Source organism: Symphodus melops (genome assembly GCF_947650265.1).
Source record: "Symphodus melops genome assembly, chromosome: 21".
In the NCBI taxonomy this organism is placed as follows: Eukaryota; Metazoa; Chordata; class Actinopteri; order Labriformes; family Labridae; genus Symphodus; species Symphodus melops.
In genome coordinates this window covers 11091527-11143221 of record NC_136711.1, presented here as the reverse complement: position 1 = coordinate 11143221, position 51695 = coordinate 11091527, and the positions used below count along the sequence as shown (strand labels likewise).

The window sequence follows — 51695 nt, the reverse complement described above, 5'->3', positions numbered from 1 at the left end:
AGACAAAATTAAATTTTCATTGCATTTACATATCTGAAAAAAAGGTATACATAAGAATGTCAAATTAATCAAATGCATATAATTTGTTTTATTAAGACTTTTTTAAGGTTTCAAACCTGCACATTGTGGACTGGTGGAGCTATTATTCCATAGTTCATCAGCACAAATGAGTGTTGGCCACCAGAGATCAAGACTGCTTGTACTGTCGTTTTCTTGGAGGGGAAAGGATTCAGAGTTTTTATAGTAAGTTATATCAAAGGTAAAACCCACCAACATGTTAGATGTATTTCCTTTTTCATTACATGATTTACTTACTGTTCCAGTGTTTGAATAGTAGGCCATCTCATACCAAGTTGCAACAAAGACCAAGTCGGCGTTAAAGTTCAGGCCTGGGAAGTAGTTATTAATGTCTTGGTTTGCTTGATTAAGAACACTGCCGTTGGTGTATTGGTTGTAGTAGACCCAACCAGTTTTTCTGTTGTCAAAATCGGTCCAGAATGGAGCAATGATGTCTCTGGTACCATGCATTGGAAACATTTGAGGTATATAACTATACCATGATGAGTCAAAAGTCATGTGTCCATTGTGGTTTACCTGGTGAAAAAAAGTCACATCATAGCTTCAATATTTCTTGACTTTGTAATTTTTTTGAAAGGCTTCCAAACACATGGATTTTGTGTTTTTTGCTAAACTGTTTATGGTTTTCACAGTACTAGAGGAGGACTTCATCATTAAAGAAATCTACTTAAAAAGTAGTTAAATACAATGTTAATCGATAGTTATGAAATATCAGTACAACTGTATAAGTACATGTTAAAGTTACAAACAGAAAACTAGAATTAAGAAAAAAGGTGTCAGTGATTTGTTAGGTACCTACATTAAGTCACTGTCAAAAGTTGACTTGTGTCCTAAGTTGGTGTACAAATTAAATATTACAGACTAAGTATGACAGTTTCAACACGCAAAGTGGTGCTTGGCTGTCCCATGAACAAGGTGCTAACTGGCTAATTGTTGACCTGTGGCTTGGTGAACATTTTAGCAATAAAGCCAAAATAAGTGAAAATCTTCCTCATTGCCACCTTTATTATTTGAAAGTTTATAGTTCAAAGTTTCTGTTTAACAGAATTTATAAAAATGGGGTGAGTTGGAACTGTTCCTTGAACTATGAAAAGTTCCTGCGGTCCAAAAAGTCTATACTGTGTTCTTGTATAGATTTTTAATCAATAGATGTTTCCATAGCAACCGTATGTTTGAAAAACCAAGTAGATGGTTCCACTTAGACTTTGAGGGAAGCCAGTATTGCAAAGTATTTGTTAAAGCTATCCTGTTTTGTCTATAAAATTGAAATCTGATACCTACATAAAAGATACTACAAACGTTTGCTGAATGTGTTTACATACATATATCTGGTTATATGTCTGTCCAAAGTACACAAAAGGGTGTTGCAGGAGAATAATAGGCGAACTTCCATCAAGTGCTCTATTGGTCGTTGTTCCAGCAATGGGGTAGAGGGGTCCTAGAAAGAACAGTGGACACACCAATTACTGAAAAATAAAATGCATATTAACAACAGTCTCCTAGGCAGCTGTTGAACTATGTATAACACTTAATATTTCTCAATCCACTTTAAAGGTGCAACAAGTTGACATTTGACTCAACAACTGAGGCCAATACATCCTTTTTAAAGCAACATTTTTTGTTAACAAACATACAGTCACAATAGAGGTATAATCTCTAACCCACTGGAAATAAGTACAAACCCTCATTAATAACTACTTTTAGGAACCATTTTGACATGAAGCCAAGGCTTCTGTGTTCATGGAATGGACATATGAAAATAAATACCTTATTTAAGACTTACCTCCAACAACTGGAGGATTCAATGGAGGAGTTGGCTGAGGTGTCGTTATTGGAGGAGTGGTTGGACCTTATAAATGAAAGCAAACATTGTGGATGGTCAAAATAGTCCTGTTGACACTGGAAATATCAATAGCTTACCTGTGTTAAGCAGTAATGAATGTTTCAAATGCTGCTTCATTGCTCAGCCAAATAAGTGTTTAAATCATTTCTAGCTAAATCTACTGACACTGGTTTTTAGGCGGTAGTTTCTTAAAATGTGCTGAATGAAATGGTACAAGTGGCTCTGTAGCAATGTAAAACTTGACCTCCTGCCTGGATTCTCAATGTAAGGGTCTGGTTAACAGGCATCTCCTGTGACAAATACACTTATAAACATGTTTGTCATACAACCCTGCTTTCTGTTTTCTGCTTTTATATTATTTTTATGCTCAATGTTTGGTCTGTCCGTTAACCTCTGTTCCTTCTTCTCGAAATATTGATGTATTTGTTTTTATCTGTAAAGCACTTTGTAAACAGTTGTTTTTAAAGGTGCGATATAAATAAATGTATTATTATTATTATTATTATACAACCCTGCTTCGAAAGAAAAAAAACACACATCACTTACAGTTAATTACACAGCCTCTTGTTCCATTGTCCACCCGGAAAGCCCAGCGACCGAGTACGCCGACATTGCTACCTTGGCGGAAAGTTTCATTAAATCCTGTTGCATTGTTGTTGAATGATCCAGCGACGGTGAAATGGTATGGGGAATTGACTGTGTCATATCCTGCCTGAAATGCAGTCAGAAAGATATATAATTGTTTATATATAATTTATTTCACCTGGTGATTAACCCATTGAGCTCAAGATATCTTTTACCAGGGTGACCTAGCCAAGAGGGCAGCAGCACGTCAGAAATAAACATTACATACAGTATATAAATATTAATTCAACATTTTTAGGAATGTTCCTCGCTTCAAATTCAAAACATGTATCCTAGTACATTGCATACAGTTGAAATGTCTCTTACTTCCACATTGTGGGCTGGTGGAGCTATCATTCCATAGTTCATCAGCACAAATGAGTATTGGCCGCCAGAGATCAAGACTGCTTGTACTGTCGTTTTCTTGGAGGGGAAAGGATTCAGAGTTTTTATCTTAAGTTATATCAAAGGTAAAACCCACCAACATGTTAGATGTATTTCCTTTTTCATTACATGATTTACTTACTGTTCCACTGTTTGGATAGTAGGCCATCTCATACCAAGTTGCAACAAAGACCAAGTCGGCGTTAAAGTTCAGGCCTGGGAAGTAGTTATTAATGTCTTGGTTTGCTTGATTAAGAACACTGCCGTTGGTGTATTGGTTGTAGTAGACCCAACCAGTTTCTCTGTTGTCAAAATCGGTCCAGAATGGAGCAATGACGTCTCTGGAACCATGCATTGGAAACATTTGAGGTACCCAATTACCCCATGGATGCACAAAGGTCATGTGTCCATTGTGGTTCACCTAGAAGCAAAAAATAATTTGTTGTTACAGATTCCTTGTATTGACAGGGGCATGTTTAGTCATCTCAAGTCTTTGGTTACATTTTCGCATTTGCTTTGGAAAAGTTGCTCGGCCTGTTGAAAAACATCTTTTGACAAAGACATGTTCTGTGGTCAAGTGTCTTTTTTTTGACAAGGGACAGATTACGTGTACTTTTGTTGATAACAGAATCATGAAAAAAGTTTTTTTAGGTTGTTTCATTTTTTTTTTTACATTTAATTTTATGTACTTTATTAATCCCTGAGGGGGAAATATCTCTGTTCGCATTCTGTTATTTTAAAAACGTGTCTCACACACACAGCACTGAATCACAGACATGCACAAGCAGGACCTGGGGACATGCATTAATAGAGAGATGATCTGCATCCAGCCCGCGACCCTCCTGTTCCCAACCCAAGTCGCTACAAACTGAGCTAATGTCACCCCCAAAATACAAGTTAAATTGTAAAAAGCAGTGTTGAACGTCAAAAGGGTAAAGTACAGATATCTCAAAACTACTTGGTTCCTATCAATAGATGTTTCTCATCCAGTTATTTTAAATTTTTGACTACCACCAGAGGGGTATACTAAGGCCTGGAGAGCTGCCAGCTTTGCAAAACACTGGCAGGAACCCTGCAAGTTTTTAATATCCTAAGTAACTCTGCTTTTATTCAAACTCCATCCATCATTTTCAAAAGTGTGAAAAAATGAATTCAATTAAATTCCTTTAAAGACAATTGATTTGTTGTATTGCTCAAATTGTTTTTACATACATAAATCTGGTTGTATGCCTGTCCAAAGTACACAAAAGGGTGTTGCAGGAGAATCAGAGGAGAACTTCCATCAAGTGCTCGTTTGGTTGTGTTTCCAGCAATGGTGTAGAGGGGTCCTAGAAAGAACACGAGGCATAACATGAAGAAGAAAAAAAACATACAATGAGCAAAGTACACAACAAACTTAAATGTGCCTAGTAATCAATATGTCTTGTCCAATGGCAATTAAAAAGCATAAAGTCACTTAACTAGTAAAAAGCTCAAACAAATAGAATCCTTTAGTAGTAACTATAAGGCCACTGATTCTGAAAATGATTGCATTACAAGTTTGTGCAGAGAACAAATGAATAAAATACTAGAACCCTTTTCAGGATTCAACTTACCAAAATTAACCGATGGATTCAGTGGAGGAGTTGGCTGTTGAGTTGTGCTCTGAGTTACATTTGGGATTACTAAAATAAGAGCAGAAAACAATATTTATTGTCACAAATTGAATGACTGACAAAGAGTGTACAGTAGCTCAAGTGAGAACTTTATCATAAAGTAGCATGCAAGTTTCAAAAGTCGGAAGTGAACTGGGGAAATAGGCATTTTAATTTACTGCTCCCTTTACTTGGAACAAATGAGAAAAACAGCTGAGACTTGACAAACTCCTTTTGTTGGATGCTTTTAAGATGAAGTTGAATGACTTGGAGCACAACACATTTGGCTGTAGATGTTCTCCCTGATTTCTTCGTGGATGATCCTGACTAACATTTGCTGTTCAGATTTGCTATTTGTGTCTTTTAATTTCTAATCATGTATTTTTGTACGTTTGGCAGCTCGCTCTTTGTGTGAAACTCTGTTAATTGTGTTGCTGCCTGTCTTGGCGATAACACTCTTAAAAAAGAGATGAGTTTCTTTCCTGATTAAAGGTTAAATAATGACAAAATAAAATGTAAAATTCAAATATAACGGATGTAGTTAGCAGGGAACCAGTTTAACACAGTTGGTGGAGCAGGAGCCCAATATATAGAGGCTATAGTCCCCAATGCATCTGCACAGGTTGGACATACTCCACTTTACCCTATCCCATAATGTTTCTCCTCAGCTGCCCCTTAATCAAAGACATGAAGGCAGGTAAAATCAACTTTTAAAAAGTGGTTTGCGGCTATGACAAAGGGATCCTTTTTTATATTATTCATTTTGCTTTAGCCTATTGCATACACAATTTCTACGTTGGTCTTTTTTATTTTAGTTTTTTAACTATTTGAATTGTATAACACTCCTAACACTTAGGATTTATGCTAAAGGAAAATATTCTCTTTTATATTTTATTTTATGCATTCCCTTTTGATTGAATTTTATTGAAAAAGTTAAACCCAGAATTTTAAAGCGCTATGGTAAAGGTGGTGAAAATTAGACTGTGAGCCGAATGAAATGCATTTCCATCTTCCTAGTCCTGTGTCCTATTTTCAAGTTTTATAGCAGCCCCTGAGAGCTCCTAACTTCTTAAAAAAATGTCCTTATGGAGCTCTTTAGGAGCATACTCAGAGCGACTCTTGGTAAGAAAGGCACAGAAACCTTTATCTTAGTAAGGAGGTTAACAGGAGGTTTGAGGGCGATATCTGCCCTCAAAGCACTGTGAAAACAATCGGATATTATGTCATCATAAACAATAGTTTATGTAACAAAAATCTCTGTTGAACACAATTGTAAGCCATACTTTAAAAGTATATACTGTATTAAACATCATGAAATTGATTTTGGAAAGGTCAGTCCCTGCAGACCAGATTCTACAAGGGTGCAATCGGATGCATTGCATTCCCATTTTAAATTTCAGCACACTCAATTGAATGGAGGCACAAAAAAAATAAAATAAGTGTAACTTACATCCTATGGTCTGAGATGTTGTCTGTGGAGTCACCACACCTATAAAAAGAAAAGATAAAAGATAAAACACTTAATCTTTTGGAGTGGCACTAAACACTGGCATTGTTCAAGATGTAGGACTACTGATAGAACTCATTTTCAAGACAAAATAATTGGCAAATTGGTTTGGTGATGTCATGTGAGTAGTACTCTACTAGGTGTCTGTTCGGTGCAGATACAGGTGTACAACACTTCCAGATGCAACCAGAGGGGGTCAGTAAAACCCTGTCTTGTAAAAAATTAAGCGCTACCTCTCCAGCTCTCACAAGTATATCTGATGCGTTATTGTACACTTCGACGGTGACGTTTTATGCAATTAATACTGTGGTTAAAGGAGCAAAAAAATAGGCCTACTGGTTGGTCATATTATTGCTTGCTGTTGGTAATTCTATTAGGCGTTAGAACGAACTCAATTTATTTCAATTCTGCTGGGTGCTCACTATACAGATACAGTTACATTTCACATACATTTACATTTGATTGATGTCAAATGAAAGATTTAAGAAAACTGAAGAGCAATATTTTCAATTACTCACTTATTATCCCCAAAAGCAGCACAGATAACATGATCTGAGCAGCCATTCTCAAAAGTCCAGAGTTGAAACCTGTTGACAAGATATAAAGTGTTACACAGACAATGACACAGTCAGTCAGTCAGACAGACAGACAGACAGACAGACAGACAGACAGACAGACAGACAGACAGACACGCACACAGACACGCACACAGACACGCACACACAAACTGCATTTAAACTCAGTCTTTTTTACACTTCTTATTTTGCATTGGTATTTGAAATCATAATGTTTTTTTTAAGTGAACATGAATTGTGCACTTACAAACATTTTCCTACACAACATCACACAAGTGGGGCCATTTACATTCAAATGTAAAAAAATGCTTTTTCGATCACAGATGGAAGAAATTACAAAATTAACGATATGCTAATAGAAATGTAAATGAATTGAACTTCAAAGAGAATAAAATAATTGGCATCTTAAACCGTTTGAAAGTGAGGTTGATTTCTTTGTAATTTTAGGTTGCTATAATTTCATATTCCAGGTATTTAAAAAAAAATGCTTCTGATATCATCTCATTCAAATTTTCCCTAATCTTTTGTCATGTTTAATTAATTGTAGTGTCTGTATTTCTGGCCCAAACTTCCATTTTTGGGTTTAAAATGACCCGCATGCATTTCCCATCAACTGTGGCTATTAGGGACATATTTACTGTCAACTGCAAAAACAATATTTGGAAGTGTCACACTAAGATTACGGTACACTGCAAGGCCAGTGTCTGTATTATGTTATTAAACTCAGTGACTGAAAACACAAAATATTGGGGGGTTGTTTCAACTGTTCTGTGAAGTTGTCCTTTCTGAATGATTACATTCTGAAAAGACTGGTCAGTCTGTCTGTTGATACATTTATGTATGCATCAAATAGCAACAATTACAAACACCTGTTGTATTCATTAGAACATGTTTAATTAGACAAATATAACTTTTGCACCTGATTGACAAAAAAAGGACAGTTGTCCTAATATCGCCTAATTATCTGAGAAAATTGATTAAAAAAAAAAATAGGTAGTAAAAACATTTGAATGATGTTAAAAGAGATTGTTGAAATTGAAACTGCTCTGTTAAAGTAAACAAACAAATACAAATTCTTCATATTTCTTCTGCATCACGATTGTTTTAGTAAATTAACAGGTCTAAACAAAGTGATAACTAAGATGTAGTAAGAAATAAGTACCAATTTCCTTCAAAAATACAATAGTCATGCAGCAGAGCAGTTTGAAAAAAAAAGACTCAGATCTACAAAATGTATTAATTACCTGATTGTCCTTCTCTTCTTTCTCCCTCGTCTCAGTGAAGGACGGCAGCCACCAGGATTTATACTGTAAAAGCTGGCACCTTCCCATCAATCAATTTGTGGTTTGACCAGTCTGATGTGTTTCACGTGGATAAAATAGAAGTACTTCCTCCAACGAACAAAACAACCATTTGTGATAACGAGCAAGATGATTGAAATGTTAAATAAAAACAACACAAAAAAAACAACCTTTTATCGTAACAAATATGTACTGTAGACAAGAAAAAAAAGATCCAATCGTTTCCTCTAAAATGTCTTCCTTTAAAGAATGTTTCCTGTCACACTGCTGATTCAGGAGTTAACCTCCTAACCTCCTTACATTGTTTTATTTTCAGGGGGTCATCATTTTATTGGGAGGTTATTGGGCCTCCTAATTAGATACTGTATGGCTGATTGTGCAAGTGCAAATTTGATTTGACAAATAAATCAATACAAGTTTGAACCCATTCATTTGAGAACATATTGGTTGAATTAGTACTAAATTCTAGGTTTAAACAGAATTCTATGTTTTCTATGTATAAAGTAAATTCCAGCACCTGTCCACAGGAGGCTTTTAAAAATAACTGAAAGAGAAGAAAATCCAAACGCAGTTATGAATACAGTGAAGTTATGAATGCATTGAGGATAAAATACAATAGCAAAAAGAAGGCAGTAAAAATATACTACAGACATTTGTGAACTTATGGAACAAAGTTGTTTCTCCTTCAGCCATGATTTAATGCATTTGTTTAAAACATTAAAAATGTTGTTGCTTTTTAAGTTCAGGAGACTTTTCTAGAGTTTAGCTCCAACAATGGAGAAGACTGGTTGTCCAAATAAGGTTTTGTGCGTTGGAAAGCGACAGCTACTGAAGTGTGCGTGTTGGCACGACTAGAATCACAAACATCACAGAGAAGGTGCAAGACCAAGCTAACATTTAAGCCTGAATTTGAGATTGTAGTAACTGGAAGTTCTTTTCAGTAGCATGCCAAACACTATTATTACCTCTGCAGAGGGAGTCTACCTCTGCAGAGAGTCTACCTCATGCAGTTTTGGCAATAATGTATCACTTGTTATCATCTCAGAGTTAAGAATGAGGGTGGAAAGATTTGTTTTGGGAATCATCCAACATTGACTTGTACATTGTAAAAGATTTACAACTTTCAGACACAATGTCCTTATTAATCTGGCTACTATGCAGAACATGAAACATTTTCCTGAGGTTTGATTTGAGGTTTCCAATCCAATTAACTTTTAAAAAAAATACTTCAACATGTAGTCTAAAATAGTCATCTTAATTCTACAGTATCACACTTTAAACCTGGTGAAGGATGTTATTTAACGTACATCTTATATTATATTGTTATGTGAATATGAGTTGTAATAAACACTTTCATTCTCAGCATAACTGTTGAGATGCTGCAGCTTTCTTTATTGCGGCTATGTGTTAGCTTACGTGACCTACTTATTGTTACTCGAAATGAATGAGTTATTTAGTTGCTTGGATGGGAAAAGGTTAAAATTTGCTGACCTACTGAACTAATTTTAAAACAAACTCAACAACAATCCTGCTACAGAGCAGGAAGACAAAAAGGATTTGCCTATATATCAGAATACATTTAGTCAAAAATATGTTGAAATGGTTAGTCCATTAATTTAATGTTGCCTAATTGTTCTTCATAAATGATACATTTTTACTTAATTTTACAATTGGAAACAGAATGAATTTTCAAAGAGAATAAAATCAATAGCATTTTAAAACTTTGTTATGCATGAGCTGATCAGAAATGACCAGGTGAGGTTGTTGATTTGCAACTTGTTTTTAATTTTACGTTCATTTATTTCACATTTTATTTATGTTTCTGATATAATTTCCTTCACATTTTTAACTCATATCGTTTTTAAGAAGTTTTTATACGTTGATTTAAAGGCAAAGATGCCACATTTGCTCTGTAAATGTCTCCCTGTGACAGCAGGAATCACCTGTGACGCTGTCTGGGCCGTATTTATATTGCGTTGGCATTTACTGTTGTTTTCTGAATGTGTGTTTTTGACCTACGTTTCGTTTCTTTACTTGCAGCACGTTTGATGCTCATGCAGTTGTTCTGCCTTTTTGCATAAGGTTTGTTTGTTTTGCAACGTGTTTGGGTTTTTGTAGGGTGTTTGTGTCTTTACATTTGTTTTGGCAGAAAAAAATCCTTGCTTGCCTGTAATGCCAAGACAGCTTCTTTTACAGACTCTACAACCGCATTAAATTCAAACGAGTGCTGGAGTCAAAAAGCTGCCTTTGTTTCTGTTCCTTTGCTGGTTTTCTTCCTGGAAATTTCAGGAAGAGGATAGGAGATACAGTACATTCAACAGGAATGCAATTACCTGGGAAAACCAAGTGCTTTTAAAGTAATTTATATATCTTTTGCTGACTTTTGAGACTCTACGTGACCTATGGATCATTTAACTATGTCTTTTATGAGGTACATACCAGGCTAGTGCACAGCTTGAGATCAAACAGAGTGCTATTAATACACACCATGATTACAATACTTAACATTTTGGTACACTGCCCATCAACAATTAAGACAATTATTCCCTGCTGGCAGATAGTAGAAATGTTTGCAGTAGGTGTGTATGTGTAATTGGCTGTTTGTAATTAAAACAACTTAAATAAAACTGTGTCACAGTAAACAATGCAAAGTAAAAGAAAAACAGGAGTAGCAATGTGTGACAATTGTCTGGGGTGATGGGAGTGGTGGCACGTGTTTAGGAGGACATACATCTGACAGTAAAAACATGATCAGATCTACTTGCTGTACCAGTTTTTTTTTTAAGCTATTGCAGTGCTAACTATGTTGCATGCTAGTACAAACATGAAAGTCATGGATACAACTTTTTAACACTACAGATTGTTGTCCTGTACCCGTATTTCTTTAACCTTCACAGATGTCAGATTTTTTCACTTGCTCCCTTTTTGCGTAAAGGATTCTATTTTTTTTTTTTTTACATTTGTCAACCCTCAGCACCTCACATAGAAAGGCTTACCCTCAAGCGCCCAAGCAAGTGTATTTGAAGCTTTATCTTTCAGATGTTTTGAGAAAAAAAAAAAAACACATGATGGTGAAAGGTGGTGTCTCAGACCACCACCTTGGTCCCCCCCCCCCCCCCCCCCCCCCCCCGTCACATAGATGGCATCTTTAGCCATAGGCAAACAGTTTAAAATGTTTTTAAAACCATCACCGAGGTTGTGATATGAGACATCTTTCACTAAACTAAAATGTCGTTTTGAATTCTCTATAAAAACAAATAAAGCCCTATTTCCATCCAAACATGTGACCTCAATGACCTACAGAAAACAGGTAAGGTTAATGGCTCTCTGTGAAACTAGGTCAATGACTGCTGCCATGACTTGAATGACTGAGAACCTAGGTTAAGATTTTTTAAACGATGGTATGAGGTCAGACCAAAGTGCCAAATTAAATGTGTAACATTTTCCACAAACTTTTGGTGGATTACAGCCAATAAACAGAGTACAGAGTAATGGCAGAGGCACTACCAGGCATAATGGTGATGAACGCTTGTTGGAGAGGCCCCCAATGAAGTTTTGCTTTGAATCCCGACAGACTCTAAAATCGCCACTGTCGAGAAATGATGGTTATATCATGCAATAAGTGCAATCGTTATGCACGTTACGGAGCTGCATCATACTCTGTTCTGCTTGCCAGTATACATTTGCCACTCATATGTTTTCATACTGTGAATGTGTCCAACTACAAGTTACATTGGTAAGATGTAATAACTGTCATCGTAGCATCAGAATCTTTTCATTTGCAATTTCTGCAAAAATTCATCATGGGCCTCTCCAAACAGCCTTCATTATTATGTTCCTCTTTTTTTTTCACTCACAGATGGATAACTTGTCTTCATTTAACCTTCCTTGACAAATTTAGGTTTTCAGAGTAATAATGCACATGACGCTTATTTGCAAAATGTGTACATTTTGAGGGCATGCTGTGTTTTAAGGTATGTCAGCTGTTGGGGGGCCCCTACTGACTTGGGGCCCCAAGCAATTGCCTGCCTTTCTTGTTGACAAGCGCCGTCTCAGGCAAAAAGAAAGATCAAGGTTCAAGGTTCAAGGTTCAAGGTTCTTTATTTGTCAAATATGCCACATGTTAAACATACAGCACAGATGAAATTGCATTCCCCCCCCCCCCCCCCCAGTGCAAACCTGCAGTGCATAAAAGAGCACTAAAGAAAAAAACTAGCAATACTGTACAACAAATAACTTAACTAAAGACATTTGGACAACAAATAACGAACAACAGACAATCGACAGACAAGGCACTTGTGAGTGTTTCGCTTTGAGGTCGAATGTGGATAAGTTACTATGAGGTAGATAAATTACAGTATTAACAATATAGACAGAGTGCAGATTAAAAATACAAAGTTAAAGTGAGGTAGTGTGCAATAGTGCAAGTAGCAAAATTACTATGAGGTAGATAAATTACAGTATTAACAATATAAACAGAGTGCAGATTAAAAATACAAAGTTAAAGTGAGGTAGTGTGCAATAGTGCAAATAGCATAGTCAATACAGTACAATAAATGGCTGTGCAGAGTTTTTAGGGTGCGTGAATTAGTGGAGCATGCGGGGGGTGGAGGAGGAGGGGGGTGATGCCAGGTCCTGTAGGGGCAGACTGTGGCAGGATGAAGGGGGGGGGGCAGAGGGGGCAGCGGGGTGAGGGAGGGTAATGATGGGGATGGAGGGCAGAGGGGGCAGAGGGATGAAGGAGGGTAGAGAACTGAGGGCAGAGGGTGGAGGAGGCGGAGGGGGGATGGGGGCAGGGGCCGGAAAGGGGATGAGTGGACGGAAGGGGGGGAGGGCAGGGAGGGAGTTGAGTCTCCTGACAGCCTGGTGGAATAAACTGTTCTTGAGCCTGCTGGTTCGAGCACGGAGACTCCGCAGTCTCTTCCCAGACGGCAGCAGGCTGAAGAGGCTGTAGGACGGGTGGGTGGGGTCACCTGCAATCCTGGTGGCTTTGCGGGTGAGACGTGAGTTGTAAATGTCCAGAAGGGGGGGAAGAGAGACACCAATGATCTTCTCAGCTACTCTCACGATGCGCTGCAGAGTCACGGCAGGACACGGTGCAGGCGCCGTACCACACAGTGATGCAGCTGGACATGATGCTCTCAATGGTGCCTCTGTAGAATGTGTGCAGGATGGAGGATGGGGCTCTCGCTCTCCTCAGTTTGCGGAGGAAGTAAAGGCGCTGGTGAGCTTTTTTGGCCAGTGATGCAGAGTTGAGGCTCCAGGACAGGTCTTCAGAGATGTGCACACCCAGGAACTTGGTGCTGCTCACCCTCTCCACTGCAGCACCGTCGATGGTCAGAGGAGCATGCTGGGTGTGCGTTCTCCTGAAGTCCACAACAATCTCCTTCGTCTTCTCCACGTTCAGATGGAGATTATTGTCCTTGCACCACGAGGCCAGTCTGCTCACCTCACTCCTGTAGATTGTCTCGTCGTTGTTGTTGATGAGACCCACCACAGTCGTGTCGTCCGCAAACTTAACAAAGAGGTTGGAGCTGGAAGATGGGGCGCAGTCATGGGTCAGCAGAGTGAAGAGGAGGGGGCTCAGCACACATCCTTGGGGGGCCCCCGTGCGAGAGGAAGCAAACAGAGCAACAAGCAAGCAAACAAGCAAAGACAAGCAAACAGAGCAACAACACCAGATGATATTGCTCATGTTGTTCCTTTCAACTCTAGCACCAAAAATGGTTAACTTAAGTGTTATAATAGCAGGAACAGAAAAGTACTGAATATAGAATTATAATGATAAACATGAAAGTCAACAGGTTCAATAACTACAAATAATGGACCCTGCAGCATTCAGCCAGATGTGCAGTTCTTCAAGTTTAGTAATATATTTTTTAAATTAAACAAAAACTACTGCGTGTGTCTAAAGTAATCTCTATCTTTAATGCAATCATTCAATGGATTTGTTTCTAGTATTTGCTATGACATTAACTGATTTTAGAAATGTCTTTCTGGTTCAGATATGGCCAAAGCTGGGAACAAGCCAGACAACATTTCAAACATTTTATTCAGTGTCGCTGTTGAAGTCAGAGTGTTTTAATGTGTTCAACAGCCGCATGCTTTAAGTCGTTTACACTTCTGACACTTGAAAACAGAAACTGTGGAAAACCACTGAGGATACAAGCAACTGCAGTCACACAGCCTCGCACGCACATTTACGAACAGGGAAGTGGGGTAACAAATAACTTAGAGAAATATATTTAAACGGCGTGTCATAAAATATTACACATACCATTAGGCTACATATCGATGAACGCAAGCTGCACATAATGACGTTTGCGAAACGCATCCAGAAAAAAAGAGAAACAAAGCAGTCGAAATAAAGATGAGTCCAAATGTTGCAAAAAAAAAAAAAAAAAAAGACCCCAAGATTCTTCTTTATGTTGACCTTCTAATGAGTAGTTTGACATTCCTCCATGTGCAAAACCGAAAACAGAACTACAGGATATGTTGCCTTTTATGTTCTCCTGTTTTAGCAAAAGAATTTCTGAAAATAGAAAATACCGAATATCTAGATTGATTCTAACAGTCGGTTTACACTTTGCAAGAAAATCCAACAATCTTGCTTATGTCTCCTCAAACTGATTCCAGTACTTTAATTTCAGGTTCGGGGCAAAAAAAAAAAAACTTGTTGTTTTTAGTTTTGACGGTCATTTTTGCCTTTATTTTATAGCACAGTTTAAGAGAGACAGCACACTTTGAGGTGAGGTGTTAGGCATACAACAAAGGGCTGAGACAAGCATCCTACAGCGTAGCAGCACGGAGCTGTAGAGAGAGGAGACAAGCGCAAAAGGGAGAGGAGCGCAATCCGAGATTATGGAACTCACCAGTTTAAAATGTAATGTTGGCGAAAAGAGGGAAACAGGAAGACATACATGTCAATGTTGAAATTCTTCAAAATGCAGAGGCTGTAAATGTTATATTAGTTTAATGGTGTTTCTCTTTATGACGGTAACTATTATTGAAGCAAAATCCCAAATAAATGCACGTTCTTTATTTTTCTGTCATTCGAAACATGTTAACAGGTGTGTATGGGGAGGAAAACCATCTTTAAAAACAATCTGTTGTTTTGCTCATATGAAAGATGCAATCCTCACTGCACGCTGTTCATAGATCAGATCAGCACATTTTTTGCTGGTGGTATCAAGTTTGCACGTCTTCAGACACGCAAACCTTTAGTAAATCAGGCCCAGAATGTTTGTGCTGTTTGTGCTCTTTTGAATTCTATAAGATCTGCTAACTTTAATAGTTTTGACTGTATAAATAGTGGGTGTGTTATCCTTATATATCCAACATTGTGAATTACCCTTATAGCTCTTTTTTGAAGTGTCAAAGTGGATGTGGTAAAAGTCTGGTATGTGCAGCCCCAAACCTCTGCACAGTAACTTAATGTATGTTACATACATTAAATATGTGAAAACTAGTGAACGGTACAGAATGTATAGTGAGTTATGATCCAGAACCTGCTTTGCAGTAAAGTTACTTATTAACTTGAGTGAAGTGTTTAAGTAATTCTTCCACCATTAACCACTCTTAACCCATATGTCCACATTCCTGTTCACCTGGTTTCAAGGTTCCTGCTTTCGGTTTTCAAGTGTTTATTTTAATGGCATGTATGCACGTCAATGGCCATGAGTTATTTTCAACGTCCTCACTCACATTCTGTCATCACCTTTAACAGAATCACATCAGAAAATTACAGCTCCAACGCAACCATGGATCGTGGCCGAGCATTTTTTAGGAGGAAAAAGTTGAAGTGCACATCCAGGCTACAATGGACCGTGAAGAACACCGCAAAATATTTGTGAAATAGTTCAGTAAAATATTCGTCTACAGAAGCCATGAAGGACCAACTAAACATAAAGGTCAATCAATTGAAACAATGGAATAATAATTTCATATAGTGTCTCAGTTAGTTTGATTTTTTCACTTGCTCCCTGTTTGCGTATAGGATTCTTTTTTTTAACCCTCAGCACCTCACATAGGGAGGCTTACCCTTTCAGACAGGTATCTCAAGTGCTCAAGCGAGTGTATTTAGAGCTTTCTCCTTCAGATGTTTTGAGAGAGAATTTTTTAAAAAAAAACACAGGATGGTGAAAGGTGATGTCTCAGACCACCAGCTCGGTGAAGGCATGGTTTCCCCCCCGTCACATAGATGGCTTCTTTAACCATAGGCAACATTTTAAAACCATCCCTTCACCGAGGTTGTGATATGAGACATCTTTCACTAAACTAAAATGTCGTTTTGAATTCTCTATAAAAAACAAATAAAGCCCTATTTCCACCCAAACATGTGACTTCAATGACCTACAGAAAACAGGTAAGGTTAATGGCTCTCTGTGAAACTAGGTCAATGACTGCTGCCATGACCTGGATGACTGAGAACCTAGGTTAGGATTTTTTAAACGATGGAATGAGGTCAGACCAAAGTGCCAAATTAAATGTGCAACATCTTCCACAAACTTTTGGTGGATTACAGCCAATAAACACAGAATAAGGCATCCCATTGATTTGAAGAGGAAATACAATTTAAAGGAACTGCTTTCACATGGTTTAGAGTAGGTGATGACAACTTGAGGTCATGATGTCACCTTATATAAAGGAAAGAAAAGTGTTCAAGGGTATTAAGTTTCCTCTTTCAGTCCGCAAATGAACATACTGTTAAGGCCGTGTATGAATATGTTACCATCAAGAAAGTGCACATTCAGGCTAATGGAATGTTAAGAACACTTTAAAACACTTGATACACAAAATAGTTCAGTAAACTATTCTTCTACAAAAGCCACGAAGGACAAACTAAACATGAAGGTCAATCCAATTGAAACAATTCTGGGTTAAGTACTTTAGTCAAGGACACATTTGGCAAACAAGGGCACTGTCTAACACTGGCCAGTGGCCTCCCTCCCTTTGTCATTAAACAGGGAGACAGATGCGGTGCAAATGTGAAATCAAACTATTTATTTTCAAACCAAAATGCAAAAGAAGAAATAAGGCTTACTTTTAAAAAAAGGTCCACACTGAATTAAAACCATTAAAGGTTATAAAAAAAAAAAACAAGGAACCACAAGGAGATGCAGCAAACAACTACTAATACTCAACATATGACATGGGCTGAAATACGAACGAAAGAACTGGCAACAAGAGGGAGGACACACCTAGACTGAATAGGGCAATCAAACACAGGTGAGACTAATGACACAGGTGAACACACTGAGGTCAATCACACTGGAGGGAAACAAACTCCAAATCTGATTTCTAGCTCATCTAGATTGATGTTTTTTTCCAGTCTGGACACAAAAAGCCACATAAGATCTGATTTTTCTGATTCAAACCACATATGTGTGTGATTTTGAATACAACTTAAATCTGTCAATGTCTCTTCTGCATCACTCTCAATGCGACGCCATCGACAATAACAACAATGACATAGATACGGCAAGCCGGAAGATAATTGAAGGTGCTTTATACAAACTGGTCTAAGCTTTGGTCGGTGGAAGAAAACAGCAATGTTAAAATCATGTTTGTGGAGATGCTTTGCTGTTAGCCCTAATTGATGTTGATTCATTTGAGAAATGATAATAGAGCCTGGGTCTATAACATCTTGTTAATAAAAGAATATATTTTGATTCACACCTCATGGTTATTAGGAATATTTTATCAGTAAGAAGGCACAGGGGAAAGATTTTTAGAAGAACTTTTTGTAGTCCATTTTCTGAAAACTGTAGTTCCACTAGCAGACTCATGTCACTAACCTCCGCCGCCGTCACATTATTTTGTTGCCTAGTGGAAATGCGTTCAGACTTTGAGAACAACGCCATCGCCTTTCCCTAAGTCCTTTATGAATTTTCCTAACACCTTTCCTTAACCTCATGACGTTTTCACCGGGTTAAGGTAAAGTGGAGAGACCATCTGAATCCAACCTTGACCATCGGTCCACACAATAAATCACAAGACATTGCAGGGAAAACTCAAGAATGTAACAAAAGACACAATATAGAACACTGAGATAAGAAATTAGGCTACTAAATACAACAGGAAACTTTCTTTAGGGCCAGTGGGCTAGTGCCTCTCCTTACATGCTGCAGTCAAGGTGAAGGTGGACCTGATTGTTACCTGAATGTGTGCGACTGCCCTGTCTGGGAAAAGGGGGGTGCCTGTTTTTAGCTCACTGAATGCTAAAATACCTGGCTTTATGACATAAAGGAGACATTATGCAGGACCACATAAAAATTCCCAAATTTTGAACTACTGGCAAAACTTCACTAATCATTAAAAAAATCTAAGAATTTGGTTAAAAAGTTAGAGTGACAATAAAGTTATTTATTTTTACAAAGATTGATTGCTTCATTAGTGATAAACTGATGTTTTTATGCTCTATTTTCCATCGACTGCCATAGTTTAGATGAGGACACAATTCAAGAAAGTTTTAACAATGCATATTTTGAGATAGACTCTCTGAATATATATTGTGATTTTTTTTTTCCATCAACATCAAAGGTTCATTTTTGCAAAATTTGCAGCACAGAGATGAAGTTAATTGAAAAAAAAACATGTTGGAGTTGAGAAAAGGTTTGGCACGTTTTGGGAAAAAAATAGTTTGTGCTCTGTTGGGGCTACAGTTTGATGTAAGCTTAAAGGTTTTAGAATTTTAAATGGTTGCTGTAGCGTCTCCATCAAGAAAATTGGCGTACAAAGTAGATTGATGTAGTTTGGCAAGGTTGTATAGGAGCATGGATTTCTTAGGAAGAAGAATTATATTGGCAAAAACAAGAGGGTACTGCAGCTTTACTGCTTGGCCCCTAAAAACCTTCATCTGAGCGCCTCCTGAAATTTGAGGTATTAGATTCACACTTGATAATGGTTGCTAACACACTATTGTTAACAGCAGGTGTGGAGGATTAAAACTTTATAATCATCAGGTCCTGTTTGACCTCGACTGAGTTACTGTCTCTGAGTGCTGGAACAGCGTTAAATTCTCAAATTTGATGCGCGTTCTCACCGCACACTTTGGAAGAGCGGAACTCCTATGTTCACCAGACATCGTGTCTTTCACGATCACAGAGAATAACTATTTGGACATTCTTCCTACTTCTTTCAGTTCACAGATTTGAAGGACTTACTTTTCCCTGAATCCTGAAAATATCTTAACAGGATGAATATTTTTAGGGTTGTATGCAAAACCTCCAACTGCTGGTTAACAACAGTTATCATAGTAAATGTCAAGTTCAGTCACAGGTGTAAAACATAAATAAATTGTGAGACACTGACATTTTCAACTCTTACTACCATGTTTTTCACACATTTTTGGACACGTTTGGCGGTCTCATTTAAAGGGGACAAATTTTGAAAATTCCACTTTCACATCTTTTTGAACATACAGTAACCTTAGTGTCTACCAAACCACAAAATGTGAAATAAACCCATCCAGTCCTTTGTTTGTGGTCTCTATAAGTCTTACAACAGAGACAAAAATGCTCTGTCCGCCATTTTTATTCTTGTTAGTGAAGGAGTGATGTCTACCGGGAAAAACTCTCTCATTCTGAGAGAGCTGTTTTTTTTACCGGGTCCCCAATCTCCTCTGTAACTTGGTTCATATTATATTTTGACCAAAGCACAACACAGATGTTTCATTTAAGCCACAGGAGACTGTTTGAAAAGGTGGAAGAGGGGTACAGTATGTCCTTAACTCCAACTCTCCTTTCGACACAGGTTTGAGAAACCCTCTTGAACCGCGGTATTATACTTGCTTTCCAACTTTTTTATCAGACAAAGCATCTATATTAAGAGAGGTGACCGACAGAGATATGTCCCGTATCGTAACAACGGACTTACCGCCACCTCCCTGGAGAGTTATTTCCTCTCACGCATGAGCAGAGCGTACGTGATGGTTGGCCATCTGCTGTAGTCTTTGCCATGTGTTCAAGACAAAGTCAAGATCAGGGGGCATGAGGCGATGCCACAGTTGGCTTTTGATGCAACTAGTTCTTTGCCATCTACTTGGTGAGTCAGGGCCTTTAAACGCATCTCTGGAAGGGCTTGGTTGGCTTGGACTGTCTTGTGCCATGCCAAATTGTTTGTGAAGGCAGACTCAGAACAAACGACTAGCTGTGAGCGTATCGCCCACCTGCTAATAAATGGGTTCACAGTGTTTGGTGTTTCTATTTTTTGAGGTGACGTGCCTATGATCTATTTGGGGTTCATATTGTTCTCACCTGACTGTGAAACAAGTTGAAGTTAAAGAGGGGTTGCTGTCCTTTCAGAGGATTTCTCAAAATTAGGGAGTTTGTAGATACAAACTAGGAACAAATATAAGTGTTATAAAACTATGGCGAAGTATAATTTGCATAGCGTGAACTTTAAGTGGAGAATGTCAAGTGTTTATCAGAGTTATGAAAAATAAATCAAACTATTTGTGATCCTGGTTATATCTGTTTTTCGACAGCTTCCAGATAATGCTACCATTAATTAAAAACTTAAATCTTTCCACAATGACCTGTCATCTTAGAAAAATCTAAACTCAGTAGGATAAATATTTGTAGATAAACCAAAGACACATCCAACAATAAAGGCCATAAATCTGTCTCAGGTCTGTAAATAAGTTTTCTATAATAATATTAGGTCTGAAACGTGATCATATCAGATCACATGTATGCTCCTCTCAAAACTAGTGTGTGCACATCCAGACAAAATGCAGAACAAAAAATATACTAACTGCAGTAAAATGATTTAGTTTCCATTTGAGACATGGGATGATATGGGATGACTATTCCGTATGATCCCTCGGCCAACCAAGTACAAATGGATCATGGGGTTGGAGACTTGACCTATAGATTGTGACACTCTTTCTGGCTTTCTCAGGTTTTATTAGAAGTATAGACTCCAGACTCTGAACTGGTAAGAACAGCAAAAAGTATTTTTCCTTAGCTGACCGGCCGTCAAGGAAAGTGGCCTCAACATAATCTCCAAGAACAATCCAACGTCGGTCACTTGCAGTGCAGAAACCTCAAGGATTGAAACACCGAGCCCAACTCACATCAGGCTTAGAATTTGTATGTTCGCTTGTTGCAGTAGTTTTGAGAGAAAGTAAAAGTAAGTAAGAGCATGATAACAAAGGGCAGATTAAATTATGTTACGGAAGATGCATTGGATTAGTTTGAATTCTTCTTCCTTCTTGTAAATCTGCCATACGAAATTTGATCCTTAAAACAATAAAAACTGCAACATGAGCTTAGTTGCATGCAAAGGCTTAAATAAACCAGTGCAATTTAATCCTTGACATCTAAAAGTCTGAGGAAGCCAGCCCTCGAGGACTTAAGTTTGACACCTGTGTTTTACATGAATCCATCAATAGCATGTCAATTAGTTGAATTATGTATGCTGGTTTACAGGAAACTGATAGACATCAACATTCCTTTTTTTATTTGAAAAAGCAAATCATGAAGAAGGAATTTAAACTTGATCATGTTCCGATCAGTCACGCCTCCCTGTTGGTGAAGTGCCAATCTTTCTGTCTTTAATCTTTTTTTTCCTTTCTTTGTTTGCTTTGTTTTTTTCTTTCTTTCTAGCACCAGCCTACACATTGGCTATTCTTCCTGGGGTCTAAAACAAATACAGTCATACTTATATCTACACAGTACACTATGACAAAACAAACATGGACAAACAACAAGACCATCTCCTCGAATAGAAAAACGCTTGTAGAGAAGAGAGAAAAAAAAAATTCCATTCATTTCACAGACATTCTGCAGGAAGATTGTGAGTTTGTTTGCTGTCAGATGTGTCACTCACCTAAATCCTTTTAGTGCCTCTCTTATACTTTTAAAGAAAAGATAGAAGAGGTAGAAAAACCTACTTTAATATGATTGACTGCTGTGTTTTATTTAAACAAAATAAGACAACGGCACAAAACAACACTTCTATTGCATCTTTGTTTCATTTGCAGATTTAGGGTTAATTATTGAATTTAATCACAAACACAAAGGCAGGATCCCATCTGTTTCTACACTCCCTAATGACAGATACGAAATCGTGCCTTTTGTCGTCGCAGATATTCAGGTCATCTGCTAATGTCAGAATAGAAGTCAATGATGATTAGTGTTAATAGCACATGTCAGTGATGGATGCCACTGCAGTGATGATGTTTGTTTTTTTCTTTGAAGTCACAAATGACATGCCTAAATCACACCCTTCTTCAAATCTATTCAACTTTAAATGGACCATCACTTGTAAAGGGAATTGGTTCTGTGTTAAAGGTGTGGTAACATTTTTTTTGTTTGTTTTTAATTAAAGTTGGTCTGTATGAGATACTTCATAATTGAAAGTGTACTGTGAACAGTAGATCAGGGGTTTTACATTTTTAAACCATGGACCCCTTTCAAATGAGAAATTGTTCCAAGGACCCCCTCATTATTGTAACGTTTATAAGCACATATTAATACAGTGTTTTCATTTACTATGGAATACTTTGCCACAATAGAATTAGGCTACATTTATACTTTTCAAATTAATTCACTTTTCTTTACCTTTGAGATAATATTGGCTCCGAGGTGTTTTGCATTTTCAGTCTTTTTTATTTTTTTTAATCGTTGTGAATATGAAGTGACAAACATGTCAAGATCATATCAGAGTGGATTTACTGGCACAAAACTAAAGTGGGCGGGAGTATTGGACAGAATAGCTGATTTTAATCGGTGCAAGTTCCAGTTTGTGGTGCAAGTCACATTTTTTTTGTAAATTATTCCGCGGACCCCCAAGCTATGGTCGGCAGACCCTCTTTGAGAACCACTGCAGTAGATAATAGTCAGCAGATGCCATGTTTGGTGGAGCCAGCCACTGCCTACCAGGTAGCTAAGCTACCTGACGGGGTCAGGAGAAAAAAAAGTCCCTTTTAAAAAGAGAGAAACAAGACAGCTCTGTATTCTTATTCCTGCTGCTGTTTGATGTATTGTTACCACATGTCAGCTTTTTGGACCATCACACACTGAAATAATATCACTGTGACATCCTGGTCACTACACAGATTTCACCAGGTGCTGTTGAGTGATAATGGCCTCTGACAGAATGTGAATCACAACACTGAGACAACTCCACTTCTTAAGCAAACATTGTTATAAAGAGGATTGACCAGGCCGTGTGCGCTGCGTGCTTCACTGTTTCCCTCTGTGCTCTTCTTACATGGTTGAAGGGGAAAATGTTGATTTCAAATTGTCTGAACACGTATAAGAACTTACCCCGTATTTAAATCAGAAGATTGTTGTATGCTGTTTGGAAATGTTTTCAAGTGAAATATGATTGCATCAATCGAGTACATCAGCATTTATAATTGTTGCTTTATTCACTTCTACTAATAAAATGAGCTGAAAAGAAAGGGGAGGGGGATGATTAATGATGATGTGGCTAAAAAGTGGGAGGTTGCTTCAATATGGCTGCATTGTGAGCTCAGCTAACGCTCAGCTATCTGGCCACAAGATGGCAGTATCAGATTGTCTGGGACTAGTCAGCCTCCTGCACACGTTTAATGAAAGTGAACTCTCATGTATACAAGTGTCAATTATAAATGTCATAATCTCGTGTATGTAATGTAAGATGGGTTTTTCTCAGTGGGGAGGACAGGTGACAAAAACAGTGTTATATTGGTCAGAGTGCTCCTTTTTAAACATGGTGTGCTTGATTGGGTGGGTGGGTGTGTTAGAGGGAGAGAGAGAGAGAGTGGGGGGATGCATGAGAGAGTGAGAGAGGGCAGACACAGCTAAACTGTTAAAAATCTGGATATCTGAGAAAACCTTGCAGAGAGTGTGCTGAGAGTAGAAGCTGCAGAACATCTCCTGCTGAGTCTCTGTCGGATCAAGGGCTTCCCAAAGTTAATTCAGCTGATATGGACTTAAACCGGTGACAGTGGATGGATCTTCATATAGGAATTAATGCACTATGGAGGCGTTTGCCAGGCAGAGCTGTGTTTGGACACTTCTGAGAGGGACAGTTTTTTTGGTAAGTTTTAAGGAAACTGAAAGCATTAAATGAAAGTGTAGTGATTGAATAACTTGAGATTTTGAAGTGTGGACACTGTGATTGTTGTAATTATTTTACTTTATTGTACTTTGTTACCATGAATGTTATACCATTTTAATTTACTGTTAAATTCAAAATGCCTTGGTGCATCATATTATTAAATATAACGTGTTTTTGTAGGGTAATCTTCTAACTGTATATGTATCAATAGATCTTAGAGGTGATTGCATGCATGACATATTGCAAGTATATTTAAATTGGAAATGTTTATGGTAGTTCTGTCTTTTATGAGCCAGTTTGAATTTTTGAATCGTTTGCTTCAGGTTGTACTCAATGTCCAAATTTTCTTTCTGATTTTCTCTCTAGTTTGTTCTTGTCGAACATTATGGCACTTTCACCTTTAGCACGGGAGTAACACCTGAGCTCAGTGGAGATGAACACCCATTCAAACCAAAAAACTGGGCTCCCAAAGCAAGGAGTTTGGATCAGAAGCAAAAGCTATCCATGAAGCCGGGACATCTGGAAATAGTTGGAGAAAATCCCCAGCCCTACCCTAATCCATCCTCAAAATTAAAGCTCCATCCTGTCATGAAGGTTCAAGGATCATCTAAATTCTACCGGACGTTCAGTTGGGGTGACTTTTACTCCAACATCAAAACTGTCAAACTGAATTTGCTGATAATGGGCAAGATTGTGGATCACGGGAATGGTTCCCTTGGAGTCTACTTCCGCCACAACTCCACCGGGGTTGGCAACGTTTCTGTCAGTCTCGTCCCACCCATTAAAGAGCTGGAGTTTGATCTTGAGCGCCAAAGTGTGGTCAACCCCAAAGACTCGAAGACGTTTAACTGCAGGGTGGAGTATGAGAAAACTGAACGTAACAAAAAGGTGATGCTGTGCAACTATGACCCCTCCAAAACATGTTCTCAGGAGCAGACGCAGAGCCATGTCACCTGGGTCTGCTCCAAACCCTTCCAAGTCATCTGCATCTACGTGTCTTTCTATGGTACGGACTACAGGCTGGTTCAAAAAGTCTGCCCGGACTACAATTACCAGAGCGCAGACGCATACCTGCCAAAAGGTTAACCAGAGGTCAAGCCCAAGACAATATTTGAAGTTTTAGGAAATTCCAGATATGGAGGCTTTGAGATTTTCTGGTGGACTTGAATAGAAGAATACAAAGGGATCTGATGTTTGGCAGTTCTCTAGACATTGTGTGTTATTCAAGTCTTACAATTTACAAACTATGCTATAGTATATGTTAGAGGGCACTATCTTGCTTGTTGTAGACAACAGTATTTGTATGAGACTGTGTAACTCAAAAAGATAGAACCAGGGCTGCAGATTAGGATTATTTTACTCACAAGTGATCAATGGATTCTTTTTGACATGTTTGGACTCGTGTCTGGTTTGACTTTGCAAAACAAAGAAACCCAACGACATGAAGTTGTACTAAAGCATTTTATCTGACAATGATAGTAATTAAAGCAGTGTTTCCCTTACCATTATGTTAGGGTTAATTTTATTTGATTGAATTTTCTATACAGTGCCAGATCTCAACCGAAGTCATTTAAGGATAGAAGAGGACAGCAGTCATTAAAAGATCGTGCATGCATGAACACCAAGAGTAAGTGTTTGTGTTCATTTGTAAAGCTGCAGGAAACACTGTAAGGGTTCGTATATTTTTATCCAATTAAAAACACGTTTGTCAATATGTTTTGTACATTGATCCCTCAATAATAGTTTGCTGCAGTTAGATTATAGAACATATAATTTTCTTTGCAAATTGCAATGTCATATTCCTCCAAAAGACCTTTTTGTTGTAACAATAAACGTGCGTCTTGCTTTCACTGTTATTAATATCTCGTGTTTTGTCCAGGTGAAAATGAAGGTTTTTCGACAATCTGAGGATTTAAAAGGCTTACTTGACCAATAAGAAACAGAAATTAATTTTTAACATTCATGAGATTTTCAAGATATATGATGATTGGTGTATGTGACTTAAAACCTGTGCTTTGTTCTTGTGGAGTTTGGCGCCCCCTATGGATAAAGTACGTAGAAGGAAGTTCCATTTAGAACACTGGTTATCCGGATTTGATCACATTAAAAAATGCGCATCTTGATAAGGTTGATCCTATCTAGTTTTTTTTTTATCAAAAATAAATAAATAAATTTACTGATTCTTTAACAGCAAAAAAAGTGTCCTTCCAAATCTAGATTGTTATTCAGATTAAACTTCAAGAACAGCTGGGTCATGCTGCCAAACTCACAGTGCATACTGTCAATCTTCCAATGACTTCCCCCATACACAACCTTTAACAGTGCATCATCCCACACCTAGAGAAGTTCCATTTGGAAAGTATGTAGCTGCAGATGGTAGCTGCATGTTAACACATTTAATTACAGTTTGCAATAAGCAAATTAATTATTAGTTTTCTTTCCATTCATTACAGAAAATTGAAAAGAGTAGATTTAGTCTCTCTTTAAGGGGTCTGTGGGAGTACATCATGGGCTTTCTGTCAGTCATTGTTCATTCACTGATACAGTTTTACATTGAGGTAACTGTAGACTGTAGAGAGGTAGAAACTGCTTTTTTTCATTTCAGATTACTAGAATATGATTCATGTGGAAGGTATGTTCATGCTGTTTTTCTGTTGTACTTTGTTGAGGTAGAGTAGATTTGATCTCCTCCATAAGCTGCACGCTGCTGTTATCTGCAGCAGCAGGACAAGAGGACTTAGTTTGTCTGGAAAGTTGTGACCTGTGAAGTAACTTAAGTAAATAAGTGTGGAGTAAAAGGTCTGAAACTCAGAAGGTAGTGGATAAGAAGTATGAAAAAGAAATACAAATATGCAAGTACAACAGATGTTAGTGTGAATCTCGTCAGTCTGTGAAACTAAAGTAAAATATGAAAGGAAAGGTTTGAAGGTAAACTGTGGTACAGTGACAATCTGCAGCTTCTGCTAATAAAGCAGCAGAAGCAACGCTAACACATCGACTGATCCTTCAGCTGCAACACGTGATCACTGGTTTGTGTTTTATGGTTTAAAAACACTTATCGATGGACATTTCTGAGAGTTAACCACCTCGGACAAGACTCATTTAAGATTACAAAGGGTTAATCAAACTGTATTCATTTTTCTGACCCCACTATCTTTAGTCTAAACTGTATTTCTTTATTAAACCCATTATCACCTCCCTATAAACCTGCTGTACGTCAACGTGAAGGCTGCACATAACCCATTCAGTAGCATCACAAATTCACACAAAAATAGCCAGACAAACGTAGCCTTGCATTCAATACAAAATAGTTGTGGTTTATTCTTTTAGGAACAAAAAATGGCAACAACTAAGTGTCACTTCTCATAACCAGCGATATCTACAGGAAAGAAACGACGACAGTTCCTTCGATCCATTACCATTTTCAACCAGGTTTTTAAAAATGATAACTTCAAATGTTTGTCATGTGATTTGCTTCGGTGTGCATTTTTATTTTATTCACATTCGGTCATTTCTGAACATTAAAACGTGTTCATTTCAATTTAATTTCCCCTCAGTCTTCATGCCTGCAAAGAAAACATCTGTTTGCTCTTTTTTTTTTTTTCTTTTTTTCAATTTTACTGGTGAAAATGTTTTTGTTTACTGACACAGCTTCAAAAACACTAGTCTCTGTACAAATTTCTATGAAAAAAAAACAAAAACAGAAATGACACTTCTGAGGGAAAAAAAACAAAAATAAAAAAAAATCCACCATAAAAGAACATTAATATGCCTGATTGAATCCTAATGTTATTTGGACTTTACGTTTCCCTCTGTCGTCTCCTGGTCGGTTTGAGTGTTGACACCTTGGATTGTGTTTTCTCTAAACGGGCTACAGAGACAGATCCACCGACAAATTACAGTTTCCCCGAGAATGACATCCAGTTGTGCGTTGCTATCTTCAGTATCCTCTCTACACTTTGAACCCCCCAAAGTTATTTTAAAAAATGGAAACGGACGCAGATGAAGCAGAGATATTAAGAGTACACGTTGTTTTCTTTCGGATCATTCTCCTTAAAGGGTTTTTATTCTTGGTGGTCCTGCTGGGTCTCTCGTCCATGTGTGCTTGCCTACAGTATTTCTACTTTACTGCTGGTACAGGTTGAAGAGGGGTGACTTTAGTGCAATGTTTCCCAACTTTCTTTGGGAGACCTATTTTGATGATTTTGTCCCATATCTCCTTTTTTTGTGTTACTAGCCCTTGGTTGTCTTTCTCTGGGGGCTTCTAGTTTGTCACTGACAGGCCTGCTTCTTCTTCTTCTTCTTCTTCTTTTTAAGTCCCATGAGTCTGTGAGTTTGGGGTCTTCTCCGACGGGGCAAAGAGAAGTCTTCTGATAAAAATAGCCTGCAAAAGACTTTCATGTGTCTGCACTTGTCCTTTAAGCCATATTTGTAGACAGATGGCTCTGATTGGGTTGTTGTTCTTCCTCCTGAATGGATCCCAAAGAAGGATGTCGAAGGATTTAACTTCACATGTGGGAAAGAGCTCCATGTCAGACCTCAGTAAGCCCGACCCGAGGAGAACAAGGGAGGATTTTTTTTTTTTTATGTAAACGACAAACATCCACTTTACGAGCCCACCTGCCCCCCACTCTCTCTCTTTGTCCATCTCCTTCTTTCTCTTCGGCCTGCCTCCATGTTCAGAAGAGACAAATACAGCAGGTTGGATGGATCAGAAGGGGGGTATTTAGGGGGAGGCTGTAGGTAGTGTGGTAAGTAACAGCAAAGGGGAAAAGATGTCCCTGTGTTCCACGGGGGGGCGCATATGTGTGGGGTGTTTTTTTTTTGTTGTTGTTGTGTGTGTCTGCATGTGTTGCGTGTACACAGAAGCGTAAACACCTCCCTGTGTGGCTGTTAGGATTGTTTGAGGCGCTTGCGTGGGGGTCCGAGGAAGGGGCACTGGGCTGAGGCCAGCGAGCGGTACGCTTCAGCCACCAGGTGAGGATGAGAAGCCACCATTGATTTCCAGCCCGCTGTCTCCATCACCTCTGCAGCATGACTGGAGGGACAAAGACAAACAAACACTGGAGTTCAGAGAAAAGCTGGAGGAACAGAATAAACAGGGATATCAGCTGTTGTCGAATGACTATAGACTTTACTAATCTGGTTTTTATTTTCCTGATGACGATCGGCGCATTTATGTTGAAAAATACATTAAAAGTTAAAGTAGCACTTTTTCTTCCCTGAGTAAAATAAAACTTTAACACAACCAAACGTCTGTTTTGAGGACGGAGGTCGGCTCCAACAACAAGAATCACATTACTCAGTACTTCCATGAGAAAGCGTCGTGTCTCGGCTCTGCTCCGCCACCGCTGTGTTCCCTCGTCCGTCAACGCCCGCAGGCTGATGTTTTCAGAGCGCCACCGCCAGGCAGGCAGCTGAAGTCACGACGCCAAGGAAGTTCCCGCCACGATCAGACGATAACGTTCAAGTGGTTTGTGGTCATTGTTCCCTTTGTAACCGGCGTGGGTCTGCCCATTCTGACGCTTTGCTGATGTCGTCGAGTTAAAATATCCTCTAGTGTTAAAAAGGAGCGCTTTATTCTGAAAGTTAACTGCAGGTTTTAAGTGTCTGACTTCCTGTCCCGCTCGATTTGTATCCAGCAACAACAGCAGCCTTTGCACACTGCAGCTGCAGAGAGCTCCGGAGACACACACACACACACACACACACACACACACACACAGACACACACACACACACACACACACACTGACTGAAAGGAAGCTTATCAGCTCCGTGGCGGCGTGGAGATAGACGGAACACGCCTCTGCTTGAATTTTGTGGTTCTGGGATGTTAGTACCATCGTTGTTGCTAAGCTGTGATGAGTCACTGAACTAATGGATTTCATTAAAGTCTACGTGTAAAAAGAGTCACAAACATTGAACTTAAAATGCTGTGTTCAACTTTTTCACATTTAAACAGGTTTTTGTGTTTAGTTCTAAAAGGTCACAATTTTAAATATTAGAATAATATTAGAAATAAAATAATAAAATCAATAATTATTTGGTTCCAGTAATAGCTGATGAATCAATTCATCATCGAATCCTTCTTCCTTTCAAAGAAAGTAGAAATGACTAATTGAAAAAAATAAAAGAAATAAAATAAAATGTAGGGACAGAAAAGTCAGAACGTACGAGCTGACATCACACAATCGTCGGTGACGGCGCGCGCTGGGACAAGTCAGGTTGCCCTGATCACTTTGAAAGCCTCGACGCGTCTCAAGAGAGCGCAGAGCGATGAGAGGACACGAGAAACTTCATCATCGAGTTTAACACCAGGAGAAGGAGGCGCGAGAGTGACTGCGCCCTGCTGCCATCACACAGTAACACAAAGACACAACAACAGAGACAAAACGTTCTGTACACTGTGATGAGGTGCCAGTCTTTGAAAAGGATCCGGAGACCTCATCAGAAGTGAGTCCCTCTCTCTCTCTCTCTCTCTCTCTCTCGCTTTACTCACTAGTTGATGAAGTCGACGGCCTGCGTTTTGAGCTGGTCAGCGCTGTGCAGGTCGGCCAGGATCAGGATCTCGGCTGCGTTTTCCACAGACAGACTGGTGCAGAGCGCGTCCTCGCACATCACCTTCAGTCTCTCCAGAGCGTACTGAAGAAGAAGACACGACAACAGGATTCAGTCAGCAGCCGGGACCGTTCAGGAAATGGTTGCAAAGAGGATTTCAATGTTGGAAAATGAGGATGAAAAAAAACCCCACTTGAAGTCTGTGATGTCAAAGACGTGTTTTTAATTAAGATCAATAAAGAACTGTGAAATAAACAATCAGAGAATGGTCAACTCAACTTAACTGGATAAATGAGATTTCTCTTGAAGCTTCCGTTTTTTCATGTTCAATGTTTTGCATCAAAATCAACAAGAAAAACCTGAAACCTTTTGAAGTTTCGTCAGTCGACGTGAATCGGACTCCGTTTCTGGTTCATGTATTTACCTTGTCTGCGGCCGCCAGCAGGTCGTCGGCCATCTTGTCCAGGTTGGGAGCCTTGTCTGTGTAGATGAAGCACATCATTTCTTTGAACACCTCCGGCTCGACATCGTTGATCTCCACTCGGTTCTGACAGAAACAGAAAGACGACGGATTTCCCATCAGGCCCGGCTGATATTTAAACTCTGTGTGCGTGTGCGTGTGCGTGTGTGCGTGTGAAGAAATGAAAACAATGCATATTATGACATGAAGGTTTCTGGAGCGTCGTACATGTCACCCTCCTGATCGAATGCAGCGTTTACCTCGGACAATCACGTTCTGAAAAATCTGCGACACTGAGAATTGTTATTTTGTTTGGAGACGTCTGTAACCGCGAGTCTACCTGCACCTCTCCTGACAGCTTATTTGTAGTGATTTCTATCCTGCATGGTGTCAAATCACACTCAACGTTACAAACACACATTTCATAGATGCATTCTACTGTCCTGTATTCAAAGCACACGGGATCAAACGCTTTCATTTCACTAAAAGTGTCCAACATTAAATCTTAAACGGCCTTGCTATTGAGGAAGAAAAAAAAAAAAACTGGGCAGCTTCTCCTGCAATTTAATTTCTCACAGTCACACGTGCACGAATGAAAAAAAGCAATTCTGTGTCCCTCGGCAGCTTTGTCAGTGAAGGATGAATCCTGACCCTCAAGCACGGCAGGACAATTTCATTTCAGGTGTCCCATCATTCAGTTTCACCAAGCAGCTCTGTGCTGCGGCCGTCTGACAGCACACAATCCCTCACTCACTTTAAAGCCTCCACACAGCAGGAGAAAACACAGAGGAACCAAATGAATTGATTTCTGGGAATAAAAAAAGAAAGAAAAAGAAAGAAAGAAAAGCTTTGGGAGCTTGTGCTCACCTTTTTGCTCTCCTCCATCTCGTGCTCGAACATGGCGCTGAAAACAGGGGACCGAGCTGAACGCAGACACACACGAGACACCAGCAGAAATGTTAATATGTGGCTTATGAGACATAATCACACACACACATACACACACAGAGTGAAGCTTTTACCTGCCAGGATGGCTTTGTGGGCCTGAAACTCCTGACCGGCCACACACAGGGAACAGTCTGTGAAGCGCGAGTTCTCCCACAGACCTCCCAGCTCGTCTGCTAGCCGGCAGTCAGGAACCTTCACCATGTTCATGGTGTTCTGACCAGATATGTTGACCGAGTCCTGCACCACGCTCACCTGAGGAGAGGAGGAGCAGCAGCGATGGTTTAATGGAAGGCGTACGCCGTGAAAGTCAAGTAACAAAAGCAGGAAGACGAGAAAGATGACCTCGCAGAACAGCGTGAGCTTGTCGTCAGGAAGAAGGCCGTTGGTCTCGTCGAGGAGGAAGTCTCTCCGGATGAACTTTTTAAAGCCCCAGTCTTTCCCCTGGACGAAGCGATACGCCCGCTGGCTCTCTGCAGGACACGCACGAGAACGTCAGAACGTCATGAAACTCCAAAATGTCAAATGTAACTCTCTCTCTCTTCTCGACTCTGAAGTCCGAGCGGACTCACTCACCCATGGCTTTGGTCTCCTCTCCCTTTGCGTTCAGGATGGAGAACTTGAACTTGGCGCGTACCTCCGCCTTCGGACAGCTGACCAGCAGCAGGTAGAGAGACAGGTAGTCTTTGCTCTCCTCATCCAGGCCCTTCGGATTCACACGCAAACACCTGAAGGTGGGGAGAGGTCAACAAGCTAAGAGGTGAAGTAAAGGGCAGCGGGGGTGGGACAGTTGGGACACTGCTGTGTTTGGGACAATTTGAAGTACTTAAGTGACGGTCATAAAAAGTTCACGTGGAGGGAACCTATTGTTATCATGGCTGATACAAAACGATGCAATACGTGGTGTCTGACACTTTCTACTAAGACAGAAATCAATGAGAAGAATTAAATCAACAGTTTTTGTTGAGATTTTTGACATTTAGTGTTTTTGTTTTCTTTCAAGAGAGAGAGAGAGACAGAGAGAGTAAAGAGAGAGCGAGAGTGTGAGTGAGAGAGAGAGAGAGAGTAAGAGAGAAAGTGAGTGAGAGAAAGAGAGTAAAGAGAGAGAGTAGAGAGTGAGGGAGAGAAAGAGAGAGAGTAAAGAGAGAGTAAAGAGAGAGAGTGAGAGAGAGTAAAGAGAGAGAGTAAAGAGAGAGAGAGTGAGTGAGTGAGAGAGAAACAGAGAGAGAGAGAGAGTGAGTGAGAGAGAGAGAGAAAGAGAGAGTAAAGAGAGAGAGTAAAGAGAGAGAGAGTAAAGAGAGAGAGTGAGTGAGTGAGTGAGAGAGAAACAGAGAGAGAGTGAGTGAGAGAGAGAAAGAGAGAGAGTGAGAGAGAGAGTAGAGAGAGAGTAAAGAGAGAGAGTGAGTGAGTGAGAGAGAGAGTAAAGAGAGAGAGAGAGAGAGAGAGTAAGAGAGAGAGAGAGTAGAGAGAGAGAGAGAGAGTGAGTGAGAGAGAGTAAAGAGAGAGAGTGAGAGTAAAGAGAGAGAGTGAGTGAGAGAGAGAAAGAGAGAGAGTAAATAAAGAGAGAGAAAGAGAGAGAGAGAGTGAGAGAGAGAGAGAGAGAGAGAGTAAAGAGAGAGAGAGTGAGTGAGAGAGAGAAAGAGAGAGAGAGTAAAGAGAGTGAGAGAGAGAGAGTGAGTGAGTGAGAGTGAGTGAGTAAGAGAAAGAGAGAGAGAGAGCGAGAGTTTTGGTTTCTGCATCAGGAGGACTTAGGTAAATTCACAGGGTTCTGCTGTTTTAAGACTGACTTCACTCCCAGTCTGAACAATGGAGCAGGTGTTCGTCACACTTATCAGACTAATGCTGTTATTTCACTGAATGTCTGATTTGTGGACACCCACCATTTCAGCTTGTCATTGGCCCCAGACGAGAACGTGGAGCTCTTGATGACCTCCCCCATCTCCTCACGACAGAAGCTGAAGTTGTTGATGGTCCACATGTAGGAGAACTTCACCACTTTAATCTGACCAATGAGAAGACACTGGTTAAAAAGAGCTTTGTTCGTTCGTTCGTTTGTGTTGATCACCGAACCCCGAGCGTGTTCTGCTCACGTTACCTGAGTGTAACACCAGCTCTCGGCCACAGGCCCGCTGGACATTTCCGCAGGGGGAGGGGGACTCGGGACTCTTGACATTGCCAGCGTGACAGAAGGTGTCGGAGGAGGGGGGGGGGGAGGAGAGGGGGGGGGTAGGAGGGGGGGGATGAGAATGTGGAGGAATCTGTCGCTTCCGCTCGTCAACGCTCACTTCTGACGTCCATCTGCATCAGCGCTCGCCGGTTGGAAGCAGTTTGCCCCCTGGAAACAGACAAAGTGAGAGCGATAATTGATCAGAGTGGAAATGAGATCCCCATCTTCTTGAACTTCCAACCGAGAGAGGCCGACAATCCAACATGTTCAGCTCATTAGGATGCAACACACCAGCACTGAATGTTTTACTGATCCACTTAAGATTGAACACCGTTTAATTCACGCGCACACACACACACACACACACACACACACACACACACACACACACACACACACACACACACACACACACACACACACACACACACACACACACACACACACACACACACACACACACACACACACACACACACACACACACACACACACACACACACACACACACACACACACACACGATGAATTGTCCCTGACCCACACGGGGGGGGCAGCAGGCGATCGATGGTGCGAGCCTGTTTTTGGAGATCAATACTCGGCGCAATTAAGTCTCAAAAATGGCGTGTAAATAAACAAGCTGCCTCACAGGACCGCGGTGAGGGTCAGAGCCGCCCGGCAGCCAAATCCAAGAAGTCTCTCCGCCCCCCCCCCCCCACTCCAATCAGCTTCAAGTCACACAGGAAGTAACTCGTTCCACCAGCATGATCACAAACTGTGTGTGGGTAACACTGATGTAAACAAAAAACAACAAAAAAAACTCTTCAGTTGACTCAAAAAATAACTCAAGGACAAGAATGAAAGAATAAAAAGCCAACTTTGTCAGATCTAAATTGTTTGTGTTTCCAGGGAAAAGACGGATTCTGGAATCTTCTTCGGACTAATTGTTGACTTTTCTGCTGCTGAGTATTTCTGTCTGTTAATCAACCGCAGTCAAACAAACGCACAACTTTGTAAAACACAAGTGTCCAGCTGTTTGAGGGTTTTACTCGTTCCTCTGGAAAAAAAGTGCAAGAGCTCATGATTTCAGATTGACAGTAGGAACCACCAGGACAATCTCTTTATGGGCTTTTTTTGTTGCACAGACAAAGATGGTTGTACGAGAAAACATCATCATTCACACGAGTACGTGTCCTCCAACAACCGAAATGAAGAAGCATGCAGACCTCTACCCCTCGTGTCGACACTCAAACAGGACACGAGTCAGTGCAGGAGATAAATTGAAGGATGCAAGGAGACGCAGTGAAGCGTTAGTGAGGAGCACAAGGACAGGAGGCGTTTGTGTTTCTCACATTCCAGGACACCGAGGTCAGAGTCGGTGCTTAATTGTGTGATGAAAGTGTGCACACTGTCCTCATCTCTCCACATAATGAAGACGATAAGGTGAAATGACTCGACCGGCACTGGACCCCATCTTGACTCAGTGCCAGAAACGTTTCTTCATCCTGCTGCAAGGTCAGGCCTGAACACTGCACGGTTTACACTCCGACCTGTACCACACTCCTCCTCCTCCTCCTCCTCCTCCACCAGGACCCGCACACTCTTAATCTGTGGCCACGTTCCCCCTCCACTCTTCAATTTCTTTTTCACTTTCACTCTTCATCCCCCCCCCCCCACCCCACCCCCCCGTTCAGAGCCTTTAGTGTCTTCATCAACAAATTCAATCTGGGCTAAAAGCGGTGTGACCGGCAGAGAGCTGAGCTCCGTGCTGCTGTCCACCCTCCACCATGATGTTTTAAAGAAGTCCATCTACAACAAGTGCAGCTCTGACACACGCTGTTTCAAATGGATTTACAGAGGTATCTCCCCCCCCCCCCCCGGCCCCCATACGTAGAGTCAACGCACATGTGGTTTGCATCTAACATGGACGCCTGAGTGTGTTTAACCAGCTCTGCATCGCTCTGTAGTCATTTCAGGTCGGGTATAATCAGCTCTATAGGAACCAGTGGGCTTCTTGCCTGCTTTCAACAGCTGTTGCTTTGCCGGGATAACTGCGCCCACATCTGGCGAACCGAGGCGTCCAAAACGGCCGAGTTGGGGTGAGACAGTCTTTTTCTGAGCGCCTCAGAGCCCCCTCAGTCAATACACTCGGCATGTTTGCAGTTGTACAGCAAACATCAAGCTGCCACAAATCCATCATGAGTGAACTTATTCTCTTCAAAAAAAAAAAAAGAAAAAGATTTTTCTTTGACTGAATATTTAAAAAATAAAATAAAAAAGGCAAATAAGTGTGCTCTGTGCTCCACCTCGCATGTTGTAGACGCACAAATGTTTCACCACTACTTATACAAAGAGGATTCACAGCAATACAAAGTCTGTTTCCACTCACTGCTCCGTGTCAACTACTGCTGAGAGATCAACGTGGAGTTCATAATTTGATGATCAGAGCGATGAAACGTCTTTCCCATGGAGGGCTGACGGGAAAAAAAAAAAAAAGAATTCATCATCTTTAAACATGGTTTCCATCATCTTGGGCCAATAATTCAGGTAAACAAGAAAATATCTGAGTGGACAAAAAGACAAAACAGTGACACTGACTTTGCAGACGGAGAAAAGATTTCTACTTTCCAGCGCCGTCTGTCTCACTGAGTTCACAGACAGAGATGAAAGAAAACAAACCTTGAGCTCAAACTGTTGTTTTTCCCCTGCTGTCTTTACTGTTGGACTCTCCACGGCTCAAAAGGTAAAAGCGCGCTGACAGAATCATCGTTTTATATCCGTGATCTCGTTCTCGTAAGAGTCCACGACGGAGATTGAAAACTGATCGGATTAATAATCACCCTGCTGCTAAATCTAGCACAAACGTCTCGTCTTCCCTGTGCTGTGGAATAATTCTCTGGTTTTCCACGTCGTCACCGTCCGCACAGCACCAGGAGGACATTTGCTGCACAGCCACGACTTCATAAAACACCTGTCTGGGTTTGACAAGAACACCCTGTTGAAAAAAAAAGAAAGAAAAAAGAAAGAAAAAAAAACCACTGCAGGAACTGAGCGATACTGATAAGACTCATTCAAAGTGGACAATGAGCTCTGGAGGGAAAAAAAGGGAAGTTGATGACAAAACGTGAGAGTAACTCAGGAAGTCAAGGACAGTAACCTCAGAGTTTCTAGGCCTCATGAAAGTCTGAATATTGAGTGTAAGGGAGAAAGTAACCTGAGAAATAGCTGCTATGCCTCTGTGTTGATCCGCGCCTACATTTACATGAGCTCATACAAAACAGTCCCTGCCCAGGTCAGCACTTTTTCTCACAAACAAAGACCCAGCAAATCTTCTTTATACTTTAACGTGAGCTGGGGGATTGATGGGAGGGGGACACAGATCTAAGGTGGGCGTAAAGGGAGAGACAATGAAAAGTACAGTGCTAAAGAAGCCAAATGGGGGAAGCAAGGCGGCCAACGAACGAAAGACAGGCCGACGTCAGTGTGTCCGCGAAGAGACGACCGTCCACAAAAAAAGGGATTTGACGGAGGCAAAAAAAAGAAAATCAAGCAGAGGTTTGGGAGTTTGGTGAGAGAGAGTTCAGGAGAAGCTTCTTGGACAGATCCAGCAGCACCTTTTCAATAGTGTAGGTTCCCTCCTTGTCCCTCAGATCTGTTTTCATACTGTGTGTGCTTTCTGTAGTGGCCATGTTTACCTCGTCATTCAGACTGTGTGCATTTCGTCCGGTGCGACAGACTCGCTGTAAACTGTGACCCTGAAGCGGGACAAAACGCTGCTGTGTCTATAAAACTTGCCATTAAATAAAAGAAACGCCACTCTGCCGTGCCGCTCTGTGCAGAGCCGCTCAGGATATAAATAAAACACCAGTTGCTTTTGTGTCGTCGCTGAATTAAAAAAAAAAGTGTTTGGAGGACTGAAAATCACAGCAGTTTTCATAAATCCCTTTTTTAGCCACGCTGTCCTCGAGGAAGTAAAGTTCTGAACCCTGACAAGCCCGATGTATGTGTTGGGATATGATACATAACGTGACGTAGTGTTTGCCTGACATTTCACTCCCCCACAGCAACGAAAGGACAAATCAATCTCTGGGCTAAATGAGAGACTGAAGGAATGGAGGCATTTCAGACACCTATATCCAAGGGGGATGAAAACAAATTGCAACCGTTGTCAATGTGTCAGTGAACACAATGTCTGTTTCCAAAGCTGTGGTCTTTGAGGACTGCAGAAAGCCACAGACGGACTTTAAGCGTATAATTGGTGCAGGGACCCAGGATCGATTGCAGTGGGCGCGTTGCTCCTCTGTGGCAGCGATTTCATATTCTGCCTTCCTTTTCAAAAAAACTCAATCTCACAGAGGTATGAACTATTGATTCTGCTACAGCATCGGCCCGCCTCGCTCTCATCCCTGACTTTGTGCAGACGCACAATTACACTGAAGGGGGATTTGACGGGTCTAAAAAAAAAATAAAAAAAAAGCGTTAGCACCTAGGCTTTAACTCGTGCCTTCACTTCCTCACTAAAGCCGTTTTCAATTCTCCAGACACAAGAGGTAAAGGGGAAGGGGGGGGGGGGGGGGGGGGGCTCAATGCATTTCTGATGTTTCCAGTCACCTAGTTCAGAGCTTTTACCGACAGTAACACTTGACATGTTGACCTCGAAGGGCAGACTCTCCTGCAGGCTGCACAGCAGGGCAAGATGTCCAGCACTGAGCTTTTAGATGATCTGCAGAGAAGAATGGCTCCACTGTTTATATTTCTGTCATCAAGGGATCAATATGTAAGACTGTTCAATTAAAAAAGGGCAAACTTCATCAGACATTAAACTTCATACTATGCTGAAGTGCTGGCTTCTTTGACAACAATGAAATATGTCCTTCTAATTCTGGAATGGTTTGTTTTGGTTATTGGCCAGACAAGGTGTGTGTGTGTGTGTGTGTGTGTGTGTGTGTGTGTGTGAGAGAGAGAGAGAGAGAGAGAAAATACCGTACAAGTAATAGGCAAGTAATCAAATTTCAACATTAACTGCGAACTTTGTTTTTCCCATGATTACTTGTCATTTTGTCATGTGAACTAAATGATTCAGTGTTTGTTGTTAAATTTAGAAACATAAATAAATGACTGATGCCTCAAAAACAAATATTTATTGTCATTATATTTATATATATTCATATCCTTTATCTATTGTCAATACGTGTTCGTTTCTATAATTGCTTGTTTCTCAAATTTTTCACTATGTTAAAGTTTAGTGTATAATAAAATAAAGTGTGTAATAAATGTGTCAGGATCTCAATATCAATCAAATTAGTAATGACAGATAGATGTTGATGTTTGCCAAAAACTGTTTTGAATAAAGTTGAATTAACTTTTTTCCAGAACAGTTTACACTCACAGAAATAAGAGAAATGAATACTAAAGATATCAAAGGTGATGTTACATTGTGCTGCAGTCAGTCTGCTGTTTACTGTCTTCATATCTATCGTCCCCAAACTCTCTTAAATGACTCCTTGTCAGGTGGATTTCAGGAGAACTACACAACAGACTTTTGTTTTTCTAAACTTTTTTTATAACAATACTCTGAATAACAGTTTTGATCAAAGAGGGCCGGGACACACATAAAATACATCCAAGACTACAACAGAGCCTTTTCTTTACTCTTATCACCCTTCTTTCTTCTTGTCCATGTTTCCATGTTTTATCTGTTGTTGGTAAATGACATCCTTCATGGAGGCATTGACAGAAGCAGGTAGTTAACCTGCTAATATAACCGACAACGATACTTTATTTACCTCTTTAATAAAGTCTAGCGCAAAGACGGGTGTATAAATATTAAATATAAACACAAATAAAGTGATAACAAGACACATTGCCACAACAGGTAAAGAAAAAAATATATAAACAATCCATACCTTTTGGTGTTAGCATCGAGCTAGCCCCATCAAAGTAGCATTTAGCCTGAGCCACACAAAAAGGTCGGGCAAACTGACGGAAAACACCCGCTAAAAATACCACTTAACATCCTCTAATGTTTTATTTTAAGGATTATACTTTTAAAGGAAAGCTTTCTGTTGAATGTATCGACGGTCTTACCTTTGTGTTGGGTTTAATTACAAACGCTGGTAGTCCGGGATCTTCTGTTGTTGTTTGCTAGCTGGTTAGCCGTGTGTAAAAGTGGTGAACCAGGGGAGTGTTGTAAAGAGCGCCTCCTGCTGCTTTGGAAGAATATTAATTCATGAATCCCTGAATCAATATTATAGGGATTATTTTCAAACATTTGTCTTGTTAAGAATGAATCATTAAGTTTGTCCCTTATTTACTAGAAGTCCAACAGTTCACATGTGGTATAGTAATTTTAACCACATTTGAAACAATATTTATTGAAATTTAATCAGAATACATTTTGAGCTCTCGTCTTGTGCCAAGATTAAATATCAATTTTTAAATCCTAATATGACTAAAATTAGTTTATTGTCTCTCCCTAAAGGAATCTTTGATACAGCTTTCACTCCTACAATGTTGTATCTTGAGATGATCTGTAAATATACCAAGAATGCTGATGACACAGTTTAAACCTGTTCAACAAATTCAAGATATTTTACATAACTACAAGAGAAGACTGGTCAAATTTCCTCATATCACACATCAGAAAACAGACTTGATTTCAAATCTGACTTTTAACTTGAAGTTTAAACTTATTATGCTTTGCTGTTGTAAAGTTTACATTCAACATGATCCACATAGCAGACTTGGCTGAGGGTTTTTTTATTTTTTTATTCACACTGCCATCTAAACAGATTATTGCAGCCATAAAAAAAGATTCTGATTACTTTTTTAGATAACTACATGAATGAATAACCCCAGAATAACTTTTCTATCACCGGTACCCTTCTTCCATACTTATCAAGATCTGGAGGTTACTTCAGTCCAACTACACACAGCTTGCGCGTCTTGCAAATCCCTCTGCAGAGTGGATTTTTTTCTTTTTCAGTACCAAGCTTTTATCTGAACTCAATCATTGTTTTTGTTTCCTTTGACTATGAAGTGAGGAATGGCGGGCATCTGATGAATGAAGGGAGGACTGACAAACAGCATTGATGAGTTACGATACGTTTTATTACAGATACAAACTTTGCTGATAAAGGCTGCTTCAACAAAAGAAGGAGAAAAACAAACTTGAGCCTTTACAGAAAAAGAGAAGTCAGAAAAAAAGCCTCTACATACAGACATCACGTAAAATATTTCAGGCTTATTAAACATATTTACACATTTACAGAAAAAAACAAACAAACAAATGCAGTGTAAGCAAACGTGTTGTAGAGCACTAAATGAAACCAGACCCCAAAGAAAGATGTCAAATCAAACGTTTATCTTCGCTTTTTAGGGACAACAACATTTCCACTGGTTGCTATGGGGATCAGGAGCCTGCGCTGGTCCATACGCAGGTATTTTTCAATCAGCACTTCCACCGGCACCTTGTCGCTCACATGACCCTGCCTTCAAAACACAAAGATCAACAAAGATGAGAAACATTTCTCGACACGTTTTAAAGGCAGCTGTACAGTTTTGTATTTTCACACTCTTCCCTACAGGGAGCTCAAGCCTGCCACCTAAAGGACAGAAACAGTACTGAGGGCAGAATAAATATTAAAATGACATGGAATGCTTATGTTATTTGTCCTCTTTTTTTGAATATACGTAACCATCTGTACACACATCATTAGAAATGTGTTCATGCTGATACGGTTATTTTCTTTTGTTCATGTTTGAATGATTCACAGATCTTTCTGCACTGCCCCAGAGAGGCTGAATGTTCCCTAAAGGCAGGGTTCTTTTTGGAGATTGAGATACTTTATTTAGTCCAACCCCTGATGATAAAACGGTGCCTAAACTCCAGCGTCAATGTATGACTGTAAGCATGATAGGGTTTTAAATTCATAAAGCAGTTTTTAAATGCTGAAAGCATTCAGTCATACATTCAAACTAATCAGTGAATACAGTACTTTTTCATTTCTGGAAAATGTTTAAACTGGCTCTTCTCTTGCTACAGTTTCTTGTCATACAAAAAAATAAAAAAAAATAAAAAAAATAATTCATGCTGTCTTGTAACTCAATGCTCAATCAACGGAGCACACAGTATGCGTACCGTCTCAACAGGAGTTCAGCATCTTCGACGTCGATAGTCTTTCTCTTTGCGTGGATTGCGTACGTCTCCAAGTCCTCTGCAAGTCGCGAGAAGAATTTATCCATTCTGTAAAAGACGGTGTTTGAACAGTACATGTCAGGGTATTCATGATGTCTTCTACATAAATGAAAACATGAAATCTATTTATCGTTTCATTCGTCCAAAGAGTTGGTCCACTGATGTCACTGTTTCTTACATTTCTTTTAGGATGGGGTAAACATCTGCAGAGACTTTTGCTTTGGCAAAGTGTTTGAAGACACTCATCAGGTAGCTCTTAGGGAGACCCTCTCTCTTCCTCGACGGCCCTGACCTCCTCTTCCTCGCCGGCTTAGGTGGAGGTGTAGGCAAACCTCCGCTGTTACTTGCACTGTTGGTGGGCCAACACACAAACGGGTTAAGAACTTGGCTTCAGCTATATTTGAGGTTTGACATTCTGCACCAGAACATACATTTATGTCATTTTTTAATTGCTGAAAAGTTAATTAAAGGGATCGGATGTGTTAGTGTAGCAGGGAGAGAGACTTGCCTGGCTTGAATGTTCTTAAGAACAGAAGGCGAGGCCAGAGGATCGGGATGGAGAGGCTCTCTTCTCTGTCTGACGAACGCTGGAGTTTTGCTCGGTACTTCTGAAGATTTCAGCGAATAAACACAATGTTTAGGACTCATTCTGACTTGGGGAAGAAAAATAAAAGATTTGAAAAACAGAAAGACCTTCAATCTCTTCTTCGTCGTCATCCTCCTCCTCCACCCACTCCTCCTCCTCCTCCTCCTGAGCAGCAGCCTCTTCAGGTGACTCGTCACTCATTTGCCCGTCGTCTTCAGTGTCCTGCGCCACTGGCGGGGGAAGGACACTGTTTTCTTTCTCAGCCTCGGATCTCGGCTCACGGTTCGAGGACTCCGTGAAGTTTTGCGGCCCGCTCTCGTGGCTTTCACTCTCCGTGCTGCGCTGAGCATCGAAAGAAGTGTATGCTCCACTCTTGCCATCAGACAATCCTACGAACAAGAACACAGTTATGAAACAAAAACTTACATTCTGAAGATAAGAGTATTTGGGCTTTTTTTTTTTTTTTTAAACTCCTGTTTATGGTTTTTTGAATTTTTTTTTATCATAAAGCAGACGAGGCATGACTTCCAATCCTCAGAAATAATGTAAACATCATACAGGTTTTTCTCCCGTTCTCATCAAGCTGTTTGTACGTTTTCTGTCAGAACAAATAATGTCATGACCTCCGCCCGGTAAAGAAAAGCAAACAAGCTGATCTCAACGCCAAACGCTCCCGTTGGAAGGATTTAATGATCGGTGACGTTTGGAGCCAACATGCTCTTCTTAATGCGCGGAGCTCTGATTTTCTTCTCTTTACCTTTTTGAGGTTTTTTTTGGATCCAGAAGCAACCACCAAGAGACGTGTGCGCGTTTTCCATCTGTTAATAAGGACATGTGCCTGGGCTGTAAGAATCCCACGAACACATGTTTCATATTCCATAATGACGTTTGTTTAATAATCATAAGCTAACATGAGGAAGTATCAGCAATAAAGAGAGAACATCAACAACACCAAATATAATATGCTGACCACTTCTTCACCTGCGACTACAGCTGGGAATCTTTGGGTGTCTCACAATTTGATTCAGAATCTACTTCCGACTCAAAACGATTCTGGATTCAAAGTCTATTTTTGATTGAGTCCATACTTCGGGATCTGCTCCGATCATCAGTGACACTGGCTGAATTGTCATGTCATTCCACTGATTTAAAAAGAGCCAGGGAGCGAGTGATTCGAGAGGGCAGAATCACATCAGCTTCAGAGAAAAGAGAAGAGTCGCTGTGCCTCGCTCCAATCACAAGCTTCACCCGTCTTCGTTTCATCACGTGGATGTGAAGCTGCTGTTGCTCCGAGAAAAGAACGGAACGTCGAGCGGAACTTTTGAAAAAGAGCGAGGCGTACTCCTGCTGTTTGCGTCTGTGCGTGGATAAGATGAGCAGGTTAAAGTTATTTGCAGAGTTATTTACGTTTATTTAGAGGGGGAAAACACATTTCATGTAAATTATTTTTCTAGTTTTAAATTTGGGCTGAACAAATTACACTCAGCCACGAAGCGGATTAAAATGATAAGTGTCTCTCTGGAAAAAAAAACACTTATATTCCATTTATCAAACATTATCAACAGTTAAATAGAATACTGTATGTGTATGTCCTTACTTGCTTCTGCTCCATCTGTCTGATCCCCCTCTGCTTCGGTAACAGGCACAATGAGTGCTCCTTCAGAGCGATGAGCCCTTCGACTGATGTGTCCAAGATCCCCTTCCAGCTGTTCTGACGCCTCCTCGCCATCGTCCTCTCCCTCCACCTCCTCGCCATCTTCCTCTCCCTCCACCTCCTTGCCATCGTCCTCTACCTCCACCTCCTCGCCATCGTCCTCTCCCTCCACCTCCTCGCCATCGTCCTCTCCCTCCACCTCCTCGCCATCGTCCTCTCCCTCCACCTCCTCGCCATCTTCCTCTCCCTCTTCACCATCGCGGTCATCGTCAGGTTTAAATTGGGACACACCAACTCCTGCAGGATCCTCTTGATGACTTTCATAATCAGCATCTTCCTCCGGCAGAGAATCCGCAGCAGCTTCTCTTTCATCACTTTGGGAGTCAGCTGCATCAACTTCGTCCTTTTCTTCTTGCTCATGAGAGTCTGGCTGATTTTCCTCTTCCTGGCGTCGTGCATCATCAGCACATTCTTCTTCAATCTGAGAGTCAACAGCATCCTCCTCCTCATCTTCTTCTTGGGTTTGAGAGTCCGGCGGACCCTCCTCAGACTGAGAACTGGTTGTACTGTCCTCTTCAGACTCCGGATCAACTCCACCCTCCTCTTGTTCTTCTTCTTCTTGATCAGTCTGACAATCAGTCGCCCCCACCTCTCCCGTCTCAGCTTCCACTGCATTCTCCTCGTCCTCAGACTCGCCTGTGTCAGCGCGAGACACAGCCGTGTCCTCCTCTTCCTCAGACTTCGACATGACTGCAATATCTTTAGCTTGACCGTTACTGGTACTTCCCCCTTCAGTCTCTTGAGATTCAGAAATACAATCTTCATCCTGAGGTTCTGCCACAGCCTCCTCTTCAGTTGGAAATGTGTACATTGATTTCTCCGTCCTCGACTCGTTCTGCTCCTCCTCAGACAGTTGCCTCTGCAGCTGAGACGCCATCACAGTGGGTTTGTCCTGGGTTGCAGCGATGAAGTCGCTGGAGCCCACTGCATCAGGCTGGGCGTAAAGAGCCGTGTTAGAGTGGACAATGTCGGCGGTGATATCGGGTTCACTGAGTTTGCTCAGGCCCAAAGTGAAGCCCTCAGAGAAAGCGGTCTCGCTGGGGCCCCGCTCTGCCTGCATGAAGCTGCTCACATCTGGGTGATCAAAAGAGAGGGAGTGCAGAGAAATCAGCAATGAAACTCTGATTTTTATTCTGTAAACATTTTTACTTCCAGCAACTGGCCAGACACTCCTTAAAGGGGACATATTACCACAAATCCACTTTCACAGTGTTTTTGAACATTTATTTGGCTAACCTGAGTGTCTATTTACCCACACAATTTGAAATAAATCCCTCAAGTTCTTCGTTTGTGGTCTGCTTCAGTCTTACCACAAAGAGAAAAATGCTCCATTTAAAATTTGTGACATCACAAGTTGGATTCTGGTAAGAAAATCCCCTCCCCTGGTACCTCCACCCATGGACTACACCTTCAGAATAGAGTAAAACTTTTGAGCAGGTCCGCCATTTTTTTATCCTCTAAGGAGTAAGGTCTACCAGGAAAACTCGGGGGGGGGGGGGGGGGGTCTCATTGCATTTAAAGAGACACACACAAAAACAGAGCATTCTGAGAGAGCAGGTTTCTACAGGGTCACAAACCTCCTCTGGTGCTTTATTTGCGTTATATTTGGACCGAAGCAGAGTACAGATGTTTCATTATGAGGAGAGGGGGACTGTTTGAAAAAGTGAAAAAGGAATATCGTATGTCTTTAAACTTAAAAAAAAAAAAAAAAAAAAGTGGGTTCAAATAAAAACTTTCTGGATGAATAATTCAATGAAGACGTCTAACGAGTCAACTAGTGGGTGAAGTTATGTCAGAGCCTTGTTTTATATTATTCGATACAACAGCTGCGAATCAATCTCTGTAAAACATATTAGAATAAACTGTGTTCTCCCCAGCACATGTTGGAGCGTTTCGAAAACGTCTCGACACAATACAGTTCAAACAGTTAGTGGAAAAAGAATTCACTAATCCGGGATCTCATTGACTTGATCACTACGTTTTCAGCTAACACCTGAAACCAAAAGGACATTTCGCATGTCCATCAAGCGTGTATGATCAGTGATTACCTCCCATGTGCCTTCTATTCACAGCAGCACCAAATTCTTCTTCTGTGACTTTTCTCCGGTTAGAAACTCTTCTCTGCAGACCCCTTTTCTCCGAGTGAACATCCAGGTGGGGTGTTTTCAGGCTCAGAGAAGTTGAACTCCTAAACAGATTGGACAGGCCTTAAGTTATCTTTACACTCAATAACATGGCAACACAGTGAACCAATGGATATTTTCTTAACAAGGTGTCAGACTGAAATAAACGCAAAGCTAAAGAGACTTTGTTGTTGTCTTGTACAAAACGTACCTTGACAAAGATAAGGAGGAATTGTCCTGGGATGCTTCTTCAGTTTGCCCTTCAACACCTGTGAGCACAAAAGCATGCAACCGCTGTTTAAAAAACACACCGTACACCGAGAACACTCCATATTTATTTGAAGTGTACGACTTCACCGCAAACTCTGTAAAAGTCACCTTCTCCATCTCGAAGGCGTTTTTCGAAAGCCGTTACGTTCAGGCTCTGACGTGCCCTCTTTCTGCTCAATCCTTTTGCAGGACTAATGACGTTGCTGACAGTTAAATCAGGCAGGTCGAGCCCGGACAGCTCAGTGCTGAAAGTCGAGCAAAAAAAAAGAAGAAAATACAGTCATTCAAACACGACATCATTTAGTCGCTTGCTTACAGAGTTTCAATTTCAGGACATGCTGCGAGTAAGGATGGCAGTTGTTAATGCGACAACATTGCAGATGATTAAATAGAACGCATCATGAAGTAGCTGCTCGCCTTTGACGCCTGCTTGCAATACTTGAGTTTGCTGAAGAGGGCTGGGGCTCGTCTGAAGCAGCTTTCTCGTGGACCACGGGAGTTCTCACCGGCTCTAAATCATCATAAGAGAGAAGGCCCACTTATGAAAGAACAACTAACAGCTGCATAGTGATTTGTGAGGATTAAGCAGTCCAATGCACACACCTGTCCGCAGGATGTTCTTGAGTATGTGTCTGGGTGTGTCTCCATCATCGAAAAGCATGGAGGCTGTCGCAGGCGTGTTAATCTTCTTCAGCACGAGTGAGGGCATCCTGATTTTAGGCGGGGGCAGGGACTTTCTGATTATACTCTATAAGAAAGAGGACAGTGAGTTGAGCTTCAAGAGATTTCAACAACATGTTCATTATCAGCCTCGACTCTGCGGTTCTCCTCACCTCGCGGATGTTATGCTTCATACTGCGCCTCAGGAGGTCCTGAGGGGTTTGGGCTCCACCATCTTTGCTGACTAGTCTACTGCTGCGCCTGGTCGACCTGGTACTCACAGCTGCAGTAGAGGCACTAATTAACAGGAGAAAAAACACACACACTAAGAATGAATTAAGCACTGGATAGAAATTGATAATCCAAAGATATTGTACAATGAAAGTGTTCAAACTAGCCCCATCTTCTGTGTTTAATTAAGCTTTTGTTACAGACTGTAAGTTTAAAAACAACCACAGAGGAAGAGGATAATTCAGGCAGCTGTTTAGCAAGTTTAACGTTTTGATCATAGACTAGAATACACACATTGACTCAATTCAAGCTAGCCCTTTCACTGAGATATTTGATAAGGCTTATTTACGTGCGGGTGATGGGAGTCCTCGGTGTCTCGGTGGTGAGGATATGTTTGAGCAGCAGCCGAGCAGACAAGTCCTCCGTATGATCCATTTCAGCTCCAACAAGCAGAGCAGCTCTTTAAACACTGCCGCTTTGTTTCTTGAAGGATAGACGGCTCTGCTGGATAAGTGTCATTTATGAACTATGTTCCCTCGGTTAACATCGTTTATCCTCTGCCGACAGTCATTTACTTCTCACCATGGATGTGGCTCTGGATCCTTCAACGGTTCTGTTCGTCATACGGTCCCGCGTTATTTTTAAGTGACTCTCGCGAGAACAGACAATTTCTTCTTCATTGTGCTTTTCTTTTACGTAACTTTAATGGTCATACCGCCACCTACTGTACCGAGGTTATAAGAACAGATCCAATGATTTAAAATACAACATGAATTAAACAAGTGAATAACTACTACTTTTTATATTAGACAGACAGACAGACAGACAGACAGACAGACAGACAGACAGACAGACAGACAGACAGACAGACAGACGGACAGACAGACAGACGGACAGACGGACAGACGGACGGACGGACAGACAGACAGATAGACACACACACCATACAAGTAAACAGAAGGGTCATCAGGGAGCACAACCTGCTGGCAGATATGCTCCCTGTAAACTTCAGAACCTGATGATTGAATTGTATTTACATTTACCTTAACGCTTTCAAAGTGTTATGTTGTTGTACGCTTGTTTTCTCAATCATACAGGCCTACTGTTACTGATTTACTGTCTTCTATAGCTTACAGTGATTTATGTTCAGACTTGCCTTTGTTTGACCTGCCTATATTTGTCCAGTATTCTTTTACAAGTCTATGAGGTTTATTCCAAGATATTCTGTACTAACCTTAATGGTTATTTACCACTAACTGGCTAAATATGTGGAATTTTAAGAATTTTAAACTCTAGTCAGACTTAATTCATTATAATCTAAACAGTTCACTTTGGAAAAATACACACACCAAATGTGAGATTTATATGGTTTTAATAATTTACAACAAAGAAAAATAAATTCATCAATTAGCAAAACAGGTGGTTGCCTGTTTTCTTTTTTTACAGTCATATATAAGTGAATGATCCCCGTCACACTGGAAATGAACTGACTGAATTAGTGCATCACACAGTGTGTTATTCATCCTTCATTCAGCGGCATGGGCTTGTTTGTGTTTGGCAAAAAGTGCAGAGGCATCTCACGCTGACCGCAACATCAAAGAAGCAATTAGACTGTGTGACTTAGAAATCAGGCCTGTCCTTCTTCATTTTGGAGTAGTCCATGTTGACCGTGAAAAGCTGAAAATACACACACACACACAGTAACAAATACACAATCAGTACAAGGGAGGCAGTTTGAACTTTGAGGCAAGATAACAGAACTGATAGGGCTTATCCCTCACAGAAATATGGTTTCACTTTATATTAAACTCAACAGCCATTTAAAGAAATGTGTAAAATGACAGTTAACAATCAAATGCATCAGAACAGTAGAAGTTAATTGTTGATAAATGCTCGTACTTTGTACTGCTGGTCAGGCTGCATTTTGTTCCAGGGCTCAGGGTTGTTCTTACGATCCCATCTTAGGAAATAAAATAAGAAAAAAAAAAGAGATTTAAAAAAAACAAGAGCACACTCAGAGATTTGAACAACATTTCCAATAAGGCACTGGTATATTGAAAGGGTTCGAGTTTTAAAAAAAAGAAAAAGAAGGTGGACCTCGATGAATCATACTTGATTCAGATTTAACTTACGAGACATCAGGGTTTTTCAGAGCTAGACGACCCAGGTACATCATGCTCATGGTTGCCCCGCCACCAATGAAAATAAAGAGGGGAATGAGCTGGAGAAAGAAAGAGGATAAACACATTAAAATGCACCAATGTTAAAATCAAGACCTACACAGCTCGTCTCTTGTTTGCATTAGTTAAGATTGATCTTCTTTATTCATCCTGAGACCAGGACTTTCTTGGTGTGACTATTGTCTCAGTAGTTGTAAAATGTTGTTGGCGATGCTGCACCCTTACATTTCATTCCTGCAGCAACATTGTGAAAAAGAGGTGTCAGTGTGTTCAGTGTATGCACATGCCTATACTTTCAAAATTAAAAAGGAGAGAAAGACAACGACTTTAAACAGGAATCAATGACGGTTTAATATGGGCCTAGTAATCTGATAAATGACTCAACAGTCTCACCCACTCGTCCTTGATGAGCGCTCTCATGCAGTCCTTGGGCCCAGAGGCACGCCAGTCAATAGTGTGCTGTGTATGCGTACGTGCTTTACAGCCATACATACATGGCTGTAGATATAAGGGCAGGCTATACTGCACCTGCTATTTATTCCCTTTACACGGGCCTTAAGCCTCAAACAAGCCTATGTTGCCCATGTCACCAACAGCAGGTGGATTCATTTTTAAAGGAAGGAGAAAAAAAAGCTTGTCACGAAGCTTAAACGGTGGCCAATAAGAAAAAATAAATAAAAGCCCTATGGGAGGAACGGATGAAAGCGCAACTAAACCTGCATGTAAAACGGGGAAAAAGGAAGGAGAATGATAAACGTTGGCTTCATTTCGATTTTTTATTTGGCGATAAATGCATATCGTTGTATCCAAAATCTATGTCAAGGAACTAGCACCTGCTTTTATTCTAATTACAGAACAATTAAATGAAAAAAGCGTTGCTGTTCCAGCAAATAAGGAATACGATTTTATTACAAGTGCCGGTGATAATTCATCACTTAACAAGGGTGTGATTTTGGGGGAATATGCGCGCACCTACTCACGCGCGTCCTACCAGCGTTTTCAATGTCACTGGGACGTTCAAATGTTCAAACAGAACAGAAGACATTACTTACAGCCGGGTGGCTCTTCAGCTGTTTGGCGACCGTCCCCAACATGGTGAGCAATCCTCTCACTGACCGGGTCCGTTAAAGAAGAAAAATCTGCGGGTGGAAAAATGCTCTCTTCTTCTTCTTCTTCTTCTGGAGGAACTCGTGCTGGTTTCCTGCGGGCCTGAACGTGCGCTCAAGTGTTCACCGCCTCTTCTACTGTCAGCCAATCCCACAATGCAACGACAACAGCTGTACATTTGTACTCTGCTAATGTAGCGTACTGTACACCATGCAGGGTAGATCAGGTGAAGGTGAAAAGTCTTACATTACATTTCTTTAACGCATGTCAAACATCTCGGTATAAATAAACAAATGTGTACTCTTCTTTAAAAGTCACCCAATCTTATAGCATTACATTAATAAACAGTGTGTACATAGTTTGACTGTAAATATTCACCTTAAGGTTTCATAATACTGTCCTACAGCTCACGTCTGACCATCTAGTATCAAGTTGTTTTTTTTTTTTAAACTTTCATTCATTGTACATGAGCTTTAGCAACTTACCAACCATTGA

The 51695-nt window shown here is 40.5% G+C and overlaps 6 protein-coding genes across 6 annotated transcripts in view; 1 reads left to right on the top strand and 5 right to left on the bottom strand.

Annotated features, from left to right (window-relative positions):
- The window catches only part of LOC306842170 (alpha-tectorin), a 10728-nt gene extending 10134 nt beyond the window's left edge, over positions 1-594 (bottom strand). Inside the window, exons 1-2 of the mRNA XM_079372280.1 lie at positions 316-594; positions 117-212 (exon numbers count right to left, since the gene is read on the bottom strand). Coding sequence (XP_079228406.1) covers positions 117-212; positions 316-576 — 357 coding nt within the window. The 5' untranslated portion in view covers positions 577-594. The remainder of the gene's footprint in view (positions 1-116; positions 213-315) is intronic.
- A 509-nt stretch (positions 595-1103) lies between these two features.
- Positions 1104-6654, bottom strand: LOC306842247 (sushi, nidogen and EGF-like domain-containing protein 1; the record flags this gene model as incomplete). The annotated part of the gene is made up of 10 exons (XM_079372373.1): positions 6589-6654; positions 6014-6052; positions 4525-4593; positions 4142-4257; positions 3072-3350; positions 2873-2968; positions 2468-2633; positions 1862-1927; positions 1401-1516; positions 1104-1112 (listed from the first exon to the last, which is right to left on the bottom strand). The coding sequence occupies exons 1-10, from the start codon at positions 6632-6634 to the stop codon at positions 1104-1106; spliced, it is 1002 nt and encodes a 333-aa protein (XP_079228499.1). The 5' UTR covers positions 6635-6654.
- A 17139-nt stretch (positions 6655-23793) lies between these two features.
- LOC306842182 (neurexophilin-1-like) lies at positions 23794-25813 on the top strand. The gene is made up of 2 exons (XM_079372294.1): positions 23794-23978; positions 24366-25813. Exons 1-2 carry the CDS (start codon positions 23919-23921, stop codon positions 25083-25085), a joined length of 780 nt encoding a protein of 259 aa, XP_079228420.1. The 5' UTR covers positions 23794-23918; the 3' UTR covers positions 25086-25813.
- A 1482-nt stretch (positions 25814-27295) lies between these two features.
- Positions 27296-40325, bottom strand: spop (speckle type BTB/POZ protein). The gene is made up of 10 exons (XM_079372292.1): positions 40220-40325; positions 34061-34300; positions 33846-33967; positions 32542-32693; positions 32311-32438; positions 32043-32220; positions 31888-31943; positions 30985-31107; positions 30502-30644; positions 27296-29037 (listed from the first exon to the last, which is right to left on the bottom strand). The coding sequence occupies exons 2-10, from the start codon at positions 34136-34138 to the stop codon at positions 28893-28895; spliced, it is 1125 nt and encodes a 374-aa protein (XP_079228418.1). The 5' UTR covers positions 34139-34300; positions 40220-40325; the 3' UTR covers positions 27296-28892.
- An 895-nt stretch (positions 40326-41220) lies between these two features.
- Positions 41221-48569, bottom strand: cenpt (centromere protein T). Its single transcript, XM_079372372.1, has 14 exons — positions 48263-48569; positions 47856-47979; positions 47626-47770; positions 47440-47533; positions 47131-47267; positions 46964-47021; positions 46678-46814; positions 44796-45703; positions 44513-44756; positions 43023-43304; positions 42838-42937; positions 42508-42678; positions 42273-42377; positions 41221-41623 (listed from the first exon to the last, which is right to left on the bottom strand). The coding sequence occupies exons 1-14, from the start codon at positions 48346-48348 to the stop codon at positions 41494-41496; spliced, it is 2721 nt and encodes a 906-aa protein (XP_079228498.1). The 5' UTR covers positions 48349-48569; the 3' UTR covers positions 41221-41493.
- Positions 48570-49268: 699 nt separating this feature from the next.
- Positions 49269-51313, bottom strand: ndufa4b (NDUFA4 mitochondrial complex associated b). The gene is made up of 4 exons (XM_079372302.1): positions 51146-51313; positions 50046-50134; positions 49813-49873; positions 49269-49590 (listed from the first exon to the last, which is right to left on the bottom strand). The coding sequence occupies exons 1-4, from the start codon at positions 51185-51187 to the stop codon at positions 49534-49536; spliced, it is 249 nt and encodes an 82-aa protein (XP_079228428.1). The 5' UTR covers positions 51188-51313; the 3' UTR covers positions 49269-49533.
- Between the last annotated feature and the right edge of the window lie 382 nt (positions 51314-51695).

Bases quoted from the DNA above. Each gene is read 5' to 3' on its own strand.
- spop (XM_079372292.1), bottom strand. From the start codon at position 34,138: ATGTCAAGAGTCCCGAGTCCCCCTCCCCCTGCGGAAATGTCCAGCGGG. The intron at 32,221-32,310 runs GTCATCTTTCTC...TCCTCTCCTCAG, and splicing joins AGCTCACGCTGTTCTGCGAG to GTGAGCGTGGTGCAGGACTC. The intron at 30,645-30,984 runs GTAAATACATGA...CTTCTTCTTCAG, and splicing joins TGCTGGCGGCCGCAGACAAG to TACGCTCTGGAGAGACTGAA.
- cenpt (XM_079372372.1), bottom strand. From the start codon at position 48,348: ATGGATCATACGGAGGACTTGTCTGCTCGGCTGCTGCTCAAACATATC. The intron at 47,268-47,439 runs GCGAGCAGCTAC...CTCGACTTTCAG, and splicing joins ATTGCAAGCAGGCGTCAAAG to CACTGAGCTGTCCGGGCTCG. The intron at 46,815-46,963 runs GTACGTTTTGTA...TCTGTTTAGGAG, and splicing joins TCCTCCTTATCTTTGTCAAG to TTCAACTTCTCTGAGCCTGA.
- LOC306842182 (XM_079372294.1), top strand. From the start codon at position 23,919: ATGGAGGCGTTTGCCAGGCAGAGCTGTGTTTGGACACTTCTGAGAGGG. The intron at 23,979-24,365 runs GTAAGTTTTAAG...TTTTCTCTCTAG, and splicing joins TGAGAGGGACAGTTTTTTTG to TTTGTTCTTGTCGAACATTA.
- ndufa4b (XM_079372302.1), bottom strand. From the start codon at position 51,187: ATGTTGGGGACGGTCGCCAAACAGCTGAAGAGCCACCCGGCT. The intron at 50,135-51,145 runs GTAAGTAATGTC...TTCTTTCTCCAG, and splicing joins AGCTGAAGAGCCACCCGGCT to CTCATTCCCCTCTTTATTTT. The intron at 49,591-49,812 runs GTACGAGCATTT...GTGTATTTTCAG, and splicing joins AGCCTGACCAGCAGTACAAA to CTTTTCACGGTCAACATGGA.